Below are 72,089 nucleotides of genomic sequence, written 5' to 3'. Positions count from 1 at the left end.
TGAATAGAAGAGAGAATTAGGAGAAAAAAATGGAAGAAAATGAATGAGGTGAGTGGGGATTGAACCCACAACCTCTTAAATAGATGAGAGCATTAGGATATATATAAAAGATAAAAATAAAACGAGGTGAGTGCGGATTGAACCCACAACCTCTTGGATTAAGGTTTGAGAAAAATTAAGTGAAAAAGAATGAGTTTGTGGGGGATTGATCCCACATTTTCTTGGCCTTAAAAGAGAAAGAGAGGAGGGAAAAGAATTAAAATATCATGGTGATGATGCCTAAATATAAAAAATGAAAGTACAAAGTTTAATATAATAATATGTAATGCTCTAGTGACTCAAAATAGGGTTTCCTTGACAAATTCAGTATTGACACATAAGTCGTACGTCAACAAAAATTTAATGCAAATTACCTCTAAGAGTAAAAATAAAGATCTTAGCATACCAACAAGATGCATAAGTCTTGCAAAACATAATACTTGGTAATTATGAGTCACAAAGGAGAATTATGAATGAAGTCTCATGGTTTGTACGTCTGGATCCATAAGTCTAGCGTACGTTAAAAAGTAAGCAAACCTTAGATGGATGTACTATAATGATGTGAACAGGGTGGTATCATATAAGGAAGCTAGTGCAGTGAGACAAGTTGTGCCTACGCCTATATAAGGTCATCAAATGTACTCACCTCAAAGAGTATTGAATATTAAGACACAAGTCTCAATCACATTCTCTATGGAACCGTAAGGACAATTCACACTTAATACGTAATGATGAGATGAGAAATCATTTAATGAGCTATGATGCCTCATGCTAGAAGCCAGTGTCTATGATATATGAGATGAATGTAATGGAACTTTATACTGAGCACCGATGAACTAACTATTAGTTGTGGTTCCTTGTTTCGAGAAGGAAGAGGTTCGTTTAATTATCATGAGTTGAGATTGTCTATCAAGACGGGTATGGGAATATTTATCTCTCCTATTCTTTGAACCTATATTTCCAATATAGGGTTCTAGCAAGGTTCGATTCCCTATATACGCTAGCATGATTCGGTTCACTTTGGCCGATGATTCCACCTCTTTTCGGTGTGGGGTTAAATACTAGATTTCATGATGCTCACACAATCTATGTCGGTTATGATTAAGGTTTCCAAAGAAAGAATGAGGCTAACCTCAAGTAATGCACATAATGAAATGAACTATACCAAAGATGTTAGGATAGGATAATAAAGAGGTAAGCTAGACTTAAGTAATGACAGTAGGTTATTGATGGTCATTGCACAACAAACCCGATGAAAGTCTTAAAGTACAACCTAGGTATGGTTGGTGTTTAAACTAGCTTACGAACGAATGAAAATGAACTACGTATTAATGAATGAAGTAGAATATGTGTTTTTCTATAGAAAGCTCCCTAGTTAAGGCTCCATATGTTGAGCCCTCATTTTGGGAAGTGTAAATGTCAAGCCCAAAAAAAAAAGTCAAGCCCATGATTCCAAGGTCTCATGGAATATGGACGAATAATTTGAAATATGTTGTGTGTTGTGTGCAATATATTATGAATGATGTTACATATTATTCTCATAGCATGACTTTCCTAATCTGATATGGCAAGTCCACTGAATTGACTTTCCATAACTAATATCGTTATGAGAGAGCTCTTCATAATAATGCATGTCCTTGGTTTGTATTTTAATATACCAATAATTAGTACAGATTTCTCCTAATCCCATACAACTCTCTACTTTTAGGTGTAGCTGCAGATTGACAATATAACTTACGGATCGATGCAGAACTTATCCGGACATGGAGATTTCATACGAATTTTGTAGGCTCTCATGCTTTCGAGGATTCTTACTGTAACAATCCTATAATGACTATGCTAAGTAATGGTTAGTGTATGAAGAATGCCTATGATTGGTCAGTTAGTTGAGCAAGGAAAGGTTGGGTCCACTAATGTAGGGCACTTGAATATGAAGATTTACCCGAATGAGTCTTAACTGGACTTAAAAAGGGGTAGTCTAAAGTTTGGATCTAGGGGAAAAATTGACTTTTCTGCAAAGGGTAGTATTGTTATTACCTAATTAATTAAATAATAAATAAACTAATATGGTTAAGGGGCAATTTGGGTATAGGTGGCTGAAATTGACTCTTTAATCAAAATCTTGCTCCACTAGGGTTGAGCCTTGGTGGAAGCAATGACTTATATGATTTAATTTTCATTAGTGACTTAATTGATTAATTAATATCTATTTTTCTAATTTAAGTAAAGAAAAATAATATTTTTAATAATAAAATTAATAAAATATGAGGAGTCCTAGTTTTACTAAGTCTCCACCTAATCTCCTAATCCTAAGCTAACTCATTCTCACATTTCTCTCTACTCTCATCTGATTTATATGCTTAACTTCTATAAAACAAGAGAACAGAACAAATAGAAAACATAGAGTTCATCAAGAACTTGAACGCTCAAACTGAAAAAGCAAAACAAGCTTCAAAATGAAAAGCATAAACCAAGTTCTCTACAGATTGTTCTTGTGATATTGGTGGTATGACGTTGGCTTAGTAAGGTGATTTTTTATACCTTAGAAAAAAGTTTGAATAATATTAAGGAATGGGATTTTTTTTTCTCTTGTTGCCTTTCCCAAGAGACCCCTATGTGTATCTTAATTCCAGTAAAAAAAATTAATGTTGTCCCCGTTGCATGCCCCTGTCATTAGGTCCTTTGAAAGATTTAAAGTATGTGTTGGTATGATTTCTAGTAGATGATTTTAGGGTTGATTGTGATTACGTGTTTGAATGTGTATTCAGAAATTATGTGAGAAAATAAAGATGTGTTCTGAAAAAGAGAATTACGTTAACTTGATTATGTATGTGTGTGTCGTGAGTTCGCCGTGGTTTGAATCCTGGATTTTTACATGTTCAAATATTGTATTTTTATGTATATGAATATGTTAAAAACGTGATGTACATTTAATTTCAAAGTTTCTGAATTTATTGATAATTCTTGATTTAAAAGTAACATTGAAAATGCACCTAAAAATCTCCCTAAACACTACTTGAAATGTCTTAATGTATAACGTGATACAGGGTGAGAAAATGGACTGCAAAAATCCTAAATCTAACATCTAAACGTTTTGAAAATAAAATGCAAAGAGGGTGAACAAATTTCTAGCATTCTAGAAATTTGTTTTTGAGTAGCTTACTGTAAAGAAAAAAATCACGTTCTAAAATATTTTTTTAAATGCTTCAAGCCAGTGGGGATTGAACCCAAGACCTCACTGTATACATTTCATAAAAAATTAAATAATAAAATGTGGTAAGGGGGTTCGATATGGGGTAAAGCTCAAGTGAAAACTTAGGTGGAAAACGAATGAAAATGAAGTGAGGCGTGTGGGGTTCGAACCCACAACCTCTTGGACAGATGAAGGAGAGAGGAGAAGACTGAAATAAAGAAATAATAAAAATGAGGTATGTGGGATTCGAACCAACAACCTCTTCACAGAATGAGAAGGTAAGGACAAAATGTAAATTAAAATAAGGTGAGACTGTTGGTGTTCGAACACACAACCTCTTGGAAGATTTGAGAGTTAGGAGATAAATAAAGGAGATAAAGAATAGAAGTTGTGAGTGGGGATTGAACCCAAAACCTCATTAATAGATGAGAGAGTTAGGAGAAAAACAAAGGAGGAAAAATAGATGTAGAGGAACCCAAAACCTCTACATTCCGGTCATGACACTTACTACTTTACTCTAGAAGTAGACGTAGACGTTATCTAGTAGAGTATGTTCCACTAGTGTTTGTTTCGCAGTTATTTTAAAAAAAATTATTGGTGCCATTTTGGCAACTCTATATTTTATACAGATATTGACTATGTCTTTCATTTGATTATATCTATATTAGATGGTTGTTGTGAACTCTTATGAGTTTATGTAGATAGTGTTATGTGAGTTCAATTTTTTTCACTATAGAGTCTAAGTAAACAAAAAGTTCAAATTTTCCGCCAAAAATAACCTAGATGATGTAACGATGACGTATGTACGCTTGTTTGTGAACTTTGAGAGGTCAACAACGTCAGTTTTGGCTAAGTTCTAGAACTCCGATCGTGACATCAAATTGGACATCAACATCAAAGTAAACGTAAATGTCAGCAGGAACATAAATGTAAACATCAATGAGAACGTCAAAGTCAACGTCAATATCAACGAGAATGTCAATGTAAACCTTAATATCAATCTGAATGTCAATGTCATGTAAACCTAAATGCCATCTTGAAGATTAACATAAAAATCATCGTGAATGTGTACCTGAACGTTAGAATAAATATCAACGTCAATGTGAAAAGCAACCTACATATCAATTTCAATGTCAATGTCAACATGCACATCAAGATCAACGTCAACGTAAACGTCAATGTGAATATTAACGTGAACCTGAATGTCAATATAAATGAGAATGTTAATCTTAGCGTAAATGTCAATATAAACATGAACATAAACGTCAATATCAACATTAACGTGATATTTAAGAGAACATGAAGGTGACAGTAAACATAATTTGAACGTCAAAGTGAACATCAACATCATCTTGAATGTCAATGGAAACAAAACTAAGAACGTCAACATAAATGTCAACATCAATATTAATGTGAACATGAACGTCAACATGAACATGAACGTAAACATCAACATGAACGTCAATATGAACATTAACATCTACGTGAACGTGAAAGTAAACGTCAATGTCAAAGTAAACATCAACTTGAATGTGAATATCAACGTTTAATGTAAACTTGAACGTAATTGGCAATGTAAACACCAATGTGAACCTCATATTAAACGTTAGCGTGAATGTCAACTTAAGCATCAATATGAACATGAACATTAACATAAATGTGAATATGTACCTCAACGTGGACGTCAATTGGAATGTCAATGTGAATGACAACGTCAATGTCGACGTTAACATCAACATAAACGTGAGCTTGAACATAAATATAAACATCAATATGAACTTCAATGTAAACACCAACATCATCATGAACATCAACGTCAATCTAAATATCAATGTCAACGTCAACATAAAATGAACATAAACGTAAAAATCAACATGAACGTCAATGTCAATGTGAACATCAATACCAATGTAAAAATCAAAGTGAACGTCAATGTCAATGTTGACGTTAACATCATCTTGAACATCAATGCACATAACAACATGAACATCAATGTAAACAACAACATAATTGTGAACGTCAAATGTCAATGTGAACATCAATGTCTATATCAATGTTAACATCAACGTAAATGTAGAAATCAATGTCAAAGTGAATGTAAAAATAAACATGAACGTCAAAATGAAGGTGAACCTCAATGTAAACATGTACATCAACGTCAATGTAAATGTCGACGTACACATAAACAACAAGGTCAATGTCCACGTAAAGGTCAACGTTAATGTAAACATCAAAATTAACATTAATGTCAACATTAACATATGCGTCAACATGAACATCAACTTCAACATAAACGTGAATTCAACATCAATGTGAACATAAAAGACAGTGTGAACTTTACTGTAAACATTAATGTGAACGTCGACGTAAATGTAAACGTGTATGTGAATGTCAAAGTGAAAGTCAACATGAATGTCAATGTGAACGTGAACCTCAAATTGAATATCAACGTCAACATAAACATAAATATCAGTATGAACGTCAATATAAACATCAAGATAATTATCAAAGTAAATGTCAACATCAACTTTAATGTCAACGTAAATATTAATATCAATATAAATGTCATCATCAATGTATACTAAATGTCAACTTGAACGTCAATGTAAACATCAATGTGAACGTCTATGTGAACGTCAACATAAATATGAATGTCAAAGTCATCGTGCACGTTAACGTCAATGTAAACATGAATGTCAACGTCAACATAAAAATAAAAATTAGCATAAAAATCAATATGAACATGAACGTCATTATAAACATGAGCATCAAAGTGAACGTGAACGTCAACGTAAATGTCAATGTCAACATCGATGTAAGAGTCAAAGTTAACGTCAACGGATAGGTCAACGCAAATGTAAAAGTCAATATTAAAATAAACATCAATATTAACATAAGCTTCAACATGAACAATAATGTAAACATCAATGTGAACGTGAACATGAATTCAACGTCACTGTGAAAGTCAACGATAATATGAACTTCAATGTAAATGTTGATGTAAATTTCATCATAAATGTCACCATGAATTTCAACGTGAACGTCAACATGAACTTGAATGTCAACATGAACGTCAACCTTAATCTTAAATTGAATATCAACGTCAATGTAAACATCAGCGTGAACGTCAAAGTCAACATCAACATCAATGTGATTATAAATGTAAATATTAATATCAACGAGAATGTCAATATTATTATCATCCTAAATGTCATGTTGAACGTCAACGTAAAAATCAGCATGAACTTCTATGTGAACGTCAACAAGAATATCAACGTCAGTATCAATGTGAACATCAATATGCACGTCAACGTCAATGTCAACGTGCACGTCCATTTAAATGTCAACGTGAACATCAACATGAACATGAACATCAACGTAAATGTAAATGTAAATGTCAATGTTAATGTTAATATAAACGTCTACGTCAATATCAATGTGACCATTAACGAGAACTTGACATTGAACGTGAACGTATACTTGAACATAAAAGTGAACATCAACATCAACATCAATGTCACCTTAAATGTCAACGTAAACATCACTATGGACGTCAACATCAATGGTAATGTGAAATTGACCGTCAACATAAATATCAAGGTAAACGTCAACATGATCGCCAATGTGAACATCAACATAAAAGTTGTTTCATGAATTCATCATATACTAAGTTCAACATAAATATAACAACCATCTATCAAAAGAATAAATTTTATAAGGAATGAGAATATATCATAAATACGTTTTCCAAGCACGATCTTATTACAAAAGATTTTAAATGAAAGAATGAAAGAAACGCTAGGTACAACATCTAATACATTTTTCTTAAACAAAGGCTAGAGTAAATCTGTAGCATCCTTTAAATAATGACGACCTAAATTGGTTTGGAGAAACGCTGAAGTCCAAACTGCTGCAAGTATCGTCAACCTGTCCTCTAACCTGCACCTATAAAAATAGTAAATAGTAGGGGTTAGTACACCACTTGTAATAAGTATGGGTGTATACACACATACACATAAATCTATGCATGATCAATTAAAGCTCTTCCTAAGCAACATGCCATTTCATGATAATCTAGTAATTTAGACTTATCTAATTCGTTAGTAGTGAATTGTGGTATGAATATGATGTATTTTAATGCATTCAAAGAACACAACTCATTTTCTATATTATTATAAGACATTAGTATCATCAACATAATTTTAGAACCACTTAGGCGAAGATTTGATTTTTTGATCTTGCAAACCTGAGAGCTTCTCTTTGTAAACATTGATTATTTTTCAGTCTTTTTCTTCTTCTTGTTGTGTCGTTCAGTAACTACTTTGGTCATATGTTTTACATACAAGTGAAAATATTCATTGTAGTCTCATACCCACAATGAATCAAGTAAGTAATTCAACACATTAAGGAAATGACAACTTTTATCTGGGGCATGAATATATTTATAAGTCAATACTTATTGACTATACTTATTCTTTAGTTGATTGCTTAATGTGCATAGATCTTGTGAAATATCTTTAAAGCTTTTTATCTTTCTTACTTTGGGCATGAATTTCTTATAATCCAATCTTTAGTTACTATTTCTATTATCGTATTATCGTCCTTATATAAGAAGTCATATTATGTCAATCTTATTTGGATAATATATTTTGCCAATTATATAAACTCATTATAATCCAATTTATTTGGCTTTATCATTTACATAAGATGAGGATTCATTACTACTTATGCCCTTTGCTTATTGTAAACTTTATTAGACATGGTTTGACTATCGTTACAACAAGTTATTCATTACATCAAGTATTCATTGCATTTCATAAGCCATTATCTATTAATTATGCCATTGATATAATTACTTTCATGTTTTATATGTTATACATTTAATATACACGAGACCTTGGAATCATTGATATATCATTAGGACATCTCAAGTGAGTGCCCAACTTGTGGGGCCTATATCCGAGGGCCTTTATTAGCAAACATAGAGTCTACTTCATTCGTTCATTCGTACATCACAGTAGGATCATGAAATGAAATGACTAAGAATGACCTAATATCACTACTTGAATCTGATTTCACCTCCTCATTTTCTTGCACAAACACCTTCTGTATCGTTCATTTCATTTTCATACATATATTGAGGAAATCCAGCCTCAACCGACAAAGATCATGTGAGCATCATGAAATCAAGTGTATACCCCAAATCAAAAATAGGTAGAATAACCGGAAAAAGTTACCCAAACATGATAGCATACATAGGAATTGAACCCCGTAAGATCCCTATATTGGTATTATAGATTCTAAGACTAGGAGATATAAGGATACCCATACCCTGCATGCCGTTCATTCTTGTCACAACCGGAATCAAGACCCTAGACGAGACTGGCATCGTTGACTTCTAAGAGGTTGCACACATATCTATATGGGTCATTTTTACTTCATCTAGGTCAATTTTCACCGGAAAATTTTAAAAAAAAATTCTTACTTATTTCATACTAAACATTTTAACTTTAAATTCATGAGCGTTCACAAATCAACCATCTAATGTAGACATAATCAAATGAAAGAAACAATTCATAATTTCAAAATGTATTTTTGTCAAAACGGCACCAATACAAAGTCTTAAATGAAACTAGAAAGAAACACTATTTAAACATGCTACAATAGATAAATTCTAGATCTACTCTAGATAATAATGGTTGACATCTACAAAACCATGAGGGCCTACAAGGTTCGGATGAAAGCTCCACGACCGGATACCTGCAACGTCAACCTGTAAACTCTAGCACACACCTGTATCTGCACCTTAAAATATATATTTGTATGGGATTTGTACACACTTGTACTAAGTATGGGTATATGCAAGTACACACAAAGTGCATGCATGAGAAAAAATGGCTCTTTCATAACAACATGATTATGGAAAGTCAAGTCATTGAACTTGCTAAACTGAGATTAGGAAAGTTAGTGAACTTTCAAAATTTGGATTAGCAAAGAAAGTGATCTTTCCAAATTTGGATTATGAAAGTCATGCCATTACAGTAACATTCATCATCATACTTATTATATTGCACACAACACGCAATATCTTTCACATAACACATATCATATAGCATATAGCACATAATATCTTTTATAACACTCATTCATATGCGATGATACCTTGGAATCATGGACTTGACATTAAGACTTTCTAAAATGAGGTCTTAACATATGGGACCTCAACTAGGGAGTCTTCATTAGAAAACATAGAGTCTTATTCATTCATTCATTCTTACGTACTTCATTTCATTTCGTTCATAGACTAGTGAGAACACCATCTATACCTAGGATATAGTTTAAGACTTTCATCGGGTTCGCTGTGCAATGATCAAGAATATCCTAGTGTCATTACTTGAGTCTAGCTCACCTCTTGACTATCCTATACTAACAACTTTGGTATCATTTATTTTAATATGTGCATCATTTGAGACTTGCCTCATTCATTCATTGGGAACTTTTACTTTAACTGATATAGATCATATGAGCATCATGAAATATAGTGTCTCCCCTACACCGAAAAGAGATGGAATCACCGTTCAAAGTGACCCAAAACATTCTAGCGTATACAGGAATTTAACTCCGTCTGATCCCTATATTGTCTGTATAGGTTCGAAGACTAGGAGATATAAAGAGACCTATACCCTGCATGGCAGACAGAATCATCTGATGAGAGTTACGTGAACCTCAACCCTTCCCGGCAGAATGCATCACCACTCATAGATAGTCTATCGGGGCTTAGTATAAAGTTCCATTACATTTAACTCATACGTCATGGAAGCTTGCATCTAGTATGAAGACATCATATCTCAATAGATGATTTCTCATTTCATCATTAGTATTGAGTGTGTTAATCTCAATACTTTCATTAGAATGTTCATATAGACTAGTCTCATCATTAACTTTATACTTCCATATCTGAGTACATTTTGGTAACATTTACATAGGCTCATTTGAGATTATTCTAATCTTTTAGATTAACCTCATATAATGTTGTCACCACATTCATTAACATTAGCACAATTGCTCTTCATAATTACTCACCCTTTTTTAAGAGAATCTTCATTTAATCATATGCCAATGCACTTGGCCATTTGTGTCTTACTCTTACTCAACCCTGCTAGGCTTTGATAATTTCATTACATAATAATCATTACATCGTATGCCAATTCACTTGGCCATTTAGTGTGTTTTACACTTGTGCTTAACACTTCTAGGGTTATTTCATTTTATTACATACATCTTAGGTTCACTTATTTTTAAACGTATGCTAGACTTATGGGTCTATACATAAAAGCCATGAGGCTATTCATAGTTGGTTAGGTGAATCATTTTTTCCTACGATTATATGGTACAAGATTTATGTATCTTGTATGTATGCCAAGATCTCAATTTTGATCTAAGTAGGTTGCATTATTCTTAAACATTTAATTCATGTATGATTTGTGTATCAATAGGAAAATTTGGGCAAGGGAACCCAAGTTTAAATCCCTTGGACAACTCTTATATTTTTGTTGATTTTATTTGAAGTCCTCATGACATTTGGACCCTAGATCGAGCCCAACTCTCCTAATCCTCATCCTCTCATTCTCACATCTCTCACTCTCATTCACACGTTTTTCATCAGCAAAAGAACTGACTAGTTCTTTACTCTTGAAGAACTTACACACAAAAACTCAAACGAAAAGCTAAGCTAAAAAAAATTAAACAACATTATTCTTGACGGATTGGGTTTTGGATTTTGGTAGTGAGATTGTGGTGTCATCGGAATATGCAACATTGAAAAAAGTGTTGAACAACATTTAGGTATGGGGTTTCTTATCTCATGGCCCCTTCTTTTTATTGTAATTATCCTTTACTGCCTAGAGGTCGTGGGTTCAATTTCCATGCCTCACATTTCTTTTATTTGCATTTTTATTTCTCCTTTAATATTCCTAAGAGATAATGGGTTCGAATCCCACGCCTCACATTCATTTTCTTTTCATTTTCTGCTCTCTCCTATACTGCCTAGGAGGTTGAGGGTTCGAGTCTTACTCTTCTTATTTCTTTTCTTTTACATTTTTCATTTTCCAGCAAAGGTCATAGGTTTGAGTCCAGCATGCCACATTCCCTGTTTTTCACCTTATTTTAATGATTTTAAACATGGTGAGGTCACAGGTTCAATAGCCATTGATCTCACATATTTTAGTTCATTATTTCATAGAATAAAATTCTCCTTAGATTGGCCGAAACTCATTAACATGCTAGTGGAAATTTTTGTAGCCTATTTTCTCACTTCATTCATATTATATGTTTAGACGTTTTAAGTAGTTTTGAGTAAGTTCTTTAGGTGCATTTTCAAGATTTCATTCGATATAGAATTGCACTCAAATCAACATATATACATCACCTTTTAACATCACGATTTATAAAAGTTTGTGCACGTAAGAACACAACAATAACATGTTATTTTGAACCTCAAACTAAAGGAGTCACGGCTACATTGTACACACATACACATCTTTTTGGAAAAACATAGGTTGTCATTACTACGATTACAAACAACATTCATGAACATATTAAACACGAAAAAACATTACATGCCTAATATTTACCAGAAAACATACCCAACCTACACATCAATGAGAGCTACTGACAGGGACATGCAACGGGAACAAGCCTAGTTTTTGAATTAGATTTGACTGAATCTTAAGGGGTCTCTTGGGAAAGGGACAAAGGGATAAGAAAACCCATACATTTTTTACGTTAAAATCTTGACTTGATGCCCAAAAACATCTCCCAGGATTTTATGCCCAAAAACTCCTCCCAATAACATTTCTAAGCCTACTCAATGTAAACTCCACTCGAATGACAATCTCCCTTAGCCTAGTGTACGATTAACATTTTTTTTAGTTATTTCATTTGAGTTATTCAAGTGTGAAGAACTTGGTTTATTTTTCTGCTTTGGTATCTTATTTTGGCAGAGAATTTTTTTATGAAAGAGGAACAAAGATTGAGCGTGTGAAGGGAGATATAAACGTGAGAGAGAGTTGGAGTAATAGGAGGCTTAGAAGTCTAGTTTTAAGATTTAGTCAATAGGGTTTTCTTTATTTAATAAACATCTGATTTTTATTTTATTTTAAATAACCTAATTAATAATAATTATTAATTAATTACATTAATTCAATAGCTTAAATAAAAATCACATCAGTTCATTGCTTCCACCGAGGTTCAAACCAAGGTGACGCAAGACTTCACTTCAAGATCTCAATTTCGTCTATTTCTCCCCAAATTTCTCCTCCACCTTAATAATTAAATAATTAAATACATATTTAGGGTATTTACGATATTAACAATAGCCTATAAAATTACCATTTTACTCCTAGACCCTCTAAACATAAGATTTTCTCTTTTTATGTCCGTTAAAGAATCCTGCGAGTAAATATTCGTATTCGAGAGCCCTAAATTGTTGGACCCAACCTTTCCAAGATCAACGAACTCCCCAAATTAGTTGTCTTTCTTGTAGCAAGGGTTCCGAGGTATGGTTCTACCCGCATCAATCTGTGTGAAACCTTGTCTAATCTTAGGAATTCTTGACACATGAAGCATCACTTCGTATATCCATTTTAAGGGTTGTTACATTATCCGCCCTTTAGGAACATTCATCGCCGAATGATACTACAACTATTTAGCATAATGCTAGTCAGATCATAACATAATTACTATGCACATCCAAGCAATAACAACAAAATATAAAGATATAAGGAAACTTAGACTTAAGAGTAGGAAGTCTAACCTCAAGAGCTGAAAAGATGAGGGTAACGGGATCTTATGTCGGACTCAGCCTCCCACGTAGAAACCTCAAATAGAGGATTTCTCCACAATACCTTCACCGTGGCGATTTCCTTGTTCCTCCGCCGCTTTACCTATGTGTCTAAGATCTCAACAAGAACCTCCTCATAAGACAAGTATTCATCGACTCCCAAACCATCCAAAGGTAGAATCGATGTTAGTTCACCTAGGAACTTCTTTAACATGGATACATGAAAGACTAGATTGAAAGAATCTAGATCCTAAGGCAATGCCAACTCATAGGACACCTCACCAACACACTATAAGATATCATAAGGCCAAACATACCTCATACTCAACTTCCCCTTCCTACCGAACCTCATCACCCCATTCATATGTGATATTTTAAAATAGACCTGGTAACCAACATCAAACTCCAAGGGTCGTTTTTTGTTATCTGCATATGACTTCTGTCGACTATGAACAGTAGTCAACCTGTCCCTAATCACTCTTACCTTCTCTAAGGCCTCATGAATGATCTAAACAACTTGAGATCTACACCTGTCACAATACAATGCCTCAAACGGAGCCATCCCAATACTGGAGTGATAAATATTATTGAACGAGAACTCTATCAAAGGAAAATGGTCATCCCAGCGACCGTTGAAGTTAATCACACACGAACTCAACATGTTCTCCAATGTCTGAATGGTGCGCTCTGCCTGCCTATTAGTCTCAAGATGAAAGGTTGTCTTAAGCTTTACCTGCGTGCCCAAGCTTTTCTAGGAAGATCTCCTAAAATGTGAAGTAAACTTAGATCCTCTATCTAAAATGATAGACAATGGAATCCCATACCATCTCACAATCTCATCTATGTAGAGTGTCGCATAGTCCTCAGCTCTGTAAGTAGACTTCAAAGGGATAAAGTGGGCAGACTTAGTCAATCTATCCACACTAACCCATTTGGAGACATGTCTTCTACTAGTCCTCGGAAGACCAACTACGAAGTCCATATTAATGGACTCCCACTTCCAAGTCAAAACCCCAATATTATGAGTAAGACCGCCAAGCTTAATATGTTCTGCATTAACCTATTGAAAATTAGGACATTTTTCAACATATTCTGCAATGTACTTCTTCATGCTATCCCACTAACAAATATGTTTAAGATCATCATACATCTTGGTGGAACCTGCATGTATGGAATATCATAAACTATGGGCCTCTACAACAATCCTTGTACGCAAATCATTCATATTTGGTACATACAGCCTGTCTTGATACCTAAGTATGGCATCACTTCCCAAAGCGATGGACTCATTCGTCTTTATCAACACTGATTCCTTCAGCTCCATTAACACAGGATCAAGATACTGACCCTACTTGATTTCAACTGCCAAGGCTGATTAAGAACTAGGATGAACTAAAACACCCCAACTAGTAGAGCCAACCAATCGCACACCTAGTCTGGCCAGTCTATGTAAATCTTTCGCTTTCTCCTTCTTTTAATCCTCGATGTGGGTTGTACTTCCCATGCTCATCCTGCTCAAAGGATCGTCTACAATATTAGCCTTACCTGGATTGTAGTGAGCATTCATTTCATAATCCTTCAATAGCTCAAACCATATACTCTCACGTAGATTCAACTCCCTCTGTGTGAACATGTACTGGAAACTCTTGTTGTCTGTGAATGCATCCAGATGCACTCCACACAAGTAGTGCCTCCATAGCTTTAGTTAAAACACCATAGTTGCAAACTCCAGGTCATGAGTGGGATAATTCTTCTCATGAACCTTGAGTTTTCTGGATGCATATGCTATAACCATGCAACCCTACATAAGAACACAACCCAAACCAACCCTAGATGCATCACAATAAACAGTGTAATTCTCACCTCACCTAGGCAAAGTAAGCACTGGGGCTGAAATTAGTCTATCCTTACGGTCCTAGGAAAACTTCTCACAAGGCTCCGTCCATTCAAACTTGGACTTCTTCGTAATATGAGTTGTTAGTGGGGCAGCAATGGAAGAAAATCCCTCCACGAACCTACGCTAGTAACAAGACAATCCCAAGAAGCTACGGATATCTGTGGGAGTAAGAGGTTTAAGCCAGTTCTTAATAGCCTCAGTCTTCTTGAGGTCCACCTCTACACCTTGATCGGACACAACATGACCTAGGAAGGTCACTGATCTAAGCATAAATTCACTCTTGTTGTATTTGGCGTACAACTAATGTTGTCTGAGTACGTTCAAGGTTAGTCTTAAATATTGTTCATGCCCTTCCTTTTTCTAACAGTAGATGACAATGTCATTAATAAATACTATGATGAAAAAGTCAAGGTATTCACGGAAAACCATGTTCATGAGATTCATAAATGCAGCAGGTGCATTCGTGAGACCAAATGACATAACCAAGAACTCATAATGATCATAGAGGGTATTAAAGGCTGTCTTTGGGACATCTCCGTCCCTAACTCTAAGCTTATGATACCCTAAACAAAGATAAATCTTAGAGAAGAAACTAGACACTTGGAGCTGATCAAACAAATCATCCATTCGAAGAAGTTGATACTTATTCCTTGTAGTGACTTTGTTGAGATGCCGATAGTCGCTACACATTCTGAGGGTCCCATCCCTCTTTTTAACAAACAACAATGGAGCGCCCCAAGGGGATATGCTCGGCTGAATGAAACCTTTATCAGTGAGATCTTTTAAGTGTAGTTTCAACTCTTTGAGTTTAGATAGATCCATTCTGCAGGAAGGAATCAAAATTGTTTTAGTATCGGGTTCTAAGTCGATGCCAAAGTCAATCTCTCGAGGAGGAGGGACTCAAGGAAAATCAAAAGGAAACACATTTAGGAACTCATTCACAACAGGCACTATGTCTATGAAAGGAATGTCATGATCTAAATCATTAACACTAATAATATGATATAATAACCCCTTGGACCTCATTTTACTGGACTTAAGGTTCAAAATCAAGAGATTAGGACGACTCGGGCTGTACCCCTCCCAGACTAGTTCCTCTTCATTAGGGAAAAAAAATCTAACCATTCTACTAAGATAGTCCAAATAAGCATAACAACTGTGAAGCTACTCCATGCAAAGAAATAACATCTGAATCATGCACGGATAACTCAAGAAAGTCTCCACACATAGTCTTACAACTTACAACTATTGGGAAATCCTTGTATACTCTATAAGTTGTTACATTTTCTCCTAAAAATGTACTAATCACTATAGGATCATGTCGAACATTTAGCAATATTTCAAAAGTGATAGCAAGCAAAGGAGTTACAAAGTAAAGCGTAGATCCTTGATCAACTAAAGCATAAACAAAAGTTAAGTATAGTTGCAGCATACCTGTGACCACAACAGCGGACTTCTCCTGCTCCTTCCTTCCCTTTAGGGCATAGAACTTGTTTCTCTTAGGAGGCTCGACTTTTGTCCCACCCTCTTGATTAGGCCTACTCTGAGCATTAACTCCAGCATGACTTTTGTTCTGTGGGTAGTCTCTAACCATATGCCCACTCTTACAGCAATAAAAAAAGAATTAGTGCCCTGTCTTCACACTCCACTATGAGCACGGCCACACTTAGAACAATTATTTTTGGAATGATGCATCTCACCTCCATTGCCTTTCTTGGGCTAAGGTATACCTTCTCTAAGTGTTGTACTCCTCTCGAAATTAGAATTCCCTGAACTCTGTTTCCACTTCTTGAACCTGGGCTTGTCACGGATGCCAATATTGTTTCTATGGTCAACATGGATGGGACCTGCCTGATCTTGATACTTCGGCGCCCTAGCAAGGAACGCCCCTCTTTTTGCATCTTTCTTCTACTTGCTAGACATACACTATCAACCTTAAGGGGTTCAAGTTATCATGTAGCATCACATACCGACACTCCTCCTTTAGATGTACATTGATTCCTGCGAGGAACCTGCTCATGTCATCCCTTCTGTTAGATTCAAGGGATGTATTATACCTAGATAATTTACCAAACATCTGTACTCATCTCATCCTTGTTGTTAGATACTAATGAAAATAGTATACCTAGATAGTTTGACAAACTTCAGCGAATACTCCCTGCATAAGATTGATCCCTGCTTAAGATTGATAAACTCCTCAACCTTCGCCTCCCTCCTCTCTCTCGAAAAGAATCTCCCCATGAATTGATGTCAGAAACAACTCCCAAGTGACAAGAACTCCGCCAAAAGTGCAGCTATACTGCCATATCTTGCACCAAGTATGTGCAACATCTTTGAGTTGATTGAAAGCCAACTCTGCTTTCTTAGTATCGGTGGCCCCCATTGTCTCCAAAATCTTATGCACCTCACCAACAAACTCCTGGGGGTTCTTTGAAGTCTTAGCACTTGTGAAAATAGGAGGGTTCATCCTCGAGAAGTCTCTCAGCCAGTTAGCTATGCTATGCACTGGTGGGTTCTCCCTCTCAACATTCCTACAGTTTACCTGGGCAGTCATGGCCTTAGCCTGCATAGTGATGGCCTATGCCATCTGGGGAAGAGATGCCCGCACATCTGCATCAGTCAACCTTGGTGGGTTAACCGGAATAGCCACTCCTTAAGCTCGAGCCTGGGGTGGAACCTGATTGTTTCCAGCAGCTGCTACTCCTCTCCTCTAACCAATAATTATCCTAGTGTGCATTCTCTTTAAACAACAGGAATTGAGGCTAGAAACGTTCATAAAATCAGGACAGTCAAACATTAGGAAAGGCATGATAAGATCAGAAGAAAGGAAATTTTCCTACCCTTCATGCATCTTCTAATCAAGAATAGTTGTGCACTTCACTACCATGACTTAGAAACTACTCAATGTGGTTGATGTGAACTTATTATCCTCAAAATTTTAACCTAGTGATCTTATACGAACTTTTTCACAACCACAATCTAGACCCCAGACGAGACGAGCGTCGTTAACCTCTCAAAGGTCGTAAAAAATCCTTTATACCTCATTCTCACTTCATCTTGGTTAAATTTTAGTAGAAAAATTGAAACTTTTTTCTTCCTTATTTCATGCTAAACATTTTAAACTTTAAGCCTTCAAAAATCAACCATCTAATATATAGATAATCAAATGAAAGAAACAGTTCAAAATTTCTTTTTACGTATTTTTGCCAAAACGGGACCAATACAATGTCTTACATGAAAATGGAAAGAAACTCTAGTGGAACATGCTCAATTAGCTAAAACCTACATCTAAGCTAGATAAAAACGTTGGACATCCTTTAAAGCATGAGGTCCTAACATGTGCATATGAAAGTGCCACATTTTCATAGTTGCAACGTCAACCGATAAACCCTAGCGTCCACCTGTGCCCGCACCTAAAAATATGTTGTTGTAAGGGATTAGCACACAATTGTATTTAGTATGGGTATATGAAAGTACACACTAAGGGCATGCATGAGAAAGGATAGCTCTTTCCTAAAAATATGATGATTTAATGTCAAGTCAGTGGACTAGCCAAATTGAGACTAGAAAAGTTAGTGAACTTTCTAATTTTTTTAGTAAAGTCAGTTAGCTTTAAAAAATTGGATTAGGAAAGTCATGCCACGAGAGTAACGTGCATCATCATACTTATTATATTGCACACAACACATATAATCTTACACATAACACATATCATATAGCATATAGAACATACGACCTTTCATAACACTCATTCATATGCCATGATACCTTTGAATCATGAACTTGACATTAAGACATTCTAAACTGCGGATCAACAAATGGGACCTCAATTAGGGAGTCTTCATTAGCAAACAAAGAGTCTGCTTCATTCATTCATACTTACTTCATTTCATTTCGTTCATAGACTAGTGTGAATACAAGCTATACCTAATATGTAGTTTAAGATTTTCATAGGGTTTGATGTGCAATGATCAAGAATATCGTAGTGTCATTACTTGATTCTAGCTCACCTCTTGATTATCCTATCTTAACACCTTTGGTATCGTTCATTTTATTATGTGCATCATTTGAGGCTGGCCTCATTCATTCATTTGGATCTTTAAATTTAACCGACATAGATCATGTGGCATCATAAAATCCAATGTCTCCCCACACAAAAAAAAGGTGAATCAGCGGGCAAAGTGACCTATAACATGCTAGCGTACATGTGAATTTAACCCCGGCAGATCCCTATATTGGCAGTATAGGTTGGAACACTAGAAGATATAAGGAGACACATACGAGGCATGCCGAACAATCTCATCTCATTAGAGTTATGTGAACCTCCGCCCTTTCTGAAAGAAGGCATCACCGCTTTTAGCTAGTCTATTGGTACTTAGTATAGAGTTCCATTACATTCAACTCATACGTCATGGATGTTGGATTCTAGTATGAGTACATCATAGCTCAATATATGATTTCTTATTTCATCTTTAGTATTAAGTGTATCAATATCAATATTCTTATTAGAGTGTTCGTAGAGACTAAACTCTTCAGTAACTTTACACTTTCATAGGTGAGTAGATTTTCGTAACATTTACATAGGCTAATTTGATATTGCTCTCATTCTTTACATTAGTCTCATGTGATGTTGTCACTACATTCATTATCATTACCACATTTGCTCTTCCTAGTTACTCACCCCTATTTACGTGAATGCTTATTTCATCATATCTCAATGCACTTGGCCGTTTGGTGTGTTTCACATTCTTACTTAACCCTTCTAGGGTTTCATCATTTCATTGTTCATATAATCATATGCCAATGCACTTGGACAATTAGTGTATTTTACACTCATACTTAATCCTTCTAGGGTTTCATCAATTTATTACATACATCTTAGGTTCACTTACTTTTAAATGTATGCAAGACATAATTGTCTATACGTACAAGCCATGATGCTTCATTCATAGTTCGTTTAAGTGATTCATATTTTCCTAAGATTATGTAGTACAAGACATATGCATCTTGTATGTATTCAAAGATCTCGATTTCGATCTAAGTAGGCAGCATTTTTCTTGAACATTTAATTCACGTAGAACTTATGTATCAATACGGAATTTGGCCAAGGGAACCATGTTTTCAAATCTCTTGAACAACACTTACATTTTTTTTATTCATTTTGGTTTGATCCATACGGCTTGGGGACCAATGTTCGAGCCCCAATGCCTTCATTTTTTGTTCCCTTAATTTCTCTCTTCATTTTTGCTTAATGGAACTAAGAGGATGTGGGATCGCACCCGCACAACCTCATTTACTTTTTAAATTCATTGCCTTTCAAAATTTTATACTATGGCTAAGGGGTTGTGCTTTCGAACCCCCACAGCCCCTCTCTAATTTCTTTTAATTTTTCTTCTTAAATTTGCGTAGGAGATTGTGGGTTCGACTCCCACGCCTCGCGTCTCTTTTCTATCATTTCCTTTGACTCTCTTTCACTACCTAGATGTGGTGGGTTCAATTCCCACGCCTTTTGTTTTTTTTTACCCTTCCTTCATTTTTTTTACCCTTTCTTTTAAGTTACATTTTTCATCCAATACCATGGTTTGATTCCCCTTCACCACATTTATTTTTAATTTTGTATTTTCATTGTTTTTAACATGGTGAGGTCACGGGTTCAATCCTCCATGACCTCAGTTGTTTCAATTCATTTTTTCAACATATTGAACCCTATTAGCTGAACGAAATTCATCACTAGAAGCTGGAAATTTTGTTTTAATTTTTCAACATCCTTTCATTAAGTTACACTTTAGTGCGTAGGGGAATTTCTTAATGCATTTATAAAATTTTAGGTGCTTATTCATGGATTCGTTTATCCAAGAGATTATCCCTGAAATCAGCCACATTTAAAATCATCTGAACATTACATTTACATCAACATGTGTATATGAAATATAAAGAATAATCATGTCATTTCAAGTCCTAAACAATAAACAATAGCCACGACAACACCCACATATAAACGTAGTTACATTTTTGGAAACATCAACATAAGTCACATAATTCCAAACATACATATAGAGACATAATCATCACGAAAAACACGTTTCATCCCTAGTTTTCTCCCAGCATATATAAAAAACCTAAGATTCAGTGGGAACTAGTGACAGCGATATGCCAAAGGGAACAATCCTATTTTTCGGAATGAATATTGTTACCCTTAAGGTGTCTCTTAAGAAATGGACCAAGAGAGAAGAGAACCCACTCCTTATTTATGTTAAACTCTTGTCTTGCTCCCCAAAAACTTCACCCAAGAACACGTCTAAACTTCTCAATATCAAATCCAGTCGAATTACAACCTCCATTAGCCTCGTGTGCGATTAATGTTTCTTTCCTTGTGATTTCGTGTGAGTTTTTCTACTGTGAAGAACTTGGTTTATTTTAATGATTTTGTATCTTATTTTTTCAGAGAATTTTTGTGTGAAATAACAAGGGAGATTGAGCGTGGAGTTGAAAGATAGATATGAGAGAGTAGCAGTTATATTAGACTTTGGAGTCTAGTTTAGAACATAGTCAAATAAGGTTTACTTAATTATTAAAAATATGATTTTTATTTTATTTTAAATAATTTAATGAATAATAATATTTAATTAATTATATTAATTCAATAGCTTAAATAAAATTTACATTAATTCATTGGTTCCACCTAGATTCGAACCCTCGTGAAGCAAAACTTCACTTGAAAAGCTCAATTTCGGATCTCTCTTGTCAAATTTCCCCTCCACATTATTAATTAAATAGTTAATTATATATTAACCATTTTACCCCTAGGCCCTCAAAGCCTAAAATTTCCTCTTTTTAAGTCCGGTAAAGACTCCTTCGAGTAAATCATTGCATTCGAGAGGACTACATGGTTGGAACTAACCTTTCCTAGCTCAAATAACTCCCCAAGTAAGTTTGCTTTGATTTAGCAAGGTTTCCGAATTCTTTTTCTACGTGCATGAATCCGTGTGAACTCTGTGCATTCTTGACACATTAAGTATCACTTAGTACATCCATTTTTAGGGTTGTTATATAGTCAATAAGATTTTATTTATTTATTAATAATATGGTTTTTATTTTATTTTAAATAAGCATATGAATAATAATTATTAATTAATTACATTAATTCAATAGCTTAAATAAAAATATATATTTAGCGTAATTATGATATTACCTTAGGCTGAAAAAAGACCATTTTACCCCTAGACCCTCTAAACCTAAGATTTCCTCTTTTTAAATCCCGTAAAGACTCCTCCGAGTAAATATTATTATTCGAGAGACCTACATGGTTGGACATAACCTTTCAAAGCTTACATAACTCCCCAAGTTAGTTTTCTTGGATATAGAAAGGGATTCGACATCTGGATCTACGTGCATCAGTCCGTGTGAACCCTATTCTAATCATAGGCATTCTTTACACATTAAGCATTAACTTAGTATATCAATTTTTTAAGGTTGCTACAAGTCTCATTTCATGAGAGTTACGTGAACCTTCTGCCCTTACAAAAAAGGCATCACCGCTTAGATCTAGCCTATCGGTGCTCAATATTAAGTTCCATTTAATTCAGTTGATACGTCATGAAATCTGGTTTCTAGTATGATGACATCATAGGTAAAATAGATTATTTATCATATCATCATATTATTGAGTAAACATCAGTATCAATACTTTTATTAGAGTTTACATAGACACTAGTCTATTCATTATCTTTGCAATCTCATAGGTGAGTACGTTTTGGTAACATTTACTTAGGATCATTTAAGATTTCTCTCATCTTTCACATTAGTATCTTATCATATTGTCACCACATTAATGATCATTATCACATTTTCTTTTCATAATTACTCATCCCTTTTACGTGAATGTTCATTTCATCATATGGTAATGCACTTGGCCATTTAGTGTGTTTTACACTCTTACTTCACCCTTTTTAGGGTTTCATTTCATTACATACATTATAGTTACTCATCCCTTTTTATGTGAATGTTCATTTTATCATCTTTTAGTGTATACTCAAGCATTATGGAGGCTTTCTTCTAGATTGAGATTTACTTACTCTATTGATGTCTGCTCATCGTTACTTTACATTGGTTAAACGTGAATTGTTCTTTCATATAATCCTTATTTTATATTGATGAATGTGAATCTTCCTTAAATATCATCCTTAGGTGTTAATAAGACTAGTTTCACAGAATCTAACACCTTCATTCCTGAGGATTCTTTTAACAAAATAGCTTTGGTGTAAGTAATACTTTTCTCACATCCTTTAACTCCTCATTCTTGTAAATTACATAAATTAGAACCATTTAATTATTTTATAACTCACGTTACTTACTTTAGTGTAGTAGCTTCATATCACCGTTTATGGACGATGAGGACTTCATTCAATGAGTTTCATGTGTTCATAGTTCATTCTTGTGGAGCATGTTGGGAGTTTTCAAATGAATGTCATGTCATTGGTTATTTATTGATATTACTTTAGAAGTTCATAATATATATTTTTTATTCTCACTACAAATGAATTGGCATATGATTAGTATTGGCTCAAGATATGGGATGTTAGACTAGAAAATTCTTTCTTTTTGGCATAAGCCAATTTTTACGTATGTTCATATTTAAATTTCCATTTGTATGAACACTTATCTAATATTTTAATCATTTACATAAGTTCCTATACATAAGCATATAATCATTTTGACAAAATAGAGTTAGCCAAGTTTATTGGAACCAGATAGCCAATTTATTCAAGATATGATTTCATAGGTGTCTTTGAGCTAATTCTTAGTTTATGGATTTTAGTGTAACGTTTTAAGAACATATGGAACAACATTATATTATCATTTGATTGATTTAAAATCTTCATAACATCACAACTACAGCAAGTAAACATTAAGACAAAGACACATATTCAATTAAAATATCACGGAGTAGTCCCTTGTGCACGTTTTTTCCCTAACTACACTAACCGAATTCGGTTAGGGTGGTCCCCTCCTTTGGCAGCTTCTTTACATGTATTTAACATGTGCTTGCACATGGGTTGGTTGCTTTTTCCTATATAACTATTATTTATGGATCATTTGGGAATGTTTACTTATTGTCTCAAGGACCCTCACTATGTCATTGGGCACTGCTTAATTTACATGATCATTTTAAATGATCATGTGTTATGGTACTAGGCTTGACACTTAGATGCCTAGTACTTTGTGTGAAACTATTATGGACGGAATTTTTATTTAGATTAGGGTCTACATTGCAGGTACATTTTTTTAACATCAATCATGGATTAAGGTGTGACGACCCAAAAAGTATATTTCTTATTTCTATATGGAAAATTTTCTATTATCCCTTAACCAATTTTTCAATACTATGCCCAATATTTCTCAATATTGGGCATTGTGGTACATATGTACCCCTAATATGTTATCCTAAGGGCATAGTGGTCTCTTCATTAGACATATGATTTTCCAGAATGTTACATTATCCCTCCCTTAGGATCATTCGTCCCCAAATGACACTTACACTTCACTTAAACAAGAGGGTGACTTTCGAAAGTTACTCTATCATGGTAAAATGTTTCTCTTTTGTGAATATCTAATTTACACATTTTAGGATGATTCAAATCATAAAAGCTTGTCTGAAGCTTCATATTTGAGATTGAGGAATTTACTTCTCAATCACACCTAACTTAATACACATTACAAGTCATGCAACAAAGAAAACATGCCTATGATACACAAAAAAAGCAACATAAAATTCAACATAACTTCGTCTTAACTCACATAGTGCTATTATAAGACATACAATCAGAGACTTACCAAACCAAATGCACTAAAGAACTTAAACTTAGAGTTTCCTAAACATAAAACAGTCTTAGAAAGAATATATCTAACCTCTTATATAACATCTTGTTGGACTTAAGATTTGAACCTAATCACTCCCAACTTAATTTTGAATGTACTTGCCTCTATACAATCTACTTCTCTACATACTTCTTAGGTCTTAACATTGTCTCCTATGGGAGTATTAACTTGAAACAATTCATGTAAGATCTCAGGAAGTAAGTAAAATTGATTAGCCAGAAAGAAGTTACCGTATACAAGGTATATCATGGATCTAATATTGCATAAGCAGGAAAGGAGAACACAAGCAAGTTACCATTATCAACATCCGTTTACTTCTCTTGTTCCTCTCTTCCTTTCAACGCATAAAATCGGTTTCTCTTAGAGGGGTCGACTATATCATATGGATTTGGCTGAGGATGAGTGTCGGTCTTGGGCTGGTGGATTTGAACCACTCCCTTATAATTTTAACCCAACTCATTTTTAAATTGAATCCTTACTACCCTTTTTCTATAGTCTATTATAGCATAACACGTATGAAAAAAATCCATATTTAAGACATATTCTTGAGTTGGGATGCAGCCAACTTGTGCTTCTCCTCCTCATCAATACTCATAGAATGCTTTTAGACATTACCATGCATTCACCTCACTGCTAAAAACCACACTTACCACACGTCTTTCGTCCACGTTTGGCATTTCCACTATGACCCCTTCTTGGGAAGGCTAGATCTTGAGTCTGGCGCCTTAGACCACTTGGACATCCTAATTATTCTGTGTATTCTTCTACAGATTCACACAAGAAGGAAGCTAGATACTTAATATGACACAAAGTGTCAAAGATCTAGATAGAACGATAAAGAATGGAAGAAGGGATAATTTCCTATCATCGCGTAGTCTCTAATTCATGATTGTGGCATGCTTCACAACCATAATCTAGAAACTACGTAACGTGGTTGTGTTGAGATTTATTTCCTAGGTACTTTAATCTCATGCTCTGATACAAAGTTTTTCACGACCATGAATCTGAATCCAGATCGCTACCAGCGTCATTCACCTCTCACAGGTCGCAGACAAGCCTCATCTTGCATTCATAACATTAATGTAGTTTTTTATAGCAGAAAATTTAGAACTTTTAAACATATGAAGTATACAGGAAGTCATATATTTATTTCATGAATTCATCATATACTAAGATTAACATAACTATAACAGCCATCTATCATAAAAATCAATTTTAAATATAATAAGAATATATCCTAAAAACATTTGCCAAAAATTGACTAGTACAAAAGCTTCGAAATGAAAGTATGAAAGAAACACTAAGGAAAACATCCACTAGATTTTTCTAAAACTAAGGATAGAATAAATATGTAGCATCGTCGAAATCATGAGGACCAACCGAATGCTTTGGAGAAACACTGATGTCCAAACCGCTGCAAGTATCGTGAACCTGTCCTGAAACGTGCACCATTAAAAATAGTAAATAGTAGGGTGTTAGTACACCACTTTTACTAAGTATGGGTGTATGCACACATACACATAAAGCTATGAATGATCAATAAAATCTCTTCCTAAGCAACATATCATTTCTGGAATTTCTAGTCATTAGACTTTCCTAATTCGTTAGTTGTGAATTATGGTATGAATATGATGTATTTTAATTCATTCAAAGCACGCATATCATTTCTATATTATTACAAGACATTAGTATCATCAACATAATTTTAGAACCACTTGGGCCAAAAATTAAATTTTTTATCCTCCAAACCCGAGAGCTCCTCTTTGTACCCTTAGATTATTTTTCAGTCTTTTTCTTCTTGTTGTTGTGTAGTTCAATAACTCTTTTGGTCCTATGTTTTAGATACAAGTGCAATGATTCATTGTAGTCCTATATCCACAATGAATCAAGTAAGTTATTCAAGAGATTAAGGAAATGACATAACAGCAATCTGGGCATTTATATATTTATGAGTCAATACTTATTGACTATACTCATTCTTTAGTTTATTACATTGTTTGCATAGATGTTGGGACATATAATAAAGCTTATGATCTTGCTTACTTTATGAATGAATTCTTTATAAACCAATCTTTAGTGATTATTCCTATTATTGTATTATTGGCCTAATATAAGAAGTAATTATAAACCAATCTGATTTGGCTAAGATCTTTTGCCAATATTATAAACTCATTATAAGCGAATTTATTTGGCTTTATATTTTCATAACTAGAGGATTCAATATTAGTTATGCCCTTAACTTATTGTAAACTTTACTAGACACGATTTTACTATCCTTACACCAAGTTATTCATTACATCAACTATTCATTACATTTCATAAGTCATTCTTCATTGATTATGCCATTGATTTAATTACTTTCAAGTTTTATATATTATACATTTCATATGTACAAGACATCAACGTCAATGTGAACGTTAATGTGAACGTCAATGTGAACATCAACATAAATGTCAATGTGAATGTTAACATACAAATCAATATGAACTGGAATGTTAACATTAATGTTATTGTCAATGTGAATGTCAAAGTCATTGTGAACTAAAAGTGAACATCAACTTGAATTTCAACGCGAACGTCATTTGGAACATCAATGTGAATGTCAATTTAAGTGACGACTTCAACGTCAACTAAACATCAGCTTGAACCTAAAAAAATATCAACGTGAACGTCAATGTCGACATCAACATCATCTTGAACGTCAACGTCAAAGTACACATAAACTTCAACGTAAATAAGAATCTCAATGTGAACGTTAACGCCAATGTCACATTGAATATAAACGTCAACATGAATGTGAACTTGAATGTGAACGTAAATGTCAATATCAACATAAACGTAAACTTGAACATCAAAGTAAACGTCAAAATTAACATAAACGTCACCCTGAACATCACGTAAACATTAGTGTGAACGTCAACATGAATTTCAAAGTCAATGTTAACGTGAACTTGAACGTCAATGTGAACATCACCATAAACATCAACTTGAACATCAAGATCAATGTGAATGTCAATGTTAATGTCGATGTAAATGTGAAAGTCAACCAAAAGGCCGTTGTAAACGTGAACGTCAACTTGAACCTCAATGTCAATGTGAACGTCAACGTCAACTTTTCAACATCAACATGAACATGAACGTGAACATTAGACAGAATGTCAATGTAAATGAGAACATCAATAAGAATTTCAATATGAATGTCAAATTGAACATCAACGTGAACGTCAATTGGAAAACCGATGTGAATGTAAATGGCAATGTCGATGTTAGCATCAACTTAAATGTCATCTTGAACAATAAAGTAAACATCAACGTGAATTTAATTGTAAATGTCAATGTAAATGTAAAAATGAATGTACACTTAAAAATCAACGTGAACGTCAACATCAATGTAAACGTGACCATCTACGTTAATGTGAATGTAAACGTACACATAAATATGAACTTCAACGTCAACGTAAAGGTCAACATCAATGAAAATGTCAATATCAACATCAAAGTAACCATCAACATAAGTGTCAACATGAAAATCAACATCAACATGAACGTCAACACCTATGCAAACTTCAATGTATATGTCAATGTGAAAATCAATGTAAATGTCAATGTGAACATTAACATGAACGTCAATGTCAACGTGAACGTTAATGTGAATGTCAACAAGAATGTGAACCTCAAATTGAGCATCAAGTTCAAGATAAACGTAAATGTCATCATGAATGTCAATGTAAACATCAACGTGAATGTCAAAGTCAACGTCAATATCAACATGAACGTCAATGTAAACATTAATATCAACATGAACTTCAACGCCAATGTCAATCTAAATGTCAACTTCATCGTCAATATAAACATTAGCGTGAATTTGCACGTGAATATCAACATTAATATCAATGTCAATGTCAATGTGAACGTCAATGTGCACGTCAACATCAACGTCAACATACATGTAAATGTCAACCTCAATTTAAACATCAACATGAATGTAAATGTGAATGTTAATGTCAATGTAAACGTGAACATAAATGTCAACATCAACACCAACGTGACTGTTAACGAGAACATCAATGTGAACATAAACGTAAACTTGAACGTCAAAGTGAACATCAACGTCAACATCAACAACATCTTGAACGTCAATGTAAATATCACTAAGAATATCAATATTAACGGAATATCAATATTAACATGAACGTAAACGTCAACATAAAAATCAACTTAAATATAAAAATGAACGTCAATTGGTACTAAGGCTGGCAAACGAACCGGTTTTTGGCTGGTCCGATCCGGTTCTCGTACCGGTCCGTCCGGTACCGGTTGAATCGGTAAGGAACCGATCTTTTAGTATACAGGACTGGTTCCTGGACCGGTTCCTGGGTTTTTATCCGGTTGAACCGATTTGGTAAGAACCGGTTCTGATCTGGTCTGATCCGGTAAGAACCGGTTTAGCTGGGTTTTTTTTAAGGTTATCGTTTATATGACCGTTGGGCTGGGGTCCAAAACGGTCAAATATGATCCCCACCCCACCCCCTTCTAACCCATTTACACTATAAATATACCATTTTTTTCCATTTTAAATCACAAAGTCAATACTTATACAATCTCATACAATCACTCAAAGTCTCAAACTCTAAATTATTAATTATTATATTGTGATATTGAGTTGGAGTTTGAATTTCGGAAGCTACAATAGGCATCTATCAAATCTGGCTTTGGTTATACGTCTACTTTTACGTAGACGTTTGGTACATTCGTTCCAACTATTAAGTTTAATTGTTATTTGTTTAATAATTTAGTTGTTTTATCTCTTTTATTATATTATTTTGCTTTTTTTTCTCATAATATTTAATTGTTTTAAATTTTAACATGAATTCCAAAAGAAATAGTGGTAAAAGACCAATGTCGGAATTAAAAAATAAAAAGGGAGGAGTAAGTAGTTCTTGTTCCAAAAATTTGCCACGTAGATATTTAGTTAATACTAATGATATACTTGTGTTAATGAAACTTTTTTTACGTCAGCAAGACGTATTGAATTTAATTCTGAAAATGAAGTATATCATGAGTCTTTCAATAGACATTATACTAATTTTGAAGAAGAATTAAAAGAAGAAGTAGAAATAAATGAGGAAGATGAAGAGACCCCTACCCCGACTAATTCGGTTACCAAAGTCCCCTCTTTACCTACTTTTTCAAATGTCGTCGTCGTACGTGTTAAAAGATCGTTAGTATGGAAATTTTTGATACAAAATGAGGAGAAAACTACTGTTAAGTGCACTAAATGTAAATTGGTAATGAAACATGTAACTACGGGTACACAAGGGGGAACGGGAGGACTAAGAACACATTTACGAAAGTGTAATAAAGAATTTGCTCGCCTAGATGATATAGAAAGAGCTAATAGAAATGGAACACCCATACCCGAATACTCTATGGGTGTTGGAGGTTCTAATATAGTTCAAAGTGTATTAAATATGTCTAACCCAGCTAGTCAAAGCACACACCGCACGTATAGTAAAGAAAAAGATCGTAGAGAATTAGCTAAAATGGTTGTTGTTTGTGGTTTACTTTTTTCATTTCCTTCTCATCCTGGTTTTGTTCATTATATTCGAAAATTATATAACCCAGATTATGAAGGTATTCCAAGAAATACAATTAAAAGTGATCTTTTTAAATATAAAAAAGAATATTCTCATTTTCTTTGTTGTTTATTTGCTTATTATGATAGTAGATTATCTATTACTTCTGATATGGGACGTAGTCCTAGTGGTAACGATTATTTTACACTTAGTGTCCATTGGATTGACCATGAATGGAACATGCAAAAACGAATATTAGCGTATAAATATGTTGAAGAAACTAAAACCAGTTCTTATATAGCATCAAAAGTAGGATCTATTTTACAATATTATGAAATATGTGATAAAATAATGATTGTCACTTTAGATAATGCTTCTAATAATTTAAGAGATGTTAATTATTTTAAAATTAGACATTGTCCAATTGAAAATGGTTGTTTTCATATTAAGTGTGCCGCACATGTTTATAATTTAATAGTAAAAGATGGTATTTCTCAATTTGGAGTTTCTTGTAAAAAATTAGACTTGCTTGTAATTGGTTTTTTAATGCTAAAGTAAAAGCTAGAGTTACTGAATTTAAAAATCGTTGTAATGAATGTGAACTTGCATATAGAAAAATTCCAAAAGAAATATGCACAAGATGGAATTCATTATTTGAAATGCTTCAAGTTGCTTATGTTTATCAAGAACTGCTACAATTAGTTTTTAATGCTCATAATGAGGATCCGAGTTTAAGAACTGGGTTTGAAGATTGGAAAAATACAAAAGAACTGATTGATTTTTTAAATGTTTTTTATAAAGCAACAAATGAATGTTCTGGTCAATACTATCCTACTATTTCTTCTATTTTAGTAAATATTTGTGCTATTTCAATTGAATTTTCTAAATATAAAGGAAAAGAACATTTTAAAGATTCAATTGCTTTTATGATTGAAAAATTCAAAAAATATTTTTTCCCTATTCCTCAAATCTATTTGACTGCTACTACTTTCAACCCAAATTATAAATTAAGAGGTGTTGAAAGAAAGGTTGAAAAGATTTATAAAAATTTAGGAATTAAAGATGATGAAACTCCTAGTGTTGAACAATGTAAAAGTAGCATTTATACAAAAGTTAAAGATTTATATAATGCATATAAAGTTATGGAAAAAATATTCCAATAGTTGAACCTTCATCTTCTAAGTCTAAAAGTAATGATACGGATGATATGATGGATGAATATCTTGATCTTGAAAGTGATGAAACTAATAATGATTTTGATTTATATTTCAACCAGGCACGAGAAAAGATTAGGCGTGAAGAAGGATAACTTCAACCTCGAATATTAAATTGGTGGAAGAATCGTGAAAAAAAATTTCCGACCCTTTGTAGGATTGTTCGAGATGTGCTAGCGATTCAAGCATCATCGGTCACTTCGGAGCAAGCCTCTAGTGCAGCGAGATTTATGATTGGAGATCATTGATATTTATTAGCAAAGGACAGTTTGGAAATATCGGTGTTGTTTCGAAATTGGGTCAATGTCGAAAGAAGAAACACCGGACTACCACTATTAAGTAGCCATATAGAAGAGAAAATAGAGGAATTATTTGGTGAGAATAGTGATGATGGCATGGAAGCAATGGAAAAAGAACGACAAATGCCAATTCCAAAAAATCTTTCTTTTCAAATTATACAAAATTTACAAAAAGAATTTTAAAAAAATGGAATTGTTAGTATAATAATTACTATTCAATTCCTCTTAAATTATGTACTCTTATTCTCTTTCTAATATTTGTATTGTATAATTTATTTATTTGAAAAAATATACGGCTATTCATCAAGATAAACGTCAAAGTCTATGTCAAAATCATTGTTAATCTCAATGTTAATATTAATACCAACATCAATGTCAACCTTAGAGTCAACTTGAACGTTAATGTAAATATCAATGTCTACATGAATGTCAACATAAATATCAACGTCAAAGTCAATGTAAATGTCAACGTGCACATCAACGTCAACATACATGTCAATGACAAAGTAAATGTAAATGTAAATGCAAACATCAATTTGAATGTGAATGTCAACATAAATGTGAACATCAACGTGCACATAAATGTTATTATCAATGTAAACATAAACGTCAACAACAATATCAACGTAATCTTTAATAAGAACGTGAATGTTAGCATAAACATAAACTTGATCTTCAATGTGAACGTCAAAATCAAGGTCAATGTTAATGTAAACATCATTACTATGATCGTTAATATGAACGTCAACGTAAATGTTTACGTGAATGTGATCGTCAACATAACTATTAAAATAATAATCAACATGAATGTCAATGTGAACGTCTACATGAACATCAATGTTAACATGAACGTTTACGTGAACGTTAATGTTAACGTCAACGTAGTAACAACAATAAAAACCGCTATGCTAAATAATGCTTATTGTGCCTAGAATGTCTATGATTGACCGGGTTTACATGGAATGATACGCGTAGAACCAGACCTCTGAACCCTTATGAAACCCATGCCAACTAACTTGGGGAGTTATTTGAGCTACGAAAGTTTGGGTCCAGCCATGTAGGACTCCTGAATATTAAGATTTACTCGGATGAGTCTTTACCAGATTTAAAAAGAGGAAAATCTTAAGTTTGGAGAGTCTAAGGGTAAAATGGTATTTTTCCAGAATAAGGGTAGTATAGTATTTACCCTAAATATATATTTAGATATTTTATAAATAAGATGGAGGGGTATTTTTGAGGGAGAGGGCCGAAAATTGGCCCTTAGAGTGAAGTCTCCATCCACCTACGTTTGAACCTAGGTGGAAGTAATGAATTAATTTTTTTCTAATTTAAGTTAGTAAATTAATGTAATAAATTAATATTTATTATTTATTAGCTAATTTAAAATGAAAGGGAAATCAGATTTTATATCATTTAATATAACCTTATGTGACTAAGTCCAAAACTAGACTCCTAAGCCTAATAAAACTCTAAATCTCTCACGTTTATCTCTTCAACATGGACGATCATTATTTTTTCCCATTCACGTTTATCTCTACCAAATAACATTCAAGAACATAAAATTTACCAAGGTTCTTCATACATGAAGAACTCACAGAAAAATGTGAGAAAAAACAAATGGTAATCTATCACGTTGGCAAAGAGAAGGTTTTCCGTCGAGTGGGGGGTTGAAATTTCGGTGTTGGACGTGTGTTTGGAGAAAATTTTAGGCAGCAAGTGGATGTTTGAACATCAAAAAGGTATGGGTTTTCTTCTCTCTTTGTGCCTTTCCCAAAAGAACCCTAACGTGTAGTATATTCAATCCAAAAACTTGGGTTGTTCTCCGTTGCATGTATCCGTAACTAGCTCCTAATGATTCATCGGTTGGATATGTTTGCTGGTAGATATTAGTCGTGTGTTGTGTTTTTGTGATTAATATTTTAATGTATGTGTGTTTGAATTCATGTGAAGGATTACCTACTTGATCCGAAACTATGTCTATATGTGTGCAATGTGAACCATGACTATTTGCCTCGAGTTTAAGGCTCAAAAATGTGATATTAGTTCTTTGAATTTTATGTACACATGTTTATCTAAATTGTGATGTTCATAAGTGATGTAAAGATGCTGATTTGAGTGCAATTCTTTAACAAATGCATTCTTCAAAAGCACCTTAAGAACTCACTAAACACGTCTAAACATTTAATTTTAAAGAAGTGAGAAAATAGGCTGAAAAAATTTCAAGCATCTTGTTAATAAGTTTCGGCAAACCTAAGGGGATTTTCTTGCTATGAGAAAATGAATCAAAATATGGGAATTGAATTTGTGACCTCCCTAAATAAAAAATCAATATTATAAGATGCAAAAAAAGAATGTGACATGAGGGATTCAAACCCATTACCTTCGCTGGAAAATGAATTATTAAAATAAGAAATGAGAGGAGCGAGATTCGAACTCACCACCTCTCAGTCATCTCTAGAAATTAAAACAAAAATAATGGGAGAGCGGCGTGGGAATCGAAACCAACACCTCTGGGTAGAACTATGGGAAATTAAGGAGAATAAATTAAAGTGGGGCTGTGGGGATTCGAACCCACACCCCCTCGGCCAAAGGAGAGAAATTAATAGAATTGAAAACTAAAAGTAAATAAGATTTTGGGGGTTCGATCCCACATCCTCTTAGTCGCATGGACAAAAAATGAAGTGAAAAATTAAGGGAAAATAAAAAGAAGGCATCGGGGTTCGAGCTTTGGTCCCTAAGCCGCATGGATAAAATAAAAATGAATAATAAAGTTCGAGCTTTGGTCCCTAAGCCGCATCAATCAAACAAAAATGAATAATAAAATGTAAGTGTTGTCCAAGGAATTCGAAACCGGGTTCCCTAGCCCGAATTCAAGATTGATACATAAGTCATACGTGAATTAAATATTCAAGAATAATGCTGCCTACTCAGATCGATATCGAGATCTTGTCATACATACAAAATGTATATATATTGTACTACATAACCTTAGGAAGATATGATTACCTAACGAACTATGATTGAATCCTCATTGCTTGTATGCATAGACCCATAAGTCTAGCATACGTTTAGAAATAAGTGAACTTAAGATGTATTTAATGAGATGATGAAATGAACAATAAAATGATGAATACCTAGAAGGGTTAAGTAAAAGTGTGAAACACACTAAATGACCAAGTTCATTGGCATATGATGAAACGAACATTCAAATAAAAAGGGCTGAGTAATAATGAAGAGAAAATGTGCTAATGTTACTTAATGTGTTGACAACATGATATGAGGCTAATGTAAAAGATGAGAGCAATCTCATACGAGCCTAAGTAAATTTTACCAAAACATACTCACCTATGAGATTGTAAAGTTAACCAACAGACCAGTCTCTATGAATACTCAAATGAAAGTATTGAGATTAACACACTTAATACTATTGATGAGATGAGAATTCTATGGAGCTATGATGTCCTGATACTAGATTCAAACTTCTATGACGTATGAGTTTAATGTTATGGAACTTTATATTGAGCAGGATAGACTAGCAATGAGCGGTGATGTCTTCTTAAAGGAATGAAGGAGGTTCACATAACTCTCATGAGATGAGACTGTCACGCATGCCAGGTAAAGGTCTCCTTATATCTCTTAGACTTCGAACCTATACTTCTAATATAGCAATCTAGCGAAGTTTAATTCCCATGTACGCTAGCATATTTTGGGTCACTTTTAGCAATGATTAAACCTCTTTTCGGTGTGGCAGAGACACTGTATTTCATGATGCTCACATGATACATGTCGGTTAAAGTTAAAGTTCCCAATTAATGAATGAGGCTAGCCTCAAAGGATGTGCATAATGAAATGAATGATACCAAAGGTGTTAGTCTTTGTTATTGCACAATGAACCCGATTAATGTCTTAAACTACATCCTAGGTATAGTTGGTGTTCACACTAGCCTATGAGCGATATAAAATGAAGTATGTATTAATAAATGAAGTAGACTATGTGCTTTCTAATGAAGGCTCCCTAGTTGAGGTCCCCATATGTTGAGTCCTCATTTTTTGGAAGCATTGATGTCAAGTCCATGATTCCAAGGTTTTATGGCATATGAACGAATGATATGAAAAATTTAATGTGTTATATACAATATGTTATGTTCTATGTGCAAGATGTTATGTGTCGTGTACAATATGATAAGTATGATGACTTTCCTAATCAAAATTTGGAAAGCTCACCCACTTTCCTAATCCAAATTTAGAAAGCTCACTAACTTTCCCAATACCAATTTGGCAAATCCAACGACATGACTTCCATAATCATGTTGTTAGAAAAGAGCTATTCTTAATCATGCATGTCCTTGGTGTGTGCTTGCATATACCCATACATAGTAGATGTGTGTACTAATTTCATACAATTCTGCAATTTTAGGTGCAGGCATAGGTGGACGCAAGAGCTTACAGGTTGACTTTGAAACTATCTGGACGTGGAGCTTTCATCCGGACATGGTAGGACCTCATGATTTTGAGAATGTCTATCATTATTATCTAGCTTAGATGTAGGCTTTAGCTAGTGGAGTATGTTCCACTAGAGTTTCTTTCCACTTTCATTTCAAACTTTGTATTGGTGCCATTTTTGTAAGAATACATTTAATGCAATTATGAACTGTTTCTTTCATTTGATTATCTCCATATTACATGGTTCATTCGTGAACGCCCATGATTTTAAGTTTAAAATGTTTAGAAAGAAATAAGAAACCAAAAAGCTCAAATTTTCCTCTAAAATTAACCTACATGAAATAAGAATGATATAAGTAGGTTTGTCTGTGACCTTTAAGAGGTCAACAACGCCGATCTGCTCTAATGTCTAGATTTTGGTAGTGCTAAATGTAAAAGTGAATTTCAACTTGAATGTGAATGTCAACGTGAATATCAACTCGAATGTAATTGGCAACGTACGTCAATGTGAACATCAGTGTGAAAGGCAACTTAAACATGAACATGAAAATGGACATTAACATCAATGTGAATGTCAACGTCAAAGTTAACGTAAACATAAATATGAACGTTAACATCAAATTCAATGCAAATGTAAAACTCAACATGAATGTCAACGTTAACGTGAATGAAAATATTAACGTAGAAGTAAATGTGAACATCAATGTCAACGTAAGTGTCAATATAAACGTCATTGTGAACATCGACATGAAACTTCAATGTTAACGTCAATGTGAATGTGAACGTCCACTTGATTATGAATGTCAATGGCAATGTCAACTTGAATGTAATTGGCAATGTGAACCTTAACTTAAACGTTATCATAAACGTCAACTTTAACGTGAATATTAACATGAACGTTAACATCAACTTGAATGTTAACATGAATGTCAAATGGAATGTTAACTTGAACGTCAATGTCAATGTCGACGTCAACATTAATGTAAATGTCAACTTGAACAAAAACATAAACATCCATGTTAATATCAACATCATTGTGAACATCAACATCAACGTCAACATAAAAATTAATGCAAAGGTGGAAATCAATATAAACATCAATGTCAACGTCAACATAATCATCAATGTAAAAGTGAATGTCAACGTCAATGTCAATATCAGCATACACATAAATGTCAACGTCAACGTACACGTAAATGTCAACCTAAATGTAAATGTCAACATCAATATTAATGTCAAAAACAACATAAGCGTGAACATAAACATCAACATAAATATGAACGTCAATGCGAATGTCAATGTCAACATCAACATGAACGTCAATGTAAATGTGTATGTGAACATCAACATAAACATGAATGTCAATGTCAACCTAAACTTCATCTTGAACATTAACGTAAAAGTCTATCTTAACGTCAAAATAAACATCAACATCAATGGCTATGTGAATATCAATGTGGACGTCAACCTCAACGTCAATGTAAATGTCAACGTGAATATCAACGTAAAAGTCAATGAGAATCGTATAAGTCAAAGTCAACGTGAATGTAAACGACAATATCAATATCAACGTGAACATCAACATGACTATTAATGAGAACCTAAACGTGAATATGAACGTAAACTTGAACATCAAAGTGAACGTCAGCATGAATGTCTTTGTGAACGTCAACATATATTTCAATGTTAATGACAATGTCAATGTCAACATGCACGTCAACATTAGCGAAATGTAAACATATAAGTGAACGTTAATGTGAATGTGAACGTCAACATACTTGAACGTTAATGTGAACAAAATGTCAATGTCAACGTGAATGTAACATCAACATCAACTTAAACGTGACCATTAATGAGAATGTGAACTTAAATGTCAATGTAAACTTGAACGTCACAGTGAACGTAAACATCAACATCAAGATCACCTTGAACGTTAATGTAAACATCAGTGTGAACGTCAATGTAATGTGAACGTCAATGTGAACGTGAACATGAACATAAATGTCAATATGAATGTCAATGTAACCTTCAATATGAACGTCTACGTGAATGCAATGTTAGCATCAACGTCAATGTGAATGTCATCATAAATGCCAATGTGAATATTAACCTAAACATCAATATTAACAACAATGTTAACATTAACGTGAATGTAGATGTGAATGTGAAAGTCAATGTGAACGTCAAAGTGAATGTCTACTTGAAATTTAACGTGAACGTCAATTGGACTGTCAATGTCAATGACGACATCAACGTCAACGTAAATGGCATCTTGACTGTAAATGTAAATATCAACATAAAAGTCAATGCCATTGTCAGCATAATCTTGAACGTCAACATCAAAGTGAATGTTAATGTCAACATAAAAATGAACGTAAACGTAAACATCGACATAAACGTTAACTTGAATATGAATGTTAACATAAGCATTAAAGTGAACGTCAATGTAAAAGTGAAAGTAAATGTCATGGGATCACCAACGTCAATGTCAATGTGAACGTTAACGTACACATAAATGTTAACGTCCATATTCATGTAAATGTAAACATCAATATCAACATATATGTCAACATTAGCATAAGCGTCAATGTGAACATCAATATCAACATCAACATAAACATCAAGGTGAATGTCAACGTCAACGTCAATGCGAACGTAAATGTTAACATCAATTTGATTGTCAACATAAATGTGAACGTGAACATCAATGTAAACATGAAGGTTAATGTTCACGTCAACGTGAATGTCAATGTGAATGTTAATGTCAACGTCAATGTGAATATCAATGTGAACGTCAATGTGAACATTAACGTTAACATTAACTTAAGCGTCAATATCAATGTTAACGTTAATATCAATGTGAATATGAATGTGAACATTAACGTAAATATAAATGTGTATGTGAAGGTAAACATAAATGTGAATGTCAATGTGTATCATCAACGTCAGTGTCAACTTGAACGTGATTCTTAATGTCAATGTTAACATAAACGTAAATGTCAATATTGACATGAACATCAATGTTAACGTCAATGTCAATATAAAAGTGAACCTGAACCTCAATGTGAACGTTTATGTGAATGTCAACGTGAACGTTAATGTGAAGGAGAATATGAATGTGAACATGAAAGTCAATGTGAATGTAAACATAAATTCGAACGTCAACATGAACGTGAATGCTAATGTAAACCACCATATAAACATGAAGGTCAAGTTAACATCAACCTGAACGTCAACATAAATTTGATCACGTAAACATGGATTAAACGCCAATATAACCTTGAATGTCAACGTCAATATGAACTTCAAGGTTAACATCAACGTGAATGTCAATGTAAATGTTAGCATGACCATCTGTATGAAGATGAACATTAATTTGAACGTTAGTGTGAACATCATCTTTAATGTCAACATGAACTTCAACTTTAATAAAAATGTCAACGTCAATGTCAAGGTAAACAATAGCTTAAACATCAATGTAAAAATATGTGTGAATGTAAATGTTAATGTCAACTTCAACGTCTACATAAATTTCAACATAAACATCAATGTAAAAGTAAACATAAACATAAATATCAACATGAACATTAATGTCAAGGTGAATATAAATGTGAACATCAATGCCAACGTCAACGTCAAAATAAATGTGAACGTCAATCTGAATGCTAGTGTAGTAATCAACATCAACATCAATGTGAAATCCAATGTGAACGTGAACATCAACATGAAAGTAAACATGAACAATAACGTCAACATCAATGGGAACATTAACGTTAACGTCAATGTTAATGTCAATGTCAATGTGATGACATCTTGAATGTAAACTTAAACATGACCGTCAACATGTATGTCAACATTAAAGTCAACTTAATTGTGATTGTAAAAGTCAACTTAAATATGAAAATAATTGTGAATGTAAATATCAATGTGAACGTCAACATAAACATCAATGTGAGAACCAACGTGAATGTGAATGTGAATGTCAACATTATCAAGACCCTCAAAATGTGTTAAGGTGTCTAGAGCCTATCTTGTTCCTAAAAAGATAATAAAATTTTAATTAAGTTATTTATAGTTTGTATAGTTTAGTTGAATGATTTGGGGTCAAACGTCTAAGAACATCCAAGATTTTCGAATGTTAACCATGATATGTGCACGTGTGTCTTAACATGTTTTATGTGTTTGTTTTGATTTAAATTGATATGGAAGGTCCTTACTTGTATATTATTGAATTAACGTTGGAAAATTCAGGGCACGACTCCCAAAGGACCACCAAAGGGGACCTTGAGGAGGACCGAAGAACTTCTTAGACACTACCTTGACCGTGACCATCGACGCCTGGAAAAAGAAACTCTTTAGGCTGACCTACGCACCATCAATTGAGGGTGTGGCTCAAAAAATATACTTGTGATATAATCCCCCTAAATTAAATATTCATTCACCAACAACAGGGCAAATGAATGGCCTGTCACTCCACGACGTCCTGTCGCCCATGCTCGTCGACTGTGCCTGCAACTTCACTGCTAGCGTGTGGTCCATTTATTAAGCTTAGAATATATATTGAATTTGCCTTGAAGGGCATTGTTTGGTATGGTCCACTTATGGTGGAGACGTTTACATTCTTCTACTTTTATATGTGTGATGATCATGCCCTTGAAGTTATTATATGGATGATCAATTGATATGAGGATCTCTTGTTTAGGAAGTTGAAAGATTAAGCCTTCATTCTAATATCATGTTCTAAGGTAACTGATTATATGTGAAGTATATGAATAGTCTTCCACGCTAGTTTTCTTATTTATGTGTGGGGATTATATTGAGTATATGTGATGATCATGATAGGGTTTGGTGTGGTCAAAGATTTCTAAAAATGATGAATAGTCTTATAGTATGACTCTTACGTATATGAACACTATATGAATGTGTGATCAAAGTATGATAGAAGCCTTATATTCTAATGATTAATATCTTCTTGTCTCCAATGATGTAATGTGAGTGTGTGTAGTCTATAGTCCTTGATACTCTATATATGTGTATGATTTGAGTCTTCAGGAATGTTGTACATGGTTTGTGATCCTTAGATGGTGGCTTCCCCAAGGTTATGCAAGAGATATTATGTGATTATGTTGACCAATGCACCCACGCACACTCCATGCATGAATATGAATAGGATTGTTATATGATGATAAAGGAAAGAGTAGTTCTCCTATGCTTCATTACCTATTTCTATGCATGTGAAGTATATGAATGATGAAGATATGAACATGTGTCATATAGAGGTGTTATGTTAAGGTAGATCTCACATTGTATGCACACACACATTATTTATGATTGTATGAACATGTGAAAGGAAATTCTCACATTAAGTAAGGTCTATGATGAAAGGACATTCTCATCTTAGAATCCTTTCAACAATATGTTGTATGAAAGAAGAAGCTCCTAAAGCCTTTTTTAATAACTAATGCACTAAAAGCTAAAAATATTTAAAGTGGGAGTTGGAACCTAGCAACGAGTGAACATAACAATGAGAGTTGGGGCTTCACGTTTAGTAAGTCTGGCTTCCCACTAGGGAACCTTCACATCTAGAAAGTCCAGGTTCCTAGCATAGCTTTTGTCTCATAGATGAAAACCTCCACACTAGTAAGTCAAGGATTTTAGAAGCAATCTCCTTGTTTGATAACTACGTCCCTTCGTAGGTTGTATCTTATGGATTTCACCTAGATACATATGTATTATTGGTTACACCTTAGGCAAGTGTTAACCCTCTCTTTTTGGTGTAGGAGGAGAATAGCGGATTGCATGTATCTCACATGGTATTGTCGGTTAAGGCTAATTCTCCGAAGGTAAGAAATAAACTAAGATAAGATTATGGACTCTAAGCACAACTCCTTTAGAGGATTACTTAGTATATGTAGAAATATAGCCGCAACCCTTGCATTGCACAAGTGAACTTCAAGAAAGGATAAGATTAGTATATATATGCAAGTAAGACTTATTTTATGTGATTTATGAATTGTATGAAACCACTGTTGGTTGACTTTTCTATGTTAAGATATGAACTATTATTATGAGTTTTTATTGGATCTATGGCTTCTAGATGGGTTTACTTAGTATATGTGGGGGTATGAGACTTCATGTGTACATTGCACAAGTAAGCTTGTGATTGTGTTGTGAGTGAGGATTACTTATTGTATGACTAAATGAGTAAGACTAAATCTATAGTTAAGGAAAGAGTCCTTATGTAATACTTTGAAGTAGGTTCCTTATGTCTAATTGTAAGTGAAACTTTTATGACTTGTTAAGTATGTTATGCCTAGTATAGGGCAACTTCATAGGTACGCTTTGTGGAAGAAGTATTATGGGATACTACCAACACAACGCACTAGTGTGACTCTGGGGTTGTCTTAGGCGGTGGTGCTTATGTGAATCTTATGTTTATGATTTGCGCATGACTTTTTAATATATATCAGGTTATGTCACACTCCGAGAGCACACACTAGAAGATATGGCACTCTCGAAGTGCAACAAGGAGTACTTGACATCTCAGATGTCTTGTACAAGCAAATCATTCATTGCATACATGTATGAAAAGTAGTGTGGAATTAAAACTTTTCACACGAAATATCTTAAAACCATTGATAATAAAATATTAACAAATGCTCTGTTTCAACATATGCCAATCTTAGACTCAAGAATATGTAGGACACGTCCCATACAATATGAATATAAAAATAGTTAGTCTATTACAATACTTTGAATAAAAGAAGTCTAAACATAGTTATGTCCTCAATTCAATTGAGGACATACATCAACTCGCTTGAAAGAATCCTACTTTCCAAGCTTTTCTTGAAGACACCTCTCACCTTCAACCTACACCTTTAGGTATAGACAAAATTTATGGAATTAGTACAATGCATGTACTATGTACGGCATAATACATAAAATCATGACAATGGATATTTATGATAAATATGCTTTTTGGATTAAAAGATCACATTAAAAGTATAAGAGCCATATTTAAGCACCGAACATCACATTTAGAACACCATACAAGTCATAGTCATTTTATATCAAATAAGAAAATCTTACCGTAAGCTTACAATGAAATTTATTGTAATTTCAAGTAAATCTCACACATCACAATATAACATCAATAAACAAATCCAAAACACATAACCATGAGATCCTCTTACAAACGGTGATTCTAAGTCTCATTTGAGTGAGTTATGAAGAAATCACCCATACAATCCCTTTAGACATACCTAAGAGATACGTTAGACTGCCTAAGATAAAATCACTCTCACTTCACATTATAGCATATATGATAGTCTCTTTATGAAAAGACTTACTTAAGTAATGCAAGAAGAGACCGTCCATTCATCCTCTTATAGATTACCTATATAATATTTAAAATTACCTAAACTAAGATCATGCCTTCTTATTCAATTTACTTTCCTTATCTAGAGTTATTCTTAAGAATTTCCAAGGTAGGACATGAAATGACTATTCCTTTGACCCATTCATACCTTAACTAAGAAACCTTTATACTAATCTATGTAAGTACATATTCATTAACATGCTTGCCAACTTAAGTCATTATCTTTATTAGTTCATGAAGAGACATTCATGACATAAGGACATTCAAGTAATGGTCTTGGAGAAGACCTAGGAACTCATTCATTAACATCTTCAAAGCCTAATTGTGCAATGTTCAGAGAGCGTCCCATACCACAACCTAAGATTCATAGAACTTCTCCAATTCTAGTAGGTTTCCCATATGATGTTAATAGGCAATAACCTACATTTACAATACTAGTTATTCATGGATGCCGGAGTCATGCACCTACTCCGATGGAGGTTTTACTACATGCTAATTGTAGAAATATGATACATACCATGTAGGCACATGGTTAAGCAATATCGAGAGATTCTTTGATCTCTAATGTCATCTTTGCTAGAACAACTTCCCATGCATACTCACTATGTGTTACCATTTGTTCTCATAGTGTAAGACCCAAAAATGGGTTAGACTATCTAGATCCGAATATGTTTACCATAAGGGTCTAAGGTCTTAATGTGACATTTTTAAATATGCACTCCTCTAGTGAATAGCCTATTAATTTTTAAGAATAGGTATTGGGGGCACATAATCATCCCATTGCAAAATATTCAGCATATTGTAGAATATTGGCTTAAGGTGATTAGACAATTTCTATGTATACATAAGTATTTGAGATATAATCCAATATTGTTTAGGAATTGTACCTGAAATGAAGACCCTAGGATAAATTTATTGATTCTCAACCTAACACATTAGGTACCAGGCATCCAAGTGTATAGCCTAGGTACCATAACACATAATCATTTAGAATGATCATGTAGAGTGATAAGTACCCAAGGATACGGTGAGGACATTTGGGAACAAAAAAAAGAAATGAGAATAAACAATTGTGCAAGAACATGTGCAAGAGAATAAGCGACCAAGCCCCAACCAAATTCGGTTAGGGCGGTTAGGGCAGTTAGGGGCAGGCCCACAGGTGGGGTTGAAGCCATTTGGGGATGATCTTCCTAAAAAACTCTAGCTCTAACTAAATTAACTAAATATCTAATTAACCTAGGGCTAACATAAATTAATTAACTAGTGCACCTGACAACCTATGACCTAACTGGTTGACACTATCATAGCAACTAACTCAAGAAAAATCCTACTACCTAACCTAGGACGGTCCAAAGGGGTTGATTATCGTTCTAATTACATAGGGTAATTTAGTAATTACCCTAAATAACTTAATTAATTATTGAAAAATCATTGTCTTAGCCGAAACGCTTAGAAAATTTCAAGATTTTTCTAAGCAAATGTTCTCCTATTTTTACTCAATTTAGGAATGGTGTTTTGGTCATTAGCTAAATGATTTATTTAATTAAGTTCATTAGCCTAAGTTGAATTAGTCAATATAGATTCCTAAGACATAGACTCACGTTAAATCAATAGAAAACCTACGACCTCTAAACAGTGAACAAGCGGGAGAAAAATAGAAAATCACTTAGGCGATTTCAAGACTTTCTTCAAGGTTTTCGTGAAAAAAGTGTAAGGTGATCTTGGTAGATTCAATTGTATAGTAAGGTATGAGTTTTATATTCTTGAATTCATTCTCCAAGAGACTTTAAACTTTTTGGAATCAAGAATATCGAAACTAGGATTGTTCCCAATGAATTGCATTCATCTCCTTAGTTCTCTCTATATCCGATTCTTATAATTTGTATGATGTAAATCTCGAGCATGTTCATTGTATGTGGAGCTAACTGATCATTATGTGTACGTTTTCGTGATTTATATGTCAAATTAGACCTACATGTTAGATCTTCATGCTTAGAGTATTATTTACGTGAGATATGACTGTTGTAATGCCTACTTGTGTTTGAGAAGATGAAATTGTTATAAGCTATTCATTGAATTGTTCCATAGACTAATCAAAGGTAAATAGTTGGATTAATTAGCATCATAGAATACTATAATGTATTCATGAAGTAATTGAATTGGCTAGTGATAATACTCAGACAAGTATCTAGTGAAATTATTATTAATGCCAACAAATCAGCTAGCAAAACTATGTCGAAGATATTATATCCCAAAATGTGTGAGGTCATAACAATCTTAACTCAATGAAGTCATAACACAGGGTATTCCATTAAATGGAATAAGTCTCAACATACCCTATCCACATGAAATTCTGAACATAATAGCATTGCATAAGTAGTTATAACTTTCATAAAAAATGGTACAAAACAACAAATAAACATTGAACAACTTAAGCTGAGTAAAGAAATAACGAAAAGCTTAAGTTATGAAATTGACCTAATATAGAGTGTTAAAAGAAGTGATACGAGTCTCAATTACACTTAATCATTATGTAAAGAATACTCATATAAGAGGATGCTAAAGTCCGTGAGACAAGTCTCACTTGCACTATGATGATGTAAGACTTAAGTTCTTTTTCATCAAGTATATAAAGGGATTACCAGTCATCTATAGAGTTAACTAAACCTCATACTCGAAGCAATATTCCATAATGTTTGAGTCAACTCCAATAGATATGAAGTAAAGATAGATATGATCTTAAGATCCAATAGACTTGCAATGAGCTTGTGCCAGCACATGTAAGCCTTATGAGAGGAGATCACCACCCAGGTGGTCCAGTGTCTCCGTACATCTCCTAGTCTTAGAACTATGTTTGCAAGCATAGTGTACTAGACTAAGAATGCTTGAACTAGGTTTCACTTTGGCCAGTGATTCACCTCTTTTCGGTGTGGGGTAGACACTCGATTTTATGTTTAGCTCACATGATCTTTGTCGGCTAAAGCTTAGGAAAGCACTCCATTAACTGTAGCCGTGAAACCTTATTTTCGGTGTGGGGAAGACACAGACTTTGTTCCACTTTAGCAGGTGAACCCTCCTTTTCTGTGTGGGGTAGACATAGAACTTTGTTCACCTTAACCGGAGAGTAACCCCATTTCAGTGTGGGGGAGACACTTTATTTCATGTTATCTCGCATGATCTAATTCTGTTTTTGCTAAAGAAATCTTTAAGAGAGTAAGAAAGAATGATTGTACAATGCTCAAAGTGAACAACAGAGCAAAGAAGTAGAATCGTAAGTTCTTAGTGAACTAATTATATCAAGAGCATAAGAATCTTAATCATTGATATTAATTAGAATAGAGTTTTAACAAGTTAGTGGTTTATGCCAATATTGAAGTATGAATATATGCCTAGAAGATTAAATATTAGGTAAAAAACTGATTAATGGGCATAGCCAATTAATGATTGTCTTATAAATACATTCATACCCAATTTAAGAATGAAATATTTAACTTGTAAGTACGATAGACAAATCATTTCCTTAGTCATGTGAATTACTTACTCGATTCATTGTATGTATGGGACTATAATGAATCATTGCACTTGTAAGTGAACTTAGGATAAAAGGAGATCATTCACCTGCACAATAGAAAGAAGAAAAGACTGAAAAATAAACTAAGGTTGGGAATAGGAGCTCTCGGCTTAAGGGATAAAAATAATAAATTTTTGTTTAAGTTGTTCTAAAATTATGTTCATGATTCAAAGGTCTTATGTTCATATAGAAAATGAGTTGAATGTCTTAATTTCATGAGAACATGTCATATTCATAGCATGAATCATAAGTAACGATTTAAGAAAGTAAAGTGGCTTAACATTCTAGAAACAACATGTTACTTTAGGAAGAGCTTTACTTGATCATGCATAGTCCTTAAGTGTTTATGTGAATACACCCATACTTTGTACAAGTGTGTACTAACACCATACATTATTACTATTTATATAGGTGCAGGTTCTAGAGAAGATTGAAGATTCGACGATGTAGGTCTTCTTGAGTTCTAAGGTGCTACACTTTATTATTCTAGATTCAGTAAAATAGTCATAGCTTGTGGATGTAGTTCAGAGCGTTTCATTTCAAATATTTGTTCAAGCGTTTGTAATAAGGTTGATTGGCAAACTATTATTATTAATATGATTCTCTATTTCGATAGTTAAATGTTTATAGATGGCTTCTTTAGTTTGAGCTTATTCGAATATATCTCTTATGTAGTATCATACAAAATCTATGTACACTTCAATAAGTAATAAAAAGTTATTAATTTTTAGAAAATTTAACTGTATGATTGTGATGAAAGATAAAAAGAGGCTTGTCTGCGACCTCTGAGAGGTTAACGACGCCGGTTGCGTTCGGATTCCATAATTCCGGTGTGACACCAAAACTTGTTTATAATATTTTATTGAGGCAGATACTGAAGATTAAAGTGAATTGGAAGTCAAACATCAAGGGACGACTTAGATGTTCGACGACTAGTCACCTATGTGCCTCATGTGTCTATACGTGCTTATATTTGTATGTCATAAGATTATTAGGTCCTTATATAAGCTACAATAATGTTTACAGGCAGTATTTTAAGTTTGAGGAAGTATTGAGGTCAAACGTCCAAGACGTCCAAAAGTAGCCCTTGATACGTGCATGTATGTCTTTAGTGTGTCTTGCATGTTTGTATGTGTTTTATGTGTTCGTTTTGGGTGGAACTGATTTAGATTGGACGTGACATGTTAAAATATATATTTAAATTTAAAACTTCAGGATACGACTCCCCAAGGGCCCTATAAAAGGCCCTAAAGGAGAACCCAAAGGCTGTCAAGACACTTCCTGTGCAGTGTCAATCGACGAAGCCAAAGGACGGCTCGTCAGTCCACCAACGGCCCCTCGATGGTAAGGATTCGATGGAAATTTAGAATGGTGAAGTATTAAAGATATTTTCAAGCCTCATACCCAAATTATGGCCTGCAGTACGGCCCGTCAATATACATATTGGGCGTCCATGGGTCTGCCAATGCAGGCTGTGTAAAATAGTCATGCACATTGTCACGTTATGTGGTGAATGGTAAATTGACCCCACATGCTAAACTGGCCCTAGTTTGTTTATTTTGTGTTTTTAGGGTGTATTTAAGTTATAAAAAACGTGAAAACCCCATGCCCACTTCAATTTACAAAAACTTGTCTTCCTTCAAAAGCAAACTCTCTCTAGAACCTCCATTGAAGGTGAAGCTCAAAAACAGATCGGAAACTCATTAAAAATTGTGGAAGGATGGACTAAATGTGTTTATGTTGATTTATGCATGAAACGTCTTAGTACGACTCCCCAAAGATTAACCAAAGGCTCTAGAGGAGGACCATTGCATTTGAAGTCAAACACTACCTAGGCAGTGTTAATCCATGAGGGAGCATCGATGCCATCCATCGACCAACACTTAGACATTTCGTTGGATTGCCTTATGTTCACAATTTTTGACAGAGACTACAAATGTGCAGAATTAAGGGGGATGGTCGTCGACTCACAAATGGACCGTCGACGAGGTCTCGTCAATGAGGGTCCAATTTTCATGCATGTTTTAAACTAATTCTTGAATAATTTATTAAGGGGTTTGGTGGTAAGTTAGGGAATGCAACTCACAAAACAAAGCTCTCTTCCTTCTCTCTTCTTTCTCTCTGTATTGGAATACACCATTGAATACTACTAAGTTATGGGAGGGTTTAAAGACTTAAAAGGATCAATTTCTTCCATCAATATTGATCAATTAACAAGGTATGCAATCTAATTCACGTTTGAGACCTTTTTCCGCAAAGGGTTCCATCAAATTGATTTCCACAATTGGGTTTTCAAGTAGGTTTTAATCCAATACGAAATTAATGTTATGAAATGATTTGTTTATTAATTCATTTAGATATAACGAATATATGAACATGTATTCTAACCTAATTATGGTATATCTTGATGGTTTAATCGATTATGTAGAAGATGACCCTTAACCCTTATACTTAGGTTTTGATCTCGATATGAATGAGGTTGTATTGTTTCAATTGACTTGGTTATTGTTGAATTATACTAGATGATGTTGTTAAACTAATAATGAATGAATTAGGTAACTTTTAATATTTCATGTTAGTTCTTAAGAAGATGATCTAGGTTGTGAAGTATGTTTGAGTATTGACCTAAGTATCTTGTCTTAAGCTTTGATGTAGTATTGAATTGTGATGTACTTATTCTTCGTGTCTTTTTATTATGTTGGTTATTGACTTATGATGATGAATAACTAAATTGGGTTGAGTTGAAGGTTATGTTAAGACCTTCATGATGAAATTTGGAAGGAGATTTAGTAAATCTTATGATCCCTATCTTTTACTTAAAATTATGGTTAATTGTGATTAAGTCATGATATTGTATTTAAGTATGTCTTGTATTAGGATTGATAGGTTTGTATGATGTTGAATTAAAATGTCTTGATTATGATTGTGAGGTGTTGGCTAAAGATGTACATGTTATAAGGAGTGTGAATCATTTACAAATGTTCATTATCATGATATGAAGATGTTAATATGCTAACCTCACCTATATGAATTGTAATGAAAGGATTTATACTCATGCAATGTTATTGATCTATTAATGATGATTATTATATAAGGGGTAGACCCTATGACCTAAACTAAACTATTATTGATAATAAAGTCTTAAAGACATTTCAAAAAAGGACTCTAGCTTAGAACCGATTGAATGGGAGTGAGTAGTGTCACTTCAAAATAGGGAAGGTAGGATCACTAATCTACTCTTGAGATTTGACAGTACAGTGCACGTAAGCATAAATAGGGTCCAAACTATATCTCCTAGTTCTTGAACTATGTTTCCCCCACAGAAATACAAGCTAATGGATCCACGTGGTTGTTGTGTTACATGTTTTGTAATACCTTAGCAAGTAGTCCGCCTTCCTTTTTTGTAGGATTTTACGACACATGATTCAACATTAGTTCATGTGGTCTATGTTGGTTAGGGTAAGATGATCCCAAAAGGAAAAATGAACTAAAGGATTTAACTCTAACTATGAAAACCTAAGGGATTAAGCTTAGTCAAGTTAGGGGTATCAGACTCTACCCAAGCATTGCGCTAGTTATCCTTTAGGGGAGACTTAGGAGGATGATAGTATGTATTAAAATTCTTATAGTCTTATATGAAATGTATATAATATTCTTGCACTTTGCTGATATTATATATTTGTTGGTGTCACCTATGAATATGTGATGGTTTATATTGTTAAAGTATGATGTTTAGTATTTTTAACTGTTATGATATGTGAAGTAGGGTGTTAGTCATGATTCTTGTTGGGTTACTTCATTGAGTAAGGTTATGCGGCTTTGCTTAGTCATTGTGCTTGTTAATTTGATATGGGTCATGGGTAAATTGTCTCGCTTTTGTTTTGTTTAAATTACTCTTATACATGCTTGTTGATAATATGACTCGATGATAGAGTTACTTGAATATTTATTCGAGTATATGCTGCGCATGTTGACTTGACTAGTTTTTATGTAGTTTGTCTTGTAATGTACATGCCTATGACTTAATGAACATGTCCTATTGATTTATATGGTTTTGTTGAATATGCATAAGTGTTTTCAAAGTAAAGTGCATATTTTATGACATGTCCCTTTTACTTAGCATGTTTTCATAGTATGTGTGCATATGGGCTCATACTTAGAAAAAGTGGTGTACTAATCTCATTTCTTCCTTTCCCCAACATTTTAGGTTCCGGTCGTTGATGTTCTTTGAAGACGACTTGAAGAAGGCTTGGAACTCTTGATCATCCTAGTACGGTACGTCCTCAATTTCCAAGGGCGATATCACTCTCTAGCTTATGAAGTTGCTTTTCAGTTAAAGACTTCTACGGTTCTTTCTTTCTATTTAGTATGACGCATTGTATAGCCCATGTGAGGAATTTTTACTTTAATGTATGCGTTATGCCCAAGTTCTTACAGTCTTATTAGATGGTTATGAGATGACATGACTATTATGACTATTATGTTATATTATATTTTATTTACTTATGTGCAATAACATAGAAGACTAACTAATCTTCCTATAAAAAAGGTCTATGTATACTCGATATATATATGTTATGTGTATGTAAAGGTCTATGTAAACCTCCAAGTAGATGTAATGAAAATGTTTTAAATTTCCATACAAATTTTACCTATGAATTTAATGATGTGAGCTAAGAGGCTAGTCTTAGTCGTCAAAGAGGAAAACAGCGCCGGTTACGTCTAGGGGGTAAACACGAATGTGAAAAACTTGGTATCAGAGCATGAGATTTAATATTATTGAGGTTATGTCTCTCTCAACCATGCCTATTTAGGTTCAGATTCATAATTGTGATGTGTACCACACTTAGGAATAAGAATCTATTTGATGCTTAGGAAACTCTCACCTTCTTGAAAATCCAATATCGTTCCATTAGAGTATATTTATTGTGTGATTTTGCATCTAATCCTATTATTGTGATTATAGGGATATGAATACTCAAAGGAACGAGACACAGAGACTTGAAGAAGAGATTGTCAATGCATGAGCTCTTCCCTGTTGTGATCAAGTTCCTCCTCTTCAGGAAGATGAGAATGTGGACCAAGCTCTGGTGAATCCTCCTCCTTTGAAGGATGAGAACATAAGGGATGCTCTTCTCAAAATGACTCAAGCCATAACTACCCAAGCACAAGACACCATTACTCAACCTCAAGCCATGAGGACCCAAGCTAATCAGGAGGTTGTACCAAGGGCAAATCAAAAATTTCCTACTATGGACTCTTGTCTAAGAGACTTAACTTAGATGAATCCTCCTAGTTTCTACGGTTCAAAATTTTAAGAAACCCCCAAAGAGTTCATTGATTAAGTCTAGAAGATACTTTTAGCTATAGGGTTGTCAACTAGTGAGAAGGCTGAGTTAGCCATTTATCAACTCAAGGATGTTGCTCAAGCAGGTATGTCAAATGGAGGGATAATAGAACGTTAAGGGGTGGTCCGAGGACTTGGGAGATCTTTAAAAGGATTTTTTTGATCAGTTCTTTCCTAGGGAGAAAAGGGAAGCTAAAGTGGTGGAGTTAATCAACATTTTCCAAAGAGGTATGAGTGTGCATGAATACTCATAGAAATCCACTAAATTTTAAGAATATGCTACTACTTTGGTTTCTGATCCTAGTGATAAAATAAGCCACTTTGTGATAAGGGTGTCAGATGATTTGCAAGAGGAGTATCATTCATCTATGCGACATGAAAAAATGAACATTTCTTGTATTATGGTGCATGACCAACAGGTAAAGGAGGCATGGGCTAAGAGGAATAGTAGAGATTCTAGAGGGCAAGATCTTTTGGTGGTGGTTCTTCAAAGAATAGGCTTGAGATACAAGACTAGCCTTGATTTAAGAAGCGAATTTCTAAATAGGTTCCTTACAATTTCGCTAAGGCTAGTGGTTACAGGGTGTCTAACCCTAAGCCTAATAAGGGAAAAGACACCACTTCACCAACAAAAAAAGCCAACTTGTGGAAAGTGTAGAGAGAGGCACTATAGTGATTTTCTTAATGGAACGGGCAATTGTTTTGGTTCACGGAAAAGTGAGCATAAGTTCAGGGATTTCCCTAATGTGAGAGGTCAAGACAAGGGTAGTTGTCAAGCTCAAGCAAGTGGTTCAAATGAGGCTCGAAACAAGAACCGTTTCTATGCTATCAACGCTAGAGAAAAACAAGAAACCTCTTCCTATGTGGTGACAGGTATGTTGAAATTCTTTTTTATTGATGTTTATCCTTTACATGATTCCAGTGCTACCTTGTCATTTATTACACCTCTTGTAGATAAAAAGTTTGCGATTTTGCCCGATATTTTGCATGAACCTTTTTTAGTTTCTACTCCGGTAGGTGAGTCTGTCTTTGCAAAAAGGGTGTCTAGAAATAGTCCAATAATGTTGCCTAATAGAGTTTCTTATTTTGAGCTAGTACAACTTGATATGTTTGATTTTGATATTATCTTGGGTATGGATTTGTTGCATGCTTGCTTTTCCCCTATTGATTGTAGAACAAGGGTGCTGAAGTTTAACTTTCCAAATGAATCCGTTGTAGAGTGGAAGTGGGAAAATTCAATCCCTAAAGGTCCTGTCATCTCTTGTCTAAAACCTTGCAAAATGATCTCAAAATTTTATCTTTATCACATCGTAAATGTCCAAGATTTAGAATCCAAAATTCCTTCCATTGAGTCGGTCCCCTAAGTGAGTGAATTTTTTATGGTCTCTCCTAATGATCTTTCTGGTATTCCTCTTGAGCGGGAAATTGATTTAGATATCTATTTGCCACCGGATACGAATCCCATTTAAATTCCTTCTTATCAGATGGTCAAGATCGAATTGAAAGAGTTGAAGGCTTAACTCAAATATTTACTACACAAAGCCTTCATTATATATAGTATTTTGCAATGAGGTTCTCAGGTTTTGTTTGGAAAGAATAAGGATGGGTCATTAAGAATGTGTATTGATTATTTCCAACATAATAAAGTCACTATTAAGAACATGTATCCTCTCCCACTGATAGATGACTTGTTTGATCAACTTATAGGGGTAAGCTCATTTTCTAAGATTGACTTGAGATTGGGGAATCACAAACTTAGAGTGAGAGGTGAGGATATACCAAAGATGACATTTCGGACTACATATGGTAACTATGAGTTCTTGGTAATGTCGTTTGGTATCACAAATGCTCCGGCGACATTAATGGACCTAATGAATAAGGTGTTTCGAAGTTACCTAGATTTATTTGTAATTTTTCATTGACTACATAGTGGTACAATTGAAAAATGAAGGCGATCAAATGAACCATTTAAGGGTGGTGTTGTAATTACTCAAAGAACATCAATTGTTTGCCAAGTATAACAAATGTAAATTTTTGTTGAGGTCGGTGACATTTCTTTGTCATATAATCTCTAGTGAAGGAGTTGAGGTTGATCTAATGAAGAGTGGAAGTGAAAAATTAGCGTAGACTATTGACTCCAACTTACATTATGAGTGTCTTGGTTTAGCGGGTTATTAACTCAGGTTTGAGGATGGTTTGGCATCCATGACATCTCCCTAGACTATTTGACCAAAAATTAAGATATTTGAGTGGTCGGAGGCATGTAAGAGAAGTTTTCAAATGTTGAAAGATAGGGTTACTTCTTCTCTGGTGTTGACCTTATTGAATGGTACAAAGGGTTTTATTTTTTATTGTAATGCATCCCGAGTGGGATTAGGGTGTGTTCTAATGTAACATTGGAAGGTTTTATATACCGTGGCTTCATAGTATTTTTAATGCTTTTTCCTTCAGTTTATTGTGTGTCCAAAACCCTTTTTGTATGTATTTTTATGTAAGTTTCTCTTTATTTGCAGGAAATCTGTCTAAAGATGAAGGCATCCGCTTTTGAGCAACAAATGCAGAGAAGTTACCACCTACGGAGCTCGTGACGGTCCGTAGGTTGCATCGTAGTGAAGATGCTGAAGGAAGATGGGGAATTCTTACCTAAATATCTGAATATCATGACGTACCATCATAGCAATGATGGTCCGTCCTGCTGGTTTGTCGTGATGATCAAAGAGTAGTCCCACTACCAGTATTCCAAGAAGTTTAAGTGTTATGGAACGAAGACCCTCGACGGATGGTCTTGCTTAAAATGGACCGTCGTGCTTTCTTTTTCACCCAAACTGATCTTTTTTGCGAATAATGTGTTGGCCCTGGTCCCTCCTTAAACATGTGAACCTCAGCTTATGCCAAAAGCATAAAATGATGGTGGCTAATGTAGTAAACAACCTTTTCGTGGCCAAACCCAGTTTTAGGTACTGTGTACTTTCACTCAGTTGTGTACTTTGACTCATGGAAAAGCCATGAGTTGAGGGTGACTTTATGAGGAACGCTCTGGAAAGTGGGGTTGAAAGAACAAAGAAAGAGAAAGAACAAAAGTTAGGTGTCTCAAGAACCATTTGAAAGAAAATTGAAAATAAAATAATATAAAAAAATAATAAATACAAGCAAGAAAAGAAGAGTCACTTGAAGAAAGAAGGGAAAATAGCAAAGTGAAAGCATATAAGAAATTGGGAGAAATAAAATCATAAAATGTGGTATGTTTAGCCGATATGTTAAGGAGGTCAAAAAGTCACTAAAGTATACCTAAATATACCCTACCTGACCCTGAGCCTATGTTTCAAGCTAAGAATGTCCTATTGTGATCCTACGAGTTGTATGGCGGACTTAAAGAACTGAAAATAAGGGCAAGCTTATGGCAAAATGTATGAATGAGTTGTAAATTTCTTCTGAGAGTGAGTGTTGAAAAGTAATCCTTATATTTAAACTGAAATCATTCTGTGAAAAATAAAGATGTTATTTTTAAGTGAGGACACTAGTTGCAATACCAGAAATATTAGCACCTCGGTGAGAAATTGAAGAGGATAGGTGTCAGTGCGTGGTGAGTGTGTGTCATGGTCAGATTCCACATAATTCAAGCCTAATAGTGATAACATGCATAAACATGATGAGACTGATCGGGATTGATAAAAATGATTGTGAAAGATAAAATATGGTTACTATTGTACAAAGATTTTGTACTGAGTCATAGTACGTCGCTTGAGGACAAACAACGAATTTAAGTTAAGGGTGTTCATATATTGTGGTTTCACGGTATTTTTAATGATTTTTCCTTCTGTTTAGTGTGTGTTCAAAAGCCTTTTTGCATTGTTTTTATGTAAGTTTCTCTTTATTTCAAGGAAATCTGTCTAAAGATGAATGCGAAAGTTTTTATGCAAGAAATGAAGAAAAGTTACCACCTACAGAGCTTTTGATGGCTCATCGATCTTGTGACGGTCCGTAGGTGACATCGTAGTGAAGCTGCTTAAGGAAAATGGAGAAGTATGACCTAAGTGTGGGATTGCAATGTTCATGATGGACCGTCATTGCCATGAAAGTCAATCCTGCTTGTTTGTCGTGATGATCAGAGAATAGTCTCAGTACCCAAATTCCAAGAAGTTTAAGTGTTATGAAACGAAGACCCTCGATGGACCGTCGTGCTTGGAATGGTCCGTCATACCTTTTCGTCGAGGGTAATGAAGAAATCAACAGAAGGATTTGTAAAGTATAGGATGACGGAGGGCATGACGGCCCCTCGTGACCAGGACGACCCGTCACGAGGTCCTTCGACTCGGATGCGTTTTGAAAGATTTTCAGCAATAAGAGTCCTTCTTCTATTAGGTTTATGTTTTATTATAAATAGTTGGAAAACCCTCTTTTTGGGGTTCGACTCTTTGTTAGTAGACTCTTTATTATGAGACTTTTTGATTGTTAGACCATTGGAGAATCTTTAGTCCTCGATTAATTTCTGAAATTGAGACACTATTTGTGTAATTGATTGTTGGTGTGTTTGTTGATTAATCAAGTGAACTTCTGGATTTTATTTTTTCTCATTGAATTAAGTGCATGAATTTTTATATTACAGATATGAATTTTATTATCATGAATACGGGTAGCTAAACTCTATAACTAGGTTTGTGGGAATCATGGGTGAACAATGAGGTAAAATCTAACTAAAATAACAATTCTAGAATAGTGTCTTGCATGTACTGATAATTCTTTCATTTAGAAGTCTTTTTAACGGATGGATAACATTAGAGATCGCATTAATGTTACTTGCCGGTCCAAGGAGGTAGATAATAGAAAAAAGAATTATCAACATAGATATAGGTATTAGGCACATCCCACCTTAGTTTGAAGGAATATGAACCTGTAAAACTCATTCATACACATTAAGACACAAAGACATTCTAAGGCACACTTTTCGAATGCCATGGACGTTATTGGTCGATTGAACTCCAAACTTAACAAAACTTCACACACTGCCTAAGAACATCAAATTATATCATTTTGTCCAAAGTTCAACTCAAGAATCAATTACAAGGTTGTAGTTCACCTTATTTTGTTTTGGGGCGTTACAAATTTGAAATACTTCCTTGAATTAGCTTTTTTTAAACCATGTAGAGAATGATTTAAAACTACTAATATCTCTTCATTTACACAAAATAGTGTTTGATAAGCACATCAAATTAAAAATTATTCAAAAAATGGCGACATGCATAGAAATTTGGCAACAATTGACAAATTTTGAGAATTTAGATGAATACAAGATTCAATGATTGATGGAAGGTTGAAGCAATGTAAAAAATGTGAAGTGTGAAGTTCTGAGATACTAGAGATGCTTACAAGGTTATCAAGGTGAGTTGAATAATGAATAAACACAATCTATATCAAGCTGAAATTTGCTTCCACAGGGCAACAACAAGAGCAATCATCATCAACGCCACCATGACAAATTGACCGCCATTTAAAAAAATCAGTTTTTTCTTTTCTATCTTTGAAATAGTTAAACGTTTCTGACATAAAAGATATCTTGAAGATTCAAATTTCTAAAAGTTATTGCAAATAATAATTTACATTTTCTTAAGATACACATTTTCTAGTTTGAGACATTTATTTCTTATCAACTCCTACGATAAATACTTCCTAATCGAAGACATTTTAAAACTTGAAAATAAAAAAAATATTATGGTGATTATATTTATAATTTAGTTTATGAGGACCGTCCTAAATAATGAGATTAAGATTAGCAGACCCTCCTTGATAATGGGATTAGCAAAACCCTCATACATAATAAAATTTATGTTAATAGGACCCTCCTCCATAATGAGATTTAGACTAGAAGGCCCCTCCTACATATTGTGATTTAGATTAGCAAGGCCCTCTTACAAAATTGATTTATAACGACCCTTCTACATAATGAGATTTAGGTTAGCAGGACTCTTCTACGTAATGGGATTAACGGGATCCTCCTACATAATGGGATTTAGAAGGACCCTCCTACATAATGGGATTTAGCAGGACCCTCCTACATAATGGGATTTAAGTTAGCAGGATCCTCATGCATAATGTGATTTTCGTTAGAAGGACCCTCCTACATAATGTGATTATCTAAACCCTCCTTCATAATAGGATTTACCAGGACCCTCAGACATAATGGGATTTAGTAGGACCCTCCTAAATAAAGGGATTTAGGTTAGCAGGACCCTCCTACACAACGTGATCTAGATTAGCAGGACCCAGCAAAGTTATGGGATTAGTAGGACTCTCCTATATAATAGGATTTAGGCTAGCAGGACCTTTCTACATAATGGGATTAACCGGACCTTTCTACATAATGAGATTTAGTAATATTCTCCTATGATAAACGCTTCCTAGTTAGAGACGTTATTTTTATTTTAACCTAGAATAAACACTTTCTAGTTTGAAACATTGTTTCAATTTTCTCCTAGGATAAAAACTTCCTAGTCTTAGACTATTATTTTTATTTTCTCCTAGGATAAATACTTCCTAGTGTGAGAGTTTTTTTTTTCTCCTATGATAAACATTTCCTAGTCTGAGAGTGTTAATTTTTATTTTCTCCTAGGATTACCACTTCCTAGTCTGAGCCCGTTATTTTTCATGTTTTCTTAGGATAAAAACTTCCTAGTCTGATATGTTATTTTAATTTTCTTTTAGGATAAACACTTCCTAGTCTGAGTTGATATTTTTTATTTACATTTTCTATTAAACCACAAAAATTTTCTAGTGAAAACTGGGGAAATTGTTTTTGTTTATTTCTTTTGTTTGTGATGGTTTTTGGGTTTTCTCAAGTAAAACATGGATTTGAAATTCAAGAACGAAGTTTCAACTTTTTATAAAATGATCAATCCCATGATGGTCGAAATCAACATCTTCAATGCATGTAGCAGCCTGATATTCTCACATCTTTTACTAGTCATCTTTAGATCAAGAAAACATGCATCCATTCAAGAGGATCTTCAAATAATCATTCTGAAGAATGTTAAAAGTACAATTTAAGTGGGAAAGTTCAGCCTCCAATCCAATTTAAGTTAAAAAATAATAACACAAAAATCAAGGTGATATTTAAATGTTAAGATTCAAGTGAATTCTCAAGAAAATCTACATAGATAGGAGCTTGTCCATTTATTTTTATTTTTATTATACACATTCAATAATTTTTATGTAAGGATAAGAGCCACAAGCTGGACCTCAATAGAACCCCACATAACATCCAAGTAATCACGTCATCTCCTCGAACTACATGTGACTTGATTCCCTTCTAACCCGTATATGTAGGATGTCCAAAACCAAGACTCGGTCGCACAAATTTTTCTTCCAAATACATATCAGGTCAAAATTTGTCACGTTATCTACTACTTTATCTAAAAACTCTTCGTGTTTCAAGTCAAAGAGGGGTAAAATATAGAAACATAATTTAAAAAAATTTTATGGTCTTACAGTGTCATGACCAGAATCTAGACCCCAGACGAGACCTGCGTCATTGCCCTCTCAGAGGTCGCATACAAGCCTACATACGTCATTCTTAATTAATCGAGGTTAATTTTAGTAGAAAATTTGAACTTTTTGTCTTCTTACATCATGCTATACATTTTAAACTTAACATCATATGCGTTAACAAATCAACCATTTAATATAGTGATAATCAAATGAAAGAAACAGTACATAATTGACATAAACATATTTTTGCCAAAACGGCACCAATATAATGTATGAAATGAAAGTGGAAACAAACACTAGTGGAACATGCTCCACTATCTAAAGCGTACATCTAAACTAGATAATAACGCTAGACATCCTCGAATCCATGAGGGCCTACAAAGTCAAGATCGAAGCTCCAAGTCCCGATAGCTGCAATGTAAACCAGTAGGCTCTAGCGTCCACCTTTGCCTGCCCCTAAAAATATAAAGTTGTATGGAATTAGTACACACTTGTACTAAGTATGGATATATGCAAGCACACATCAAGGACATGCTTGAGTAAGAATAACTCTTTCCTAACAGCATTATTGTAGAAGGTCAAGTCAGTGGACTTACCAAATTGAGATTAGGAAAGTGAATGAGCTTCCCAAATTTGGATTAGGAAAGGCATGTCATGAGAGTAACATGCATCATCATACTTATGATATTGCACACAACACACAACATCATACTCATAGCACATATCATAATTCATATAACACATAACGTTGTTCATATCATTCATTTGTATGCCATGAGACCTTAGAATCATGTACTTGACATTAAGACTTTCTAAAATTGAGGGCTCAACATATGGGACCTAAACAAGGGAGTCTGCTTTAGCAAACACAGAGTCTGCTTCATTCATTTAGACGTACTTCATTTCATTTCATTCATGGGACAGTGTAAACAGTAGCTACACCTAGAGTGTAGTTTAAGACAATCATCAGGTTGGTTGTGCAATGACTAAGAATGACCTAATGTCATTACTTGAATCTAACTCGCCTTTTGATTATCCTATCCTAAAACCTTTGGTATCATTCATTTCATTAAGCGCATCATTTGAGGCTGGCCTCATTCATCATTAGAAACTTTAACTTTAACCGATATACAGCATGTGAGCATCATGAAATCCAGTGTCATGAAACCCCACAATGCAAAGAGGTTATAACACTGGCAAAAGTGACCCAAAACATGCTAGCGTACATGAGAATTGAAGTTTGTCAGATCCCTATATTGGTAGTATAGGTTTGAAGATTAGGAGATATAAGGAAACTCATATCCGGAATGCCGGATATTCACATCTCATTAGAGTTACATGAACCTCAACCCTTCCTGAAAGAAGGGATCACCGCTCGTAGCTAGTATATTAGTGCTCAATATAAAGTTCCATTGCATTCAACTCATACGTCCTGGAAGCTGGCTTCTAGTATGAGGACATCATAGCTCAATAGATGATTTTTCATCTCATCATTCGTATAAAGTATTAATCTCAATACATTCCTTAGGGTGTTCAAAGAGACTAGACTCTTCAATAATTTTACACTCTCATAGGTGATAACGTTTTAGTAACATTTACTTAGGCTCATTGAAGATTGCTCTGATCTTTTACATTAGCCTCATATAATGTTGTCACCACTATAATCATCATCAGAATATTTGCTCTTCATAGTTACTCACTCCTTTTTATGTGAATGTTCATTTTATCATATGCCAATTCACTTGGGCATTTAGTGTGTTTCACACTCTTACTTAACACATCTAGGGTTTCATCACTTCATTATTGATTTCATCATTTCATTGTTTATTTCGTCATATGCCAATGCACTTGGCCATTTAGTGTATCTTACACATGTACTTAACCCTTCTAGGGTTCCATCATTTCATTACATACATCTTAGGTTCATTAATTTTTAATCATATGTTGGAGTTATGGGTCTATACATACAAGCCATGGTATTTCATTTATAGTTTGTTAAGTGACTCATATCTTCCTAAAATTATGTAGTACAAGACTTATGTATCTTGTATGCATGCCAAGATATCGATTTCAACATAAGTGGGTAACATTATTATTGAACAGTTAATTCACGTACGATTTATGTATCAATACGGAAATTTAGGCAAGGGAACCCAAGTTCGAATCCCTTGGACAACACTTAATCTGATTTTAAACTTGATAATCACTTTTTTAAGATTTGGGGGACCCTAGTTCGAATGTTATCAACCCCATAATATTTTCTTTCTTTTTCTCCTCTCCTTTTTCGTTTATGTCAAGGAGGTTGTTGGTTCATTTCCCCATAAGCTCATTATATTTATTTTAATTTATCTCTTAACTTTCTCACCTATTCAAGAGTTTGTGGGTTCAATACCCACTCTCTCCATTAATTTTCTCATTAATTTTTCTCTTAACTCTCTCATCCATTCAAGAAGTTGTGGGTTCAATCCCCACTCACCACATCTATTTTTCCTTGCATTTTTCTCACGAATTTTTTATGAAATTCTCATTTAGTGATTTCATGGGTTCAATCTCCAATGACCTCACATTTTAAAAAAAATTTAAACGAAGCTAACTTTTTTAAAAGTTGGCCGAGACTACAGTTTCCAGCAGGCTGGAAATTTAGTCTCCTCCATCCCATTTTTGTCTTAATATTTTGTTGATTTTTGTGTAGATTTCATGCAATAATGTTTTGGGTTTAATGCTTTGTGATATCACTTATTTTACATTCATTTTTCATTGCATTTTGTACCATTTTGTTTGGCTGAACCCAACCTACCAAATGCAGCTTGTTTTTATCATTATTCATACTTTAATTCTTAAGGCATTTCGTGGATCATTTGTTTCATCTTTAAGTGTAATCTATTTATGATTATATTCAGCCTAATCTATTTATGATTATATTCAGCCAAGAATTAATATTTCATCAGGAAACATTACACCACTTCTACACCTCATGATTTACAAAAACATTCGCACATAAAATTCAACAATAAAAACATATTATTTTTCACATACTTTCTATTGACATAACTTAACATGCATGCAATTCCAAACGCATAATCAAGAACACATTATCACGAAAATCAAAATTCATATTTAAGCTTCCAGCATAGATACCAACAACATGATATCTAACCTATTTAACAATGAGATCAAAGGGATACTAGGGACAAGGCGTTTGACAAGAACGGGAAACACCCTAGTTTTCAATTAGATTCATCTGAGCCTGAAGGGTCCCTTGGGAAAGGAACAAAGAGTAAGAAAACCCATACCTGATTTTACGTCTTTCAACACTTAAACTTTCTGACCAAAAACCACCACCAATTAACGTCCACCAATAAATATCACACCTCATCCGACTAGAAATTTCGTTAACTTTTCGTTTCATAGATTAACTTGTTCGTTTGTATTTTTATAAGTTCTTCAAGTGTGAGTAACTTTTTTTTCTGCTTTGTAAAGTACGGAAAAAACGTGATGTTCAGAGGGAATCATACTTCAGAAAATAGATAGATAAGCGTGAGAGAGAAAGAGAGATGTGAGGTAGTGTTCTCTTAGAACTTGGACTTTAGGTAAGACTTAGTCTAACAAAATATTTTAATTAATAAATAATAATTACGAATAAAACTTTGATTTTCCATTTTCTTAAATAATCTATTAAATATTGTTTAATTCAATTAATTTACCTATTTAAATAAAATAAAATAATCATTGCTCCCACCTAGGTTCGAACTCGGGTGGAAGATTTTGCTAAAAGGGCAATTTCTGTCGTCTCTATCCAAATTACCCATCCACCTTATTAATTAAATAACTAATTACATATTTACGGTAATTACAATACTACCCTTAGCCTGGAAAAAGATCATTTTATTCCTAGACCCTCCAAACTTAAGATTCCTCTTTTTAAGTCCGGTAAAGACTCCTTTGAATAAATCTTCATATTCGAGAGTCGTACATGGTTGGAGCCAGCCTTTCTAAGCTCTCCTAACATCCCAAGTTAGTTGGCATGGCTGTAACAAGGTTTCCGAAGTCTGATTCTATGTGCATTAATCCATGTGAACCCTGGTTTAATCGTTGGCATTCTTGATACATTAACCATTTCTTATCTTATCCATTTAAGGGTTAGTTACACCATTTCTAAAGATTAAATTTTTTTTCTTTAATTATTTTATAAATTTTATCTCAAAAGATTTAAAAACAACAAAAAGAGAATCACTTATTAAGGTAAGTTTTACTTTTTAATTGTCTAATTACAAAATTAAAGTTATAAAATGATATGATTTCATTAATTGAGATTAATAATAAGCTACATTTCTTAATTATGATTTTAGATTAGCCATTCAATTATTGTTTTATTTTCATAATTATTGAATATTTTTATTAGTATAATTAATTAAAAAATCATTGCTAACTATAAATCCCACTACATACCCATTATCCTCCACTACCCTCACTGTCATGTACTCACTACCCTCAATCCCATATACCCTCTCCTACACACTATAATAAACACATACCACATACAAAAAACTAAAAGAACCTACAATGGGAGAAAAATAGAAAACAAATCAGCCAAACAACTTATACTTGCATACATACACAGATGTACAAAAAAGAGAAGGAAAATCACCATTATCCACGAACAATAACAAAAGATTTGTAGGTGTTTCCATTGAGGTTTCTGTAATAATTTTTCGGTATCCAATTATGCCTTATCTATTTAATTAATCATGGAATTTAATGTAATTTTATGATAATTTTTCTTTAAGTTTTTGCATATTGATAATTTGATTTAAATGAATAATAAGTTACATTTATATTTTTGTATGGTGAATGAACATACTTTAATTGATGATTATTTTTAAATTTTTTACTTACTTTTATTCATTAGTTGTGATCTCTGAAGAATAAACAGGTCATGACATTATTCTGGTGTTGAGTTTTATACAATAATTATAATGTAAAGATTCTTACACTCAAAAGTAAATAAATTATTGTTGTTTTATTTTATCAAACAAAAATTATTTATTTTTAATAATTTTCTATTGTTTACGGTGATTAAAAAATGTTTGTTTAATTTCAACGTTAGCTATTAAAGTACTAATAAATAATAAAATACAAATAATCCAAAATATCATATTGTATTATGGAAGTTCAAATTTACTTGCTTTATTTAATTTTCCTTTGCAAGGAAGAAATATGTATGTAACATTAGACAACATTTAGGCACATTAATATTATTTCTCTTGATTAAGGATGTTGTTACACATATTTCTTGAGACATTAAAATAAAAGCAAGGATAAGGTGAAACATCTTGTCCAATATTCTGAACAAACATACATTGATTTAAAATGAGACTTAAAGAAATTATTAATCGCAACAGAAGAAGAAAGTTATGTCTCTAAATGCCAAGACTAAGAGAGCGGTTATGCATCTAGGTTAATATCAAATAAATATTACAACAAAAAATGCGAGCAAATTAATGCTTGTAATAATGTTTGAAAAATAAAAACTAAATAATAAATATAAGTCAAGCATAAGTCAGTAAAAGCGATCTTACTAGAACCACGGGACTCAACGGATGCCTACTACGTTCCCCTATGTAAACAGAATTCCTTACAAAAAATTTTAGTTCGCAGATCATAATAAAGAGTCATTTCCTTTTTATTAGTGATTAAAAAGAAAAGGTGACTTGAAATGCCATAACTTAATTGCAAGTGACGACTCTGAGAAAAATTTAACAATCCCTTAATCAATATCGTTACTTAAATTTGAAAAACTCTTACATCGATGCACAAAAAAAGGGGTGTGACACCCACAATTTTAGGATTATTGTAGGGGAAACATTAGCATTGCATACTCCGATAGACCTCTTATCCTACACCCTCTACCTCTTGGGCACACATCCATGGTGACGAGCAACTTGATGCAAATGCTTACCTCGAGGGGATTGTTTTCGTGACAACCATTTTAATATACACATGACAATATTGTTAAACTATTGTGTGTGTGCAAAAGTTGTATGGGAAGACAACACTTACAGATGAACATTATCGACTTGCGAATGTTTCCTTTATCACAGACAGGAAATTTCGCTATATGGTTCACTGAGCTGCTCTACAATTCTATATATATTTGGGATCACCTGAATGTTGTCTTCTTAGCGAGGTACTTTCCAACGTCCAAGAAGATCAACCACAAGCATAAGGTGAAAAACATTGTGACATTTCTTCGAGAGTCGGTGAGTTGCTCTTGAGACAGATTTATTATGTTTATGCGAGGCATCCGCAACCACCACATTGATGATGAGCCACCCAAAGATTACTACGATAGAGTTCATAATGATAACAATAACGCAGTACTCGATACTATTACGGGTGGATACTATGATGAATGCACATATGTTGATATTGGAGAGAAACTAGAGAAGATATCTCGCAAAACAAAAGCTTGGAGCACTACCTTCACGGTTAAAGCTACACAAAACTCAACCACAGATGAAATTTGTGAAAATATGGAGTAGATGAGAACCGAATTTGGGTTCATCTTTAAGTGTGTGAGCGGAGGCACAGAGAAAGTGAATGCGGTGAGAAATTTGGCTAAACCACCACCGACGATAGATGAGTTATACTATAAAGAGGATACATATCAAGTTAATGATCATGTGCTAATGCTCTCATTCTGTTAAAAGTTAACTCCTTCGCTTCCACGCTCATGTTTTCTGGTGCTTGTCTTTGTTACTATTCCTCTATTCTAGTATATATGTGTAGAGTATTTCCAAAGTGACTGAGTTTTTCTTTTTTTGACATTTTTCCATCTAAAAAGCCCTTCATGTCTAGTTAAAGATGCTACGTATGTTAGTTCCCTCCCTCTGTAAAAACCAAGCATTATTGTATGTTAATTTTTCTCATTTGTTTTCAGTATATCTCTATGTTTGTTTCGTGTAGCATATTTCATCTTTTGTTGGCTACAACATATTTAGCGTTAAATCAGTTTTTTTGTAATGGTAAGGCACTATGATTCAGGTTGTCTACCGTATATCTGTTGACGATAATTGATTGGTTCGGATAAGAGTTGTGAGGCCACGTTAAATCTTAGCCCATTGCACATTATTCCCATTTTAAACAAGTTTCCCACCCATTTCATTATCGACTATTATGCATATATCTAGCTTAATAATCAGTTAGTTTTGTTTCTTACTATGTCATTTTGCCTTCGCCAAATCGCTGAGCTAGGATCGATATATATGAAAGTTTGGTTGACTTGTTTGTTCGGTGTCATGTGTCCACCCCGTTTGGATTTTCATGTCGCATATCTAGATGCTAATTCAAGTATACGTATATATAAAAAATGTATTCTATCTGAGTCTTGTTTGTTTTATTTATCTAATTTAGTCCATGTAATCAACTTAATTATGTTATGTAACTGATATACTCATCATATTTTTTTCCAAAAAAAAAGAAATTACGCAATAATATTATTATGTCTAATATTAACAAGTAAGGTTTCATATTTTTGGTTTCTCTGTTTCGTAATTTTTGGTGTCATTTACTTGTTTCCTTCACTATTGACGTTTCCTGTCCTCTTCCCCACATGAAAAATGCTATGTCTTCGTGAGTTTTCCTTTACCTTGATGTTTAGATGTTGCGTTTATAAAGACTTATCGGCCTATGTTAATTCATTTAGCTATTATTTTCTATCTTATCACTTTATTTCGTTGTCAAATAGTGCTAAGTCAGTGATTTGTTTATCATTTTCAAGTTCAACTATTCTCGAGTACATTTGGATTCCATTTCCAGTCCTTGCATTTTCTTGATGAGACACTAGTGCTCAAACTATGCCTTTCCTAGTTATTCTATCCGACGAATAGGCCTTGAACCGAAATTTTGAGTAGATTGAAGATCTGAGGGAAACTGGGGCAAAAGGGCCCATTTTATGTTTTTTTTTGTATTTTGTTGTTATTGGGTCTAAACCCATATATTTTTTTTGAATATTTTTTCCTTAGATATTAGGACATGTACAAAAATAAATGGGTCAAAAACCTGAAACAAACGGGTCAAAATACTAGTTCAGATGGAGAGAAATTGGATTTCGACTCAACTCTCTCGCACTCTCCCTTTCACTTTCTCTTACCTTATCGTGATTATTTATCGAATATTATCCTTAGTATTAGGGTTAAAACATCAAATTCTCACCATACACCACCTAGCTTGAACTATTTATGTAAATCAATCAAATTTAAATAACGTAAAGCAAATTTTGCAAATCTCAATTATATTGTAAAAGCAAAACTTCATTTTTCAAAAAAATTCTATATAAACTTTTATCTCAAACCTAAGTTAGATGTTTTAGCCAAATATAGTTAGTTGTCAGATAATCACGAGTTAGTGAAATTTTTTTTTGTGTTGTAAAAACCGTACAAAAAATATAAATAACAAAATTCTAGAGCCCCTTTTAAGTTTTTAATCGATTTTTTGTTTTAATTATTTTTAAAACCAGATTTTCTTTATTTTTCTTTAAAAATTAAATGGCGACTGTAAAAAAGTCAAAAACTATAAAACATATTTCTCTAAAATAAAACAATTCATCCACACAATACTAAGAGGCTTTAGCATCCTAAGTTAAGACATCTCATATTCACATTCATTCATGCATCAAGTAAGGGGCATAAGTCAACCAAGATAAGACACAACATTCTTTACTTTATCATACATAGCATATCACTCTTTAAACACTTAGGAATGACATGTATAACCTTTATGTCATCCTATACAATATTATACGATCATCAATATAACCATTAAAGCTTAATTAATCAGTAGGAACACTCATGCATTAACTTTAAGATTACACATATAAACACATAGTCATAGTCTACATGATCTCCTAACACACATAGAAAGAACACATACTTTAACATTACTTCAGGTGTAGTTACATATGCTCATACTTCACATGAAACAACTACACAAATCATTATAATACTTCAAGTAGTTGCCGGCATGACCATGATCATCATAATACATAAAGTAATCCCGACAAGGCCACATCAATTACATGTAAAGCATATAACACCGCCACCATAAGTCGACCATACCAATCACAACATAATGGAAGTCAAATTAACATAATTTAAGGAATTAGGGCAGCATACAAAAACTCCACCCTCAACACTTCAATACAATGCTAAATCATCAAAATCAATATCATAAGGCCCTTACCCATAGCCATAACAAATAATTCAATGCAATTATAAAATACTCAATGAAACTAGGTCAATTCACTACATAATAATCAATCTAAGACAAACTAGCTATCAATTAAATATAATTATCACATTATACAATATCCCATAAAAAACTACACTAGAATTCATAAGCATTAAGTCCGAATCACTTCACCCATAAAGTAGTCAAAACTAGGGTTCGTGTATTTAATGGATTCATATGTTAATTTAGTTAAAATCATAAAATTAATAACAATTCAATCAATATAAAATGCTTTAAAAACCATTAATGCAAGTACCCATGGATAGATCATGAAATTAAACAATATATCTTTGATAACTTCAGAAAACTTCTTTGAAAGTTGGGATCCTTAATGAATAGAGTTTCAAGGATTAAAAACCATACCTTAATAAAGCTAACTCTCAAATTTGATGAATAATTTTCACTCCATTTTGAAATCCAAGCCCTTCCTTGTGTTTTGGCTCCAATGGAGTTCTATAATGGGAATTTGGGTTTTGATTTTGAAGAATGAAATCACCTAAGTGTTTTAGGCTTAAATACATGTTTAAAATACCCAAATGACCCTTTAGGAACATCCCAATGTATTATTTGGAGGTGGGGTGAATTTACAACTTCACCCCATGAAAGCAGTCACTAACGACTTGCGAATTGACAGCTCGTCCCTTAACCAATGAACGTCCAATTTGTCGGTGGTTTTGTATTGAGGATGGTCTTTTTCCTCTCCTTATATAAGACAAAGTAACCACCCACAACTCCTAACCTAGGGGGCGTCAATTGCCACCGTTGTTTGGGTGTCTTTGGCAGTCTTGGGCACTCATGAAGGGTCCTTGCTCAAGGACCCTTGGATGGTCCTTGGGAATATTTTCCAGGACGTTTCTAATCCAAACATGTTCGTATACATTTTTAGGACCTCTCACTTGAATTTCATCCAAAGAGAACACATAAAACTCAACAAAAAATGCCAAGACACACAACATCATTCAGTGCAAACCTTTCGAACGTCATGGATGTTCTTGGACGTTCGACCTCCAAACTTTGGGACTTGACCCACTTCCTATATACTATAATAACTCATATAATGACCTTTATTATCATGATTAACATAGAAACACTTAAAACCACATATGAGGAACATAGATGAGATAGTGGTCGAACATCTTGGTCGTCCATTGACGTTTCAATTCCAAATCACCTAAAACTTTAGACACTGCCTCAATACTACATTATGACAACTTTATTACCTTATACCATAATGAGAACCATGTTATTCTCTAGATTCACCTAAGTAATTTTTGAGGTATTAAAATCTCCCCTGATTGGACAATGATCATCCTCGAATGTTACTTGCCACTCTCCAAACACTTCTAAGAATATAGATTGGATTACAAACTCATGACCATACAATATAACCCATTACAGAATACAAACATCTAATAGAACATCAATTTCACATAATCATGAGCATCACAAGACACCAAAACACCAGAATAAATCCTATAACTCATTATGTTATAAAACTCACAAGCTTCATTCCAAATAGCTAACACTAATTTTATATATAATATTATTCTCATATGCACAAGTTCTAACCACACTACAAAAATTTTAGACAAAAGAATGAATTAGTCAATTTGCAAAAAATTTATTGTGATCAGATGCATTATAGTGAATTTTTTAACATTTTTAAAAAATTTAACCTTTAGGCAATTCATGATAGAAACATGATAATATGCAATGTTGAACCACATAAACAGTTCTTACAACATAATCATACTTTCATGAAATGCACAATGCAAGGAATCAATGAAATTCAATTTCAACAAGACCCCTAAACACAATGCAAATGCAACATACTTCTATTACTTTCTACTCTTTAACTAGAGTTAAATAGCAGAGATAAAACAATCAATCAACACTCCACTACTCACCATGCTCCCTCGATTATTAGGAACTCACAACACTTAAAGAAACACAAGAACTTACCCACATCATGCTTCTCATCCGGATTTGCTCCTCTAGTCCGTATTGCATAGACACACCTCTTATTTGGAGCATCGTCTTGTGGAACCATTGAAGCAACTTGTTTACCCTCTCTTCCTCTACCCAAAATTGTAGGAAAATCTCTCACCTTGTGTCCTTCTTTACCATAACCAAATCAACCACTAGTACTGACTAGACAGTTCCCATAGTGCCTTTTTCCACAAGTGGCACATGTAGGCTTTCCATTTTTAGAACCACCTCCTTTATCAAATTTCACATTAGCAATCCTCGGTTATTCTTGACCTTGATCCCTCCTTTTGAACCCAATTTCATCTAGTTCACTAGAACCACTTCTTTTCAAGTTTCTAGACACCCTCTTAAGTTTGGACTCTTCAATTGATTCGGCATACAACATGAGTCTAGATAGGGTCATATTATCATGTAACATAGCTATACGGCATTCCTCCCTCACTATATCTGTGACCTTTGTCACAAATATACTCATATCATCCCTCGGATTAGACACAAAGGATGCGGCATATCTAGATGAAATTTAGAATTTCAAAGAGTATTCCTCAACACTTATATTAGCTTGATTGAGATTGATAAACTCCTCTACCTTAACCTCCATCCTATCACGGGGAAAGTACTTTCAAAGAAAATCTTCCTTAAATTTGTCCCAC

General features: G+C 33.9%; 2 protein-coding genes across 2 annotated transcripts; both read right to left on the bottom strand.

Moving 5' to 3' along the window:
- Nucleotides 1-27,486: 27,486 nt before the first annotated feature.
- Nucleotides 27,487-28,798, bottom strand: LOC138349261 (uncharacterized). The gene is made up of 4 exons (XM_069299580.1): nucleotides 28,721-28,798; nucleotides 28,252-28,672; nucleotides 27,795-27,961; nucleotides 27,487-27,735 (listed from the first exon to the last, which is right to left on the bottom strand). Exons 1-4 carry the CDS (start codon nucleotides 28,796-28,798, stop codon nucleotides 27,487-27,489), a joined length of 915 nt encoding a protein of 304 aa, XP_069155681.1.
- An 8,433-nt stretch (nucleotides 28,799-37,231) lies between these two features.
- Nucleotides 37,232-40,920, bottom strand: LOC138349260 (uncharacterized). The gene is made up of 5 exons (XM_069299579.1): nucleotides 40,824-40,920; nucleotides 39,661-39,735; nucleotides 38,859-39,203; nucleotides 38,594-38,706; nucleotides 37,232-37,585 (listed from the first exon to the last, which is right to left on the bottom strand). Exons 1-5 carry the CDS (start codon nucleotides 40,918-40,920, stop codon nucleotides 37,232-37,234), a joined length of 984 nt encoding a protein of 327 aa, XP_069155680.1.
- Between the last annotated feature and the right edge of the window lie 31,169 nt (nucleotides 40,921-72,089).

Source organism: Solanum lycopersicum, chromosome 6 (genome assembly GCF_036512215.1).
Source record: "Solanum lycopersicum chromosome 6, SLM_r2.1".
NCBI classification, from domain to species: Eukaryota; Viridiplantae; Streptophyta; class Magnoliopsida; order Solanales; family Solanaceae; genus Solanum; species Solanum lycopersicum.
The sequence above is the reverse complement of the archived record's forward strand: the minus strand, read 5'-3'. Positions and strand labels throughout refer to the sequence as shown.

Coding starts and splice junctions, on each gene's coding strand:
- LOC138349261 (XM_069299580.1), bottom strand. CDS start 28,798: ATGTATGTTGACGTTGATGTTGACGTGCACATTGACGTTCACATTGAC. Junction 28,673..28,720: donor ATATTAATGTTGATATTCAC/GTGCAAATTCAC, acceptor GTTGACATTTAG/ATTGACATTGGCGTTGAAGT. Junction 27,736..27,794: donor ACATTGACGTTCAAGTTCAC/GTTAACATTGAC, acceptor CGTGATGTTCAG/GGTGACGTTTATGTTAATTT.
- LOC138349260 (XM_069299579.1), bottom strand. CDS start 40,920: ATGGACCACACGCTAGCAGTGAAGTTGCAGGCACAGTCGACGAGCATG. Junction 39,736..40,823: donor ATTCATTTGCCCTGTTGTTG/GTGAATGAATAT, acceptor ATCTTCATACAG/ATGGTCATGCTAACATTTAC. Junction 37,586..38,593: donor ACAGTCCAATTGACGTTCAC/GTTAAATTTCAA, acceptor ATTTACATTTAG/GTTGACATTTACGTGTACGT.